The following is a 72089-nucleotide window of genomic DNA, read 5'->3' as shown; positions in this document are numbered from 1 at the left end:
ACATTCCTCCAGTGAAAAGGTGCATCGCCTGTTGTCCTCTCACATTAAAAGCAGTTTTTCACTTCACAAGATGTTAATTGATAGACTGGAGTCATGTGGATTATTGTGATGTTTTTATCAGCTGTTTGGACTCTCATTCTGACGGCACCCATTCACTGCAGAGGATCTATTGGTGAGTAAGTGATGTAATGCTACATTTCTTCAAATCTGTTCCCATGAAGACACTCTTCTACATCTTGGATGGCTTGCCCTGAGGATGAATACATTTTAAGGACAGGTGACCCTTACCCATTCCAGAAAGTTCACTAGCTTCACTTGTTTACAAAATGTTGAAGCTCACAATTAATTGATGCTTGAGTTTTTTTTGTTTTTTTTAAGAAATTAATACTTTTATACAGCAAGGATGCTGAAGTATGAAAATTCAGCTTTGCCATCACAGGAATAGATAATATTTTAAAATAATTAATATTTTGTTGCTCGAGGTTTTAGAGAGATTTTCAGTAATAAAAACAAAAACTTTCATGAAAATCCCAAAATACAAATGGAAAAACAAGACTAATTGGTCTAGACACTCATAACACCAGCATGAAGTTAAAGGTGCAGATGTTCTAACCTCACAGGTGTTCACAGCTGGTTCTCCCTTCCGCAGTCGCTTAGCAACAGGTTTGGGAATCATTCTGTACAGAAGATCATCCGTCTTTTTCATCTCATAGTCCAACATTTTCATGCTTTCCTCTAGTTTACTGGATTTCTTTTGCTCCTGTGGGGCAGAAAGAGAAAAACAAAGATATAGAGAATAAAGGACAGGCAATGAGAGGAGAACAGGTCTGTGATGCCCTTAACATGTGTTGTTGAGAATGCTTTTACACTTTAAAATGGACCACTAAGGGAACCAAATAAAAGAAAGAAATCAGTTCTCCAATGCAATCCAAAACTGAATTAAAAACAGAAATACAAATTGATTAAAACTATACAGACATTAAAAAAGATACTGAATGATACTGAAATTGTTTTGTTGTTGTTGTTTATATATATAGTCAAAAAAAAGTCACAAAAATTTCTCAGACTCCTACAGTGCAAAAGTAAACTGAGCCTAATGAGACAGATCTGGATTTCTGTTAGAGTGCATCAAAATCACGGAGCTCTTGAGGCCTGACAGCTGTACCTGTATGAGGGCTCTCTTGAGCTCTTCAGACTGCTGAGTTCCTGCCAGCACCAGATCTCTGCTCGAGTCATGCATGCTCAGGTCATTGATGTACAGACCTGTCTTAAACATGGCACTTAAACTCTCCATGCTGCAAAGACAACACACACACATACACAGAACCTGCTTTTAAGCACTATAATTATTATACATACACAAAAATTCTTGAATGAACAGAAACACAGCCGCACTGTTTAATGTGTGTGTTTTGTGTCTTACACTGGAGTGCCCAGGAAGATGATGGACTCCCACTCTGGCATGTATCTCATCTGACCCTTCAGTTTCAGGCAGCGGCTGCCATCGCCCCAGCTCTCCATTGCATTAGCGCTGTTTCCATCTGACACCATTAGAGGACAACAAACATGTTAGCATTACTTTATTCATGTGTTTACCTCTTAAACATCAAATATAGTGAAGCTAGACTTAATTTCGATGTTAAAGTCAACCCAAACCCTCATAATATTGTTTTATAACTCATTTACCCACTCTCATTTTGTCCTTAAGACCCATATGACTTTCAAATAAATCAAATATTCTTTACTGGCATAACTGCGTAGAATATAAAAATATATACATAAATACATGTAAATATATAAAATTGCAGTAAGTAAGTAAATGAATAAAGTGCAAAGAGAAAACTGTCATGATACTTTTTGTCATTATAGAGTTGATTGTATCTGTCACTTTTTAATTATATGAAGAAAGGTCTGAAATAACATGAACGTGAGTAAACAACAACAGAATTTTCATTTTTGGGTGAACTCTCTCTTTAAATCACTGTCCAAAATGGGACAGAGAAATGACTGACCTTTATAATCATCCCCTATAATTGACTGAAAGGCCATCAGCTCCACATCCACGTCTGCTGTGCGATTGGCGTTCTCATAATCAGAGTCTGTGAGACACAGAAAGAACAGAATAATCTCATGAAAGCACATTAGATCCAGCTGTAGATCTCAGAGCTTCAGTGAATGTGGATGGTCAGTAGGACCTTCCTTACTCTGCACTCTGTTATGAAGGTTCCTCTCTCGTTTCACTGGCTCCTTAGACATGATCTCAAACAGGTTGTTGGGATGGGAGATGATCTGTCACAGAATCCATTGATCCATTTATTGACTTATTTTCTTCAAAGATGTAATTTATTAATAGTTTGGAGTTTGGTATCACTACTGATTGATTTATTATTTGATTTATTAAATGATGTGGCTAAGCAAAGACTAACTAGCATGTCTTCTTACATGTTCAAATTATATATAAATTTGTATTTATTGAATAATAATGATTAATTGAATTAATGAATGATGCATTTATATAGTGCTTTATTGTGTATTGCTGTACACCCAAAGCGCTTTACAATCATGTGGGGGGGGGGGGGGGGGGGGGGGTCTCTCCTCAACCACCACCAGTGTGCAGCATCCACTTGGATGATGCGACGGCAGCCACACTACAACGGCGCCAGTGCGCTCACCACACACCAGCTACAGGTGGAGAGAGAGTCATAGAGCCAATCGAGTGTATGGGGATTATTAGGAGGCCATGATAGACAAGGGCCAGTAGAGGGAATTTGGCCAGGATATCGGGGTTACACCCCTACTCTTTACGAGAAGTGCCATGGGGTTTGTAATGACCACAGAGAGTCAGGACCTCGGTTTAACGTCTCATCCGAAAGACGGTGCTTTTTGACAGTATAGTGTCCCCGTCACTATACCGGGGCATTAGGACCCACACAGACCACAGGGTGAGCACCCCCTGCTGGCCTCACTAACACCTCTTCCAGCAGCAACCTAGTTTTCACCGGAGGTCTCCCATCTAGGTACTGACCAGGCTCAACCCTGCTTAGCTTCAGTGGGCAACCTGTCTTGGGCTGCAAGGGTGATATGGCTGCTGTTAATTATAATCATTATTATTCAATATATACATGCTTTTATTTACAAATAATTATAGTAATTTAAATATAAATGAAAAATATTATATTATATTAAATTATATTATATACAGTATGTGTGTATACAAATAATACAAATAATAAAATATTTTAATATTAAATATTACTTGTCATGTTATGTGAACTCTCAACTAATTAAGAATTTTATTCTATATTATTGAAAATTAAAATATAAATATTAAAATATAAAATATTGTATTATTATAATCTATCTATCTTCTTAAATGCACTAATATTAAAATTTAATTATATTATAGTAATTAATACAATATTTTAATGTATTAATATTAAAAATGACTTGCCATGTTCCATGTGAACTCCACAAGAGGACGAGCAAGCAGAAAAGCATCATTGATCTTCTTCCCATCCAGATCAGGAAAGACGGTCGCCAGTCCAGAGCCTACGTTATGCACAACCATGTCCTATTGCATCAGAAGATAAAAATTATATACCACGGTTTGAGATGAGATGAGATGAGACGTGAGGAGAAGAAAGTCACCTGTCTGAAAACAATGTTGAAGGGAAAAACTTCAAAGAAAAAGTCACTGGTGATGGGGAGGATCTCTTGTTCCTCTTCATCCTCTTTCTGGATGTATCGATACGCAGAGTTATCAAAGTTTAATCTGAAATCAAAATTGTTTTATTACACCTGCCACATGTTCCGTAAGGTTTAATACTCAGTTGTTCAACATCCACAAATTCTGGTTACTATTTGAATTGCGTTTATTTAATACCACAAGCACAACAGGTTCCTGCATCAGGTGAATAAATATGTTGTCATGCATCTCACCTCATGGTGACATGAGAATAATCTCCCACCAGCTGCTCAGACAAAACCTCAACATGGATGTCAGTGTCGTAGAACTGTTTTCCCATCTGTCTCAGCTGACCCATGGCGTAGTGCAGGTAACCTTTACGCTTGCTCCTGCCCAAACACACAGAGACGAGTCGAGAACACAGAACATCAGTTGAACTCTGGACTATACTGTGACTTTATTGAATCATTATGAGAAATTCAGATAAATTAATCATGGGAGAATCATTTTTCCTGTGGAGTAATACATTTTATTCCATTTATCCAAGTCACCATACACTACTGTTCAAAAGTTTGCGGTAAGTAAGAATTTTTTCTAATATTAAAAAAGATTTGTATTTCAAATAGTGCTGTCAAACGATTAATTGCGATAAATCACATCCAAAATAAAAGCTTTTGTTTACATAATATATGTTTGTGTACTGTGTATATTTATTATGTATATACAAAACACACACACACATACAGTATATATTTTGAAAATATTTACATGTATGTACATTTATATACTTATATTTTAAATTATATATATATATTTAATATATAGACATAACATATTTTTCTTTAATATATACATGCATGTGTTTGTATTTATATATACATAATTAATATACACAGTATACACACATATATTATGTAAACAAATTTTATTTTGGATGCGATTAATCGTTTCAGAGCAATAATTTCAAACAAATGCTGTTCTTTTGAACTTTCTATTTATCAAAGAATCCTAAAAAAAAGAATCGGTCACTGTCAAAAATATTAAGCAACTCAACTGTTTTCAACATTGGTAATAATAGGAAATGTTTCTTGAGCAACAAATCAGCATATTAGTATGATTTCTGAATGATCATTTGACACTGAAGACTGGAGTAGTGATGCTAAAAATTCAGCTTTATTATATTTATAAATATTTATCAAATTGATAAAACAATAATATTCAAAATACTACTGTTTACTGTATTTTTGATCAAATGAATATCTATAAAAGTGAATATCTATAAGATAAAAATCTTATCGACCCCAAACTTTTGAACAGTACTGTATGTTTTTGATTGACAAAAGCTGATCTGACAAACACACACACACACCTGTAATGCAGTGTAACTCCTGTAGCTGATTCCTCCTGGCAGAAGAAGGTCGGCGGCTGGACTTTTGGGTAACTGAAGCGCAGGTACTCATGCAGGTTATCCAGACCATTCACAAAGTCACGCACATGGCGGCCTAACACCTGACACACAGTAGAAGAGACAAAAACACACCAGAGGATGCAACACACAAGCCATTGGACTAGTTTTAGGATCATGATTGTTTAATGACAATGTTGTTCCTTGAAAAAAACAAGGATGTTGAATGAGCTATTTGGGTATTTCACATCATGCAAATGTCCACACAGACCCACACAACCCTGAACATACCTTAAGGATTCTGTCATATCCGTATTTCCCCACGAATCCTAGGAAATAAACCCCCCATGAGTTCATGAGCTCATTATAGGGGGTTCCTGTGACACCGCTCGCTGCTTTTGCGATACGAGGAATCACACTCTCACTGTAGACCTACACAAACACAAGCACATATTACACTGAGAAAACGGGTAAAGCATTTACTTTGAAACGCTTTTCACTCAGAAATTGCTAGAAAATTGCAGTAATGGTTACAGAAAAACAGAAAGTAACACTGAATTACATTTTGAAGTAGAAAGACTGAAACAGTATTTTCCTGTAAATATTAGATATAATAAAGGCAGACCTTCTCCAATTAATGAAAACTTAGATGCCATTTTTTTTTTGCTTGTAATTAGTCACCTGATGAGTTACGAAGGAGTGCAGTCTGACGTCGGCTCTCTCTCTCACCAGTTTCCACACATCATCACCATACGACTCCTTAATGAAGTCATGAAGACTTTCACACAGCAGCCCGTACATCCTGACCGTACCGACACACCAGAGACGTCTTCAAATCCACACAAATCTGAATGTCTTGGACTCCAAATTTCACTCCAGATATTACACAACTGTGAAACAATAGAGAATAAGGACACAAAAAAGGCAACAACGAGACGACACATTTGTCTGTTCTTTCATGACAATGAAGCCTGAACTGTCTTAATGTCACATGAAAACTCAAGAGTATAGTGTGTGAAGTGAACTGACCGCCTGTCTGTCCGTCTCAGAGGTTTGCAGCTCCTCCGGACACAGTCTCGGTCTTAAGAACAGTGCAGGAGGAGCTAGAAACATTTTAAAAAGAGCCACACTTACTCAAACTCTTCAGATCTATTGTTGTGTGTCAGCGGCTGGTGACTTTGAGTACTGACAGAAGCAGACCTCTCACGCACACATGCTGCTCTTTCTCTTGACCTGGACTAAAGCTTCTTACACAATTTTACAATTGTATCATGCAATATAATGTGTGACATAACAGAAATCGTGAATGATTAATGCATATCGAATATCATTCAAACATTTAGGGTCAGTAGGATTTTTTTTTTTTAAGGAAATTAATACTTTTACTTAGCAAGGACAAGGACGCATTAAATTGATCAAAAGTGAGTGGCAGTAAATACATTTATAATTGCTGTAATCAATGCTGGCTAGTAACTGATTACATGCAATCTGGATTATGTTATTAAATTCCAAAAATTAAGTATTGTAATTAGAGTATATTACATTTTAAAATGCTTAATAATCTGGATTACATATTATTCACACATTATGGCAAAATTATTCATAATTTATTGATTCTGGAAGTCTGGACAAAAATATTTCAAACCTGTAAGACTTTGTGTGTAATGTCCCATAGGAAAGAGAAACCAAAAGTGAGATCTCTTTAACATCTCAAATGTTTCTCCTAGACAGAAATGAGGTTACTTTAAGATCGAATGGAGATTTTTGCTTGAGTCTCCTGCTTCTCAAACTTGTCTCCTGAGACAAAGACTCTCTCACAATGGTCTCCGTTAAAGCTTTAAAAGAAATCTCAACAACTTTACACACTGTGCTCAGACATTTCTCCTAGTCTAAAGACTCTGGTGGCCTCATATTTGTCTCCTTTATAGTTTTAGAAGAGATCTCAACAACATCACACACTGTGCTCAGATTTTTCTACTAAACTAAAGACTCTGGTGATCTCATATTTGTCTCCTCCAATGTTTCAAACAAGATCTTTACAACATCACATACTGTGCTTATATATTTCTCCTTAGCAAGAGACTCAGGATCTCTCACTTTGGTCTCCTCAAAAGTTTAGTTTAGTGATCTCTACAACTTTACAAAGTCAGTGTGCACCAAGTCAAATATTTGAAAGGTACTAAATAAAGAGGGAAAAATCATAAATTCAGAGTTAAAGGCTATATTGAGAGATAAATTATGCAGAAATAAGGATAATGTTACTTTTTGTTAGAAATAGTAATTATATATGTACTATATATAGTAATATATATATTTGTCATTCAGATTTTTTATTTGTTTATTTGGATCCCCATTAGCCACTACCAAGATGACCCAATGCTGATGACCCTAGACTATGTGCCACAGGTTCAATCTGCTGATGACCTAGACTATGTACCACAGGTTCAATCTGCTGATGACCTAGACTATGTGCCACAGGTTCAATCTGCTGATGACCTAGACTATGTGCCACAGGTTCAATCTGCTGATGACCTAGACTATGTGCCACAGGTTCAATCTGCTGATGACCTAGACTATGTGCCACAGGTTCAATCTGCTGATGACCTAGACTATGTGCCACAGGTTCAATCTGCTGATGACCTAGACTATGTGCCACAGGTTCAATCTGCTGATGACCTAGACTATGTGCCACAGGTTCAATCTGCTGATGACCTAGACTATGTGCCACAGGTTCAATCTGCTGATGACCTAGACTATGTACCACAGGTTCAATCTGCTGATGACCTAGACTATGTGCCACAGGTTCAATCTGCTGATGACCTAGACTATGTGCCACAGGTTCAATCTGCTGATGACCTAGACTATGTGCCACAGGTTCAATCTGCTGATGACCTAGACTATGTGCCACAGGTTCAATCTGCTGATGACCTAGACTATGTGCCACAGGTTCAATCTGCTGATGACCTAGACTATGTGCCACAGGTTCAATCTGCTGATGACCTAGACTATGTGCCACAGGTTCAATCTGCTGATGACCTAGACTATGTACCACAGGTTCAATCTACTGATGACCTAGACTATGTACCACAGGTTCAATCTACTGATGACCTAGACTATGTGCCACAGGTTCAATCTACTGATGACCTAGACTATGTACCACAGGTTCAATCTGCTGATGACCTAGACTATGTGCCACAGGTTCAATCTGCTGATGACCTAGACTATGTGCCACAGGTTCATTCTGCTGATGACCTAGACTATGTACCACAGGTTCAATCTGCTGATGACCTAGACTATGTACCACAGGTTCAATCTGCTGATGATCTAGACTATGTACCACAGGTTCAATCTGCTGATGACCTAGACTATGTGCCACAGGTTCATTCTACTGATGACCTAGACTATGTGACACAGGGTCAATCTGCTGATGACCTAGACTATGTGCCACAGGTTCAATCTACTGATGACCTAGACTATGTACCACAGGTTCAATCTGCTGATGACCTAGACTATGTGCCACAGGTTCAATCTGCTGATGACCTAGACTATGTGCCACAGGTTCAATCTGCTGATGACCTAGACTATGTGCCACAGGTTCAATCTGCTGATGACCTAGACTATGTGCCACAGGTTCATTCTGCTGATGACCTAGACTATGTACCACAGGTTCAATCTACTGATGACCTAGACTATGTGCCACAGGTTCAATCTGCTGATGACCTAGACTATGTGACACAGGGTCAATCTGCTGATGACCTAGACTATGTACCACAGGTTAAATCTACTGATGACCTAGACTATGTACCACAGGTTCAATCTACTGATGTGCCACAGGTTCAATCTGCTGATGACCTAGACTATGTACCACAGGTTCATTCTGCTGATGACCTAGACTATGTGCCACAAATTCAATCTACTGATGACCTAGACTATGTACCACAGGGTCAATCTGCTGATGACCTAGACTATGTGCCACAGGTTCAATCTGCTGATGACCTAGACTATGTGCCACAGGTTCAATCTGCTGATGACCTAGACTATGTGCCACAAGTTCAATCTACTGATGACCTAGACTATGTACCACAGGGTCAATCTGCTGATGACCTAGACTATGTGCCACAGGTTCAATCTGCTGATGACCTAGACTATGTGCCACAGGTTCAATCTACTGATGACCTAGACTATGTACCACAGGTTCATTCTACTGATGACCTAGACTATGTGCCACAGGGTCAATCTGCTGATGACCTAGACTATGTACCACAGGTTCAATCTACTGATGACCTAGACTATGTACCACAGGTTCAATCTGCTGATGACCTAGACTATGTACCACAGGTTCATTCTACTGATGACCTAGACTATGTGCCACAGGGTCAATCTGCTGATGACCTAGACTATGTACCACAGGTTCAATCTACTGATGATCTAGACTATGTGCCACAGGTTCAATCTACTGATGACCTAGACTATGTGCCACAGGTTCAATCTACTGATGACCTAGACTATGTGCCACAGGTTCAATCTGCTGATGACCTAGACTATGTACCACAGGTTCATTCTGCTGATGACCTAGACTATGTGCCACAGGTTCAATCTGCTGATGACCTAGACTATGTACCACAGGTTCAATCTGCTGATGACCTAGACTATGTGCCACAGGGTCAATCTGCTGATGACCTAGACTATGTACCACAGGTTCAATCTGCTGATGACCTAGACTATGTGCCACAGGGTCAATCTGCTGATGACCTAGACTATGTGCCACAGGTTCAATCTGCTGATGACCTAGACTATGTGCCACAGGTTCAATCTGCTGATGACCTAGACTATGTGCCACAGGTTCAATCTGCTGATGACCTAGACTATGTGCCACAGGTTCAATCTGCTGATGACCTAGACTATGTACCACAGGTTCAATCTACTGATGACCTAGACTATGTACCACAGGTTCAATCTACTGATGACCTAGACTATGTACCACAGGTTCAATCTACTGATGACCTAGACTATGTACCACAGGTTCAATCTGCTGATGACCTAGACTATGTGCCACAGGTTCAATCTGCTGATGACCTAGACTATGTGCCACAGGTTCATTCTGCTGATGACCTAGACTATGTACCACAGGTTCAATCTGCTGATGACCTAGACTATGTACCACAGGTTCAATCTGCTGATGACCTAGACTATGTACCACAGGTTCAATCTGCTGATGACCTAGACTATGTGCCACAGGTTCAATCTACTGATGACCTAGACTATGTGCCACAGGGTCAATCTGCTGATGACCTAGACTATGTGACACAGGGTCAATCTGCTGATGACCTAGACTATGTGCCACAGGTTCAATCTACTGATGACCTAGACTATGTACCACAGGTTCAATCTGCTGATGACCTAGACTATGTGCCACAGGTTCAATCTGCTGATGACCTAGACTATGTGCCACAGGTTCAATCTGCTGATGACCTAGACTATGTGCCACAGGTTCAATCTGCTGATGACCTAGACTATGTGCCACAGGTTCATTCTGCTGATGACCTAGACTATGTACCACAGGTTCAATCTACTGATGACCTAGACTATGTGCCACAGGTTCAATCTGCTGATGACCTAGACTATGTGACACAGGGTCAATCTGCTGATGACCTAGACTATGTACCACAGGTTAAATCTACTGATGACCTAGACTATGTACCACAGGTTCAATCTACTGATGTGCCACAGGTTCAATCTGCTGATGACCTAGACTATGTACCACAGGTTCATTCTGCTGATGACCTAGACTATGTGCCACAAATTCAATCTACTGATGACCTAGACTATGTACCACAGGGTCAATCTGCTGATGACCTAGACTATGTGCCACAGGTTCAATCTGCTGATGACCTAGACTATGTGCCACAGGTTCAATCTGCTGATGACCTAGACTATGTGCCACAAGTTCAATCTACTGATGACCTAGACTATGTACCACAGGGTCAATCTGCTGATGACCTAGACTATGTGCCACAGGTTCAATCTGCTGATGACCTAGACTATGTACCACAGGTTCATTCTGCTGATGACCTAGACTATGTGCCACAGGTTCAATCTGCTGATGACCTAGACTATGTACCACAGGTTCAATCTGCTGATGACCTAGACTATGTGCCACAGGGTCAATCTGCTGATGACCTAGACTATGTACCACAGGTTCAATCTGCTGATGACCTAGACTATGTGACACAGGTTCAATCTGCTGATGACCTAGACTATGTGCCACAGGTTCAATCTGCTGATGACCTAGACTATGTGCCACAGGTTCAATCTGCTGATGACCTAGACTATGTGCCACAGGTTCAATCTGCTGATGACCTAGACTATGTGACACAGGTTCAATCTGCTGATGACCTAGACTATGTGCCACAGGTTCAATCTGCTGATGACCTAGACTATGTGCCACAGGTTCAATCTGCTGATGACCTAGACTATGTGACACAGGGTCAATCTGGAGTTGTGGGTGTAAATCCAGCTCTCCTAGATGAAGAAGACTCTGTGATTACACTGAAGACTTGTCTGATGAGGAAACTCAGACCCAGTCCAATAGATTGAGCACAAACATGTAGATGTCATTTTTGAGGAACATAAAAGACTGAGATGGCAGTTTGAGATGGCGCTGTACCTGTGTGATTTTGTTTTGTTAGTTTTATTTTCATCTATTTGGTCACATTCACTACAATTCATTACAGTTGCACTACAGACAGTTCACTTTCAGTGTTATCAGTGATATGCGTAAGTTATGTTTGACAAAATGGCAAATAAACTATATATAGTGTTAAATGTGTTGGTCTAAATAACTGCTAAAATAATTATTTTAACAAAATGTCTTTAATCTTTAGTTTTTTCATGCTTGCAAGATGCTTTTACAACTTTTATTTAATCCCATAACTGTTCAAATGTTCTGTTTTGATTTCAGTTTCATTGTATTATTCAGTTCCTGTTTTGTCTGCCTTAGTTATCTAGTTATTTCTCCTTTCTTTCTCTGTTTTCCCACCACTAGTTTCAAGGAGGGGAAAATCTTGAGGGCTATGTGCAGGAGTTTATTAACAGCTGCTGCAATGACCTCACCTTGATGGAGTGTTTTAGGTGTGGGCTGGATCCCTGTTGGACCTTGGAAAAGTATATAAATTTTGCACTATGGGTAGATGGAGAGCTCACGCCTGCCGTGATGAACGAGCCAGAGACTGAGGAGTGGACAGAGGCAAGAATTTCCCCAGAGCATGAACTCCACTGTGAGTCTGACCAGGTGTGCGAGCCGGTGGTATTAGTGGAGCTCAATGCTGATGATCGGCTGATTGACTGGGAAAAGGAGCTAGTGCTTCCCACCTTGGCTCCCACCATGCCTGCCACCATTGGCTCTAATCTGCAGCACTGCTCCTACCCCTCGTCCTCCTCCAGTACCCCTGCCCTCCCTCCTCAGTTGGACTTTTACGGCTCATTGATCCGCATTCTTGGGGGTGGGGTGTGCTTTAAAAAGTCTGCTGTGTTTTGGTTTCATTTTCACTGTATTCAGTTCCTGTTTTGTGTGTCTTATGCTCAGTATACCTTTTGAGCTGTCCCAGATGAATAATGAACAATGTGAAACAATCACTTTGATTTCTTTGGTTGTGGCTCCTAAACAGTGGTCCTACTGCATCATACTGTGACTGTTGTCACGGTCTTGCGAGTCCGGTATGTGGGTATGTCATCATAGTACAGTATATATATCCAAGTTTATTAGATCCATGTCGTACAGTGCGATTTGTAATGATCTTATAAAACTGCTGAAATCGCACAAGGCATTTGTTGATCTAACTAGTTTTCCTTTGTTTATTCACTTGTTTGGATTCAGTTCATTATCTTGAAGATCCTCTATTTCTGATCTTCCTCTGTCTGGTATTGTTTTGTTGCCGTTTACCTGTGGATTTACCTGAGCCGGAATTATTTAATAAATACCTTTATTCAGGAAACCTCCTTGTTTAGCATCCTCCTTTGTCTTCTTCTTCAGACACGTGACAATAACATTGTTATGAATTTAAATGCATACATGCCACCTCTGAGCCTCATTAAACAGTCTATAAGTATGCTAAATGCCACTTTTGTGTTCTGTGCCATATCTGTAGTGCAAAGATTTGAATTTTGAATTTTGTTGATGCTTATTTCATTTTATTCTTCCTCATTGTGACTCATTCTAATGGAATCTATTTTGGAAAGATTAAAAATATAAGTTTATGAATTTGACAAAGACATTTATTAAGGTTATAAAAAATGTCATTACACAGATAAAAAAAACCCCTGCAAATCACTTTAAGAAATCAAATATTGCCTCGTAATTGGGAGGTTAACAGGTTTAATAGGTTTCTGTTTGAATATAAAACATTTGAACAAAAGTATTAATAAATAATAGAAAAGAGAAAAAGGTTATTTTATATTGTAATATTTTACAATATTGCTGTATTTGTGATTAAACAAATGCAGCCTTGGTGAGCAAAAAGGACTTTAAAAAATGCATAAAAATAAAAACATTGTAAAATATCTTATAGATTCCAAACTTCTGAATGGTAATTCACATGGTAATTAATGTGACATTTATTTAAACTTCAATACAGAAAAAAGCAACCATATAGAAAAGAGATTGTATACTTCTTTTATACCTCAATTGTGTCCCACAGAAACCAACAAGATTAAATGCAGAGCAGATTGAAAAAAGACATTTCAAAAATGATCTTAAGCTCTCAAATTGTGCTCAGATCAAACACCACAGATCTCAATATGAATTCAAATAGTTCTATCTTTCAAACTGTCCCGAAGGTAAAGGGTCTGAGCCTTTAGTGCCACATTTAAGCTCAGGTCAAAGGTGAAGGTCCAGCTGTGACCCTGACAGTGAGACTAAAGCATGAATCATATAGATGGATCTTAACCAGGACTGAGCGACGATCTCCAATGACAACAAACACAAATACACACAGACATACAACATACAGACCAGTCCACACGCAAAACTGGCATCAGGTTTGTACCGTGGGGGTCAGCAGGGGTGCGTCAGGGACTAAATGCTTTGCCCCATTTAGCTCCTGTCGTTTGGCTAAATTAGCAGCGATGATGTCATCGGGCAGGGGCTGAGATGAGTCTATAGAAACCAGCTTCACGCTGCTGCGCTCTCACACTCACACAGATCAGCCAACACACCGCACATCATCTTCTCCAGCACACACTCAGGTAAGCCAGAAACTTGCTCGTCTGGGTAAGAGGGATGGATGTGGATGTGTGTGTGAGTGTGTGTGTCTGGTCATCTAATCTGCACAGCAGCTGTGTAAACGCACAGTGTGTACAATCAGATGTAATCTGTAAAATCTGAACTTTTAGCACGACAAAATGCTTCCTGTAGCTTCAATGCAGAGCAGCTAAACTAAGCCAATAAATTTAGTGGGGTTAAAATTATTATTTTTATTATTATTTTTATTAAAATTGCTCCAACGAAAAAAACAACATACAGTCAACTCCAGTCAAAAGATTCTTTCATAAAGCATTAAGTCATTTCACACAAAGTATAGTATAATCAAAAATTAACTTTCAATAGGGACCAATATTTATTTTTTACCATATAAAATACTCTGCATGTCATCTTTAAATGTCAAATAATAATTCAACATCAGTTATCATATATACTGTTACCTATTAAATCAACATGTAAGTCATATTTTATGAAATACTATAATTTATATTAATTAAATAAATGTATTATTTTAGGAATAAAAATACATTTATTTCATTATTACAATAAATTATTTAATATTTTAATATTTTATCAAAATAATATTATTAAAAATGTTATAAAAAATACACTGTTATTATTTTGTGCAATTCAACTCAATATTCAACTATTAGAATACAATGTTTAAAATATATAATTAAAATCAAATTTAAAATAAATACATTTAAATGTAACAATTACAATAGACAGGAATTCATTGCAAAACATTACTTGTACAAAACTAAAGCAGATATTAATTTTAAAAAATCTTCAAACTCTCCCGAAGGTAAAGGGTCTGAGCCTTTAGTGCCGCATTTAAGCTCAGGTCAAAGGTGAAGGTCCAGCTGTGACCCTGACAGTGAGACTAAAGCATGAATCATATAGATGGATCTTAACCAGGACTGAGCGACGATCTCCAATGACAACAAACACAAATACACACAGACATACAACATACAGACCAGTCCACACGCAAAACTGGCATCAGGTTTGTACCGTGGGGGTCAGCAGGGGTGCGGCAGGGACTATTAAAAAAACATTACTAGTACAAAAACTAAAGCAGATATTAATTTTAAAAAAATCTAAAAATATTAATAATTATAATATAATTAGTAATTGTATTAATAAAATAATAATTACACAATAGCTTCAATTTTAAATATAATAAAACCATTATTATTATTATTATTATAAGCAGGATATGAATTAATTGCTATGTTGTGATGTGTGTTCAGACCGAGAGGATGCAGACGGCACAACGTAGTCTCACCAAACAAAGACAGCAGCAGGCCATGATCCTGAGCAGAGAAGCAAAGGGAGGTAAGACACACACACAAACACACACACACACACAAGTTGCCATGTTTCTGGGTACATTCCATAGACGTAATGATTATTGTATAAATTTTGTTAGACGTAATGGGGTAACTGTATCTTCCACCCCCTTACCCTAAACCTACCCCTCACAGAAATCTTAAAAAAAATAAAACATTTAGTATGATTTATAAGCTGTTTTCCTCATGATGTGCCCACAAGGTCCAAATTTACTGGTCTTTCTATCTTTGTGGGGACATTTGGTTCCTATAATGTAGGGAATATCAGACTCTCTCTCTCACACACACACACACACACACTACAAAAACATTAAGATGAAGCCCTATAGAAGCAAAAAAAAAAACATTTTTACAAAATGACATATGCTCAAAAATAATCAGAGCAATCATACGCTGACTGTGGGAGGACTTCAGACTTGTAAGGACTCATATGAGAGACGGTGCAGTTGATTGACAGGAGCAGAACAGTTCAAAGCAGATTCCTCCTCAGTCACTTGAGTGATTTAAACGGAGGGAAATCTCCACATCCAACATTCCTGAAACTATCCCAACGCCTAAGTGTGTTTGTTTGCAATTTTCCATTGACGCAAGCCACAGCGTGTCTGTCCGACCTGGCATCACGGTAACTCCAGCTCAGCTGAATCTGACTCTGGAGAGTAAATTTTATAAGAATAAGCCAAGGGCCGGTGCTAGCATGAGCCCTGGCAGGAATGCCCTCACTGAAAATGCCACTTTAGGGCGAGTCCATTTCTCCAAGGGTTCCACATTACTGCAGTCTAATAATAATCATCACTGTTACCCATATAACACAACAAACACGACAGCAGCGGTGACAGAAGAACCCTGGAGCAATGACAATGCAAGAGATCAGGTCAGTCAAAAAAAAGATCGGTCCTAAAAAAGCATTTGGACAATAAAGCCCCACTTAGAAATGTTACTAATAAAATATCAGTCCAGACCTTTAATCATGAGGCATGAGACGCCACCACCAAATTACATCATCACAAAGCACTTTACATTACCGTGCAATTTTGGGATCGGTAAAATGTTTTTCATCTTTCTGAAAGAAGCTCACCACAGCTGCATTTGTTTAATCAATTTTTTTTATATATATTTTAAAATGTGATTTATTCTTGTGACACAAAGCTGAATTTTCTGAAGCCATTACTCCAGCAGGGATTTTATAATTAACTAAAACTAAAAAATGCTGTTACTTGAAATTAAAATATGTTAACTGAAATAAAATTATTTCTAAATAAAAAATTAATTTGAAAAAAACTATAGACATTTCAAAATAAAAAAAAAGATAAAAGCTCAACAAAATAACTAAGACTTTAAAATATGCAAGCAGAAAATATATCAAATCTAACTCAAAACTATAATAGAATCTCAGTGACACTAAAATTACACTTACAGCGAGTTTTATAGAATTTTATTTATCATAGTTTCTTTATTATACCCTATAAAATGTATAATGTATCATCTATTTTAATTTCAAATACTTCACAATAATCAGTTCATTAATACCAATTCTAAAACCCTCAAGTAATGTTTAATCAGGGCATTTCTGGGGCTTCTTGTTATTTTCTGTGGTTATTTGTCTGAGGTTTCCTCTTAAATTCTCTACAAGCTCCATTTTGTTAATGATGATTCACTTCTCAAGAAACATTTCTTCTTATTATCAATGTTAAAAACATCTTATTTTGTTGAAACTGCGATACATTGAATACTTTAATGTATAATTTCTTAGAAGAAAAAAATCCTATTGACCCCAAAGTTGAATGCATGTGTATTAATCATTCAGTACAATGGTAAAAACTGTTCCAAAAACAAAAACTCTTATGAAAACGATGTCCATACTGTAAAACACTTGACAAAGATCAAGGATGAATGACAATAAAGTCACTAAAGTGAGCTTATGTGTGTGAGAAGGTCTGAACCTTGGGAAGAAGATCAGTGTTCCTAGGGATGTGATGATGGAGGAGCTGAACCTGAACACCAACAGAGGATCCATCATGTTCCAGGAGCGCCAGAGGAGAGTGGAGAGATTCACGCTGGAGAACTCAGCAGACGCTCCCTCCGTCTTCTACGTAAGACACCCTGTTTTAAGACACACAATACTTCCATGCAATTTTGGGGAGAAAAATTAAAACTGAAATCAAATATATACAACTCGAATTCCGAAAATGTTGGGACGTTTTTTAAATTTGAATAAAATGAAAACTAAAAGGATTTCAAATCACGAGCCAATATTTTATTCACAACAGAACATAGATAACATATACAATTTTTAAATTGAGAAATATTACAATTTTATGCATAAAATGAGCTCATTTTGCCTGCTACAGGTCTCAAAACAGTTGGGACGGGGGCATGTTTACCATGGTGTAGCATCTCCTCTTCTTTTCAAAACAGTTTGAAGATGTCTGGGTATCGAGGTTATGAGTTTCTGGAGTTTTGGTGTTCTTGCATTCTTGCCTGATATAGGTTTCCAGCTGCTGAAGAGTTCGTGGTCACCTTTGACATATTTTTCATTTAATGATGCACCAAATGTTCTCTATAGGGGACAGATCTGGACTGCAGGCAGGCCAATTCAGCACTTCCTTTTTGCATGGTAGAGCTTTAGTTGGCATCTGCAGATGGCACAGCGGATTGTGTTTACCGACAGTGGTTTCTGGAAGTATTCCTGGGCCCATTTACTAATGTCAGTGACAGAATCATGCCGATGAGTGATGCAGTGTTGTCTGAGGTCCCAAAGACCATGGGCATCCAACAAAGGTCTTTGGCCTTGTCCCTTACGCACAGAGATTTCTCCAGTTTCTCTTAATCTTTTGATGATGTTATGCACAGTAGATGATGAGATTTGCAAAGCTTTTGCAATTTGATGTTAAGGAACGTTGTTTTTAAAGTATTCCACAATCTTTTTACACACTCTTTCACAGATTGGACAGCCTCTGCCCCACTTCAAATCAAAATCTGTTGTTAAATGTTGTTTCTTTTGGTCTTATATTTGGTCTTAAAACGCTTATATTACTTCTGAGAGACTCTACCTCTCTAAGACATACCTTTTAGAGCTAATCATGTTACAGACCTGATGTCAATTTTTGAGACCTGTAGCAGGCATCAAATTTGAAATCAGCTCATTTAGTGGATAAAAGTGTCAAATTTCTCCGTTTAAACATTTATGTTCTCTATTGTGAATAAAATATTGGCTCATGTGATTTGAAAGTCTTTTAGTTTCCATTTTATTCAAATTAATTTATAGCTAGAGGACAAGAGCAACATTTCTCATTTTATTGTTTAAAAAAAAGTACTAAAACAACTAAAACTAAATCAACTAAAACTTAATAAAAACTATATAGAAGCACACACACAAATGCATGTGTGATAAAAACAAACAAAATTACTAAAACTTTAACTAAAATATAACAGAACATAAAATAAAATATATTAATAGCAATACAAAAAAAAATTATATATTTCAAAATATTAATAAAAACTCTAATATTACATTAAATCAATGATAGTAAAATAACTCTGTTAAATACTTAGGCTAATCATATCTATGAACAAAAGAATAAAAAAGAAACTCACAGGTTCATATATAGCAAATATAAGGTCATGTGACTGGTATCCCCAGAATATCACCTGGATTACTGCAGGAATCCATTTGATGAGGAAATGAAACCTGTCTCACATTCTCCTGCTGGGCATCCTTTATGTCAAACACTCCCAACTGCAATGCTACAGATTCGAGAAGACAGATGTGGCTTCAGGTTATAGGTCAAGCATTCATGCTTTACACGACACTGGATAAACTGCTCTGTCCTAAACATCTTCCATCAGAACAACGTGGAACAGAACCAAATCCAGAACCAGAACCACATGATGACAGACATGCAGGGAGGGAAAGAAAACCTGCTGTATCCAGTGGCCGGTAAACACAGCCTCGTCACCACCCTCAAGAACACAGTGGCCAAGAAAGGAAGCCCTAACGTCCTGGCACCAGGTACACACACTCTTTTGATTATTAATTACCCAATACACGACTTTTATTGTCATTTCTCACATATGGGTTTCGATATGTTTCAATATATCATAGAGATTTAGTGACTTGAGCAAACCTGAAATCCAAAGTAGCCTCTGAAATTGGACTAGTACCAATAAGCTACCACCTAGCAACCAGTTAGGATATCCTAGCAACTGCATAGCAATGATCCAAAAAATACTCTGAACACCTTAGCAACTGCTTAGCAAAACCCTGGTAACCACAATACCTTAGAAACATGACAGTTTTGCAAAAACAAGCACTGCGAACATTTATAAAAATCATAAAAATCTGGTTTATATGTATAACTTTAATTTATAATAGTTTTAAGTATACATATCTAACTTTAAATTGTCTTGAGATTAATCATTTGTGTTAATAATCTTGACTCAAAGCGCACAAACACTTGCACTAAAAAAATGACTTTAAATGTAGTTTTATTTATTATTTGATATGTCTTCCAGTAAAATATCAAAAAATCTTTAGAACAAGATAAATGTCCTTGTTGTTATTGCTAACTACCAATCTCAAAAACTATTACATATTAAATATATATTATACAAATATTAATACTTTTAAAAATTGCTTTGGTAATTCAAATAAAGTGTAAATAAAAATCAAATCAAATATGAATATTAGATGAAAATTTTATACGAAAATGAAAACAAAAACTAACATAAAAACTGAAATGGGATGAAATTGAAGTACAAACATTATTAAAACAAAATAAATTAAAGCTATACATGAAAATATTTTTAAAAATAATAATACAAATAAATGACAAAAGAACATAAAATTACTAAACAAAAAATAAATTAAAACTGCAAATATAAAAAGCTAATTCAATTTCTTAAATACTGTATTTATTACAGTAAATACATTAAATATTGTGCGTCTTTAATATAAACTAGCCTATTACAATAACGAAAAATATGAAAAATACATACTTTAATACGTAGCCTATTTATTAACATGCATATCATTAAAACTAACAAAATTATTTACAAACATTAAATATCAAAATAATTAAAAATAATAATAATAATAATTGGTTCTCTTTGATTGAATAATTTAAGTAGGCCTATATTGGAATCTTGTTTCAATAATATTTAGATATTTTAACTGGCAAACAGACGAAACTGATCATTAAGAAAATGATTTTTGCAGTGCATAGAAACACATATGATATGAGGGGCATGCTTGTATGTATTTCTGACGTCTTTGAGAGCAGCTTCACTCTTCACTCATCTGATAAACTGTAATCATTAGCTCGTTGCTGCGCTTAATTAACTCCGTCTAATGTTCTTCCTCCGTCTGCGGAGCCCTTAATAAACATCCATCTCCTGTTTCCATCTCCTTATCTGCCCGAGGCCCCTGAAGGGACCGATCTGGATGTCTGCTCCTGGGCGAGCTCTATGAGCTAAACGCCGTAGCATGCTAGAATGTGCTACAGGACAGCAAAGCTCCCTCTATAATTGGCCTGTGAATCACCAAGCACCATCCTGTCCTTTTAGGCTACTCTGGCCCACTTAGAGAGATCCCTCGAGAGAAATTCAACGCCACGGTGATCCCGAAGTCTTATTGTTCACCGTGGCGGGAAGCCCTGGGAGAAAATGAAGAGCTTGGGTCTTCACTCAACACTCAAATAGCAGAACCGCCACAGAAACTCCCGCCCGGGAACTACAGGTGCTTCAACAGGTAAGATCAGGTACCTTTCAGGGAAAATCTGTTCACTCGACTGCCATATTTGAAACATAGAAAAACCAACGTACCTTTTTAATCCCCCACTTCAAATCAAATTTTGTTGTTAAATGTTGTTTCTTTTGGTCTTATATTTGGTCTTAAAACGCTTATATTTCCAAAATTTCAAGCAAGTCACCAGCCAATGCGCATGCCCAGTCCTAAGTCTCAGAACACGGTGACGCAATGACTTTACCAATAGGCGATTGGCTCTTTTTTATTTAGAAGGCGGGACTTACGCCGATGTACTTTCTTCCATTATAAGATGGCTAATATGATGCCATTGGCATATCTAAAGTCCTTGATTAAACTACAATAATAGCACAAAAATTGAAATTAGGTCGCATTTGTACACCGCAAAGGCTCACAATTTCAGTCCGTCAACAAATAACAAATAATGTTGTGAAAAATATAGTGCAGCTCATGACTTCAACACTATCGTTCAAAAGTAGTGTCGGTAATATTTTGAATTATTTCATCCCTTACTCTGCTTATACAGTCCATGTAAAAGCATGCTGCTGATTGTTAATTGTGTCTAACTTAAAGTTGTTGTTAAAGATGAAAACATTCATGCATTTGTTTGGTATGTCCAACTTAAATGTTTACTTAAATTATATTCAAACCCTTTATTAAGGTGGTAGCTATATTTATGCATTTGTGATATATTTACAAAGCCAGCAAATTATTTTTTTAGAGTGGAGACTGCAGTTAGGCCTATTTGATTGAAAATACAATAAAAACAGTAATATTGTACAATATTATAATCCAACCTGAATTTTAAGCATCATTACAGTGTCTTCAGTGTCACATGAAATATTTCTCACGATGATCAATGTTGAAACAGCAGAAAACGTATGCATCTAACACAACTGAGGTTCTTTCGAAAGATCACCATGACAAATACAGATGACTTGCAAATGATGAGTTCTTCTTCAAAAGCGCTTATGTCGACCTGGTACCTTGGTTTTTAGGTGAACTGGTGCAAAAGACTGCTGAAAGTTGTGTAGCTCCAGCTAAACGTCTTTTGAATTATTACATGTAAGAGATTGGAATGGGTCATTTTTTTTCGTCGGTTCCTGTTCCTGGTCAATGAACAGATTATGAGCATGCCGTCGGACTCTAACTATTAACTACCCCTAAAATGGAAGGGAAATTAGAGGTTAAGAATTTTTTCATAACCCAAACACACTAAATTACTAAATGTAAAAATTAAGGGGGGAAAATGCAAGCCAGATTCAACCTTGTGTCGCACACACCACAGTTTAAGTACCATGGCTCAGATAACCAACTTTATTTTGCAAATGACATTGTTAGTTGTTAATTCAACTAACTGCAGGAGTCTTGAAGTCCCAATCTGATTAAAATCCTTCATTATGACTGCTGAAACAAAACACAAAGAGTTGCATCAAACAGTTAATCGATGCATCACAATAACGTGACACAATATACTGCGGCCCATGTAGGGTTGGGATTCCCCTGTAACAGCTTCTTTATTTGGGAGGGATTAAGTCCTCATTCTCTGCGGTACCAGAAAACCGAGGCAAAACATGATATGAGAAACGGCCATGAGGGTCACCAAGAGGTTTTGGCACATTAGCTTCATGCGTGCTGATGGTGCGCCTTAAATAGACCTAACAAAACTAATCCACACTATCAAATTATGAAGTCCACTTAAGAGAGCTTCGATGTTTCCACTGCGTCTTCCCATTTGAAACGGGATCCGCAGAGGAGCAAATGAGTATTTAAACGCACCGCCGGCTTCTCCTGTCACGAATTTCAGAGCCTCAAGACACACTGCGTACACAGAAGATCAGGTTTCTCGGATACAAACTAAAATTGCGTCACCATGTGGAGTCAAATCCAGCAGCAAGAATATCTTGAGACTGCAGGACTGGGTCCATCAAGTGACTTAAGGTTTTGAAACTAAACAAAATTACATGCAGTTTCCTCAAACTTCATGCAATTTTATTCCAGATTAATAAAAGTTGGCAGTTGGTGTTGAACACTAACTTTACACCATCAAGTTCTCACTGAATCAGGGTTATTATCAATAACTAATATGATGAATAATTAATTTTTTGATGACGATGGTGAGTAATAAGTAAATAGGTTGAAGCATTAAAATGACTAATTGTAATAAAAAAAATTGTAACTGTAAATAAAAGTTGAACTTTAAAACTGAAATACAAAAAAATTAAACCTAAATATCAATATATTAAAAAAACAATAATAAAAATTAGAAAAGCACATAAAACTAATATTATATATTATATGAAACATGTAAACTAATTAAAAATATTCAAAGGTTGCCTTGGAAACAAGCTGAAATGTTTAAGCTGAAGAATAAAAATTACTACTAAAATAATAACAATAATCAATGAAAAATACAACAGTAATACATTTTATAAAGAAAGGTTGCCTTGAGCTGAAATGTGTTTAAGTTGAAGAATTAAAATAACTAATGGTAAATAAAAACTACAATTTAACTAAAACTGAAGTAAAAATAAATGAAACCTAAATAGTAATATAAAAAAGAAAACACAAAAAAAGACAAAAAGCACATAAAATTACTAAAAATTAAACTAAAATTCAAATGAAAACTGGAAATATAAAAACATAAACTATAATAAAAATACATAACTACAATAATAATAATAAATGTAATATTACAACAACACTGCACTGAAATATGCCACATGATGGAGGGGAATGTGTTGTGAGAGCACTTGCAGATTCAATTAAACTCTTCTTCGTGTGGTTTTTGATTTAGAGCTGCAGTACCATTTGGAGGTCCTGTGCACAGTCAGAGGGTGATTCCTGTTATTGGCTTTGAAGCTCTGGAGACTCCAAATCTTTCTGGCATGACTTTGGCCACCATGTCCAAACGACGCAACTTCAACAGAGCCCCGCGGGGATGGGGCATGGGATATTCGCCCGAGTCAAATGACCTGTGAGCTCGGCGCTGATCCACACCTGTAACATTAGAGGAAAAGACTGTCGCGCCGTAAAGACCTGCGCTTTGCACTTTCAGGCCGTCCCATTATGTTCCCTGCAGGTGAAAGGCCAGAGGAGAGCAGCTGGAATTAAACATCAGGATGAGGAGATGGTTTTAGCTCAGTGCTGGATGAAGGAAGTCTTGGTTGTTCTCCTAAACCATTAAAGGAATAGTTCAGCCAAAAATGTCAATTTGCTGAAAGTTTTATCCATCCAAAGATGTAGATGAGTTTGTTAATTCATGGGAAACAGTGTTGGAGAAATGTAGCATTACCTCACTTGCTCACCAATGGATCCTCTGCAGTGAATGGGTGCCGTCAGAATGAGAGTCCAAACAGCTGATAAAATGTTCAGCAAATTGTCTCTTTGGATGAACTATTCCTTTAACACAGCTATACAATAAGAACTCAGTCTAAATCTTATAATTATTCATAATAGCCTCTGGCATTTCATAATTGTAGACATGTAATATGCAGTGTTCACGGTAGTGTTACAAGTGTGCAGCAGGGGCCCCTAAAATGTATTAAGACACTTTAAGCACATGGAAAATTGAGTTTGATATTGCATTAGATGACTAAATATCAAAAATCTATTGTTTTCACACTGAACTCTTTTTTTGTCAAATGTTTTTTCTTGTAAAATGTATTTGTGCATCTTTCTTAAAATAAGAAGCACTTGCTTTGATATGCTGTGTCTAATGCAAAAGTGTCTAAATACTTTGAGCCGCTTTGTTTCTTAAAAACAGAGCAGACTGTACATTTAATGATGGCTAGTTTAATGTTCACAAAAGAAAATGGTAACGGTAGGCTCTTTCAATAAAAATGACTTGTTTGTGAATTTCTCTTTTCATGTTACAACAGAAAAAAACCTGAACTGACAGTTCATTAAAAAATGCTTCAGAACACAAAGAAAAACAGAGAAATATTAGAAAAAGGCATGAAAACAAATATCAAGTTATTTTTACACTTAAGAGAAGCAAGACAGTGGCTACGCAACAATCATTTATTTTAATAAAAAAAAAAAAATTAACAGTTGCATCCTTTAAATAGACTACATTTAATTATGTTAAATCTCTAGATGTAATAGTCAGTTTTATGCGTGGGTGTGAGGATCTCACAAAAACTATTCAAATTAAGCAATTCTTTTTTCACAAAAAGAAAATTAAGCCTACTTTAGGACCATAAACATTTGCATGTATTAAGCACTAATTATCCAATCAAATTGTCAGTAATCTACAGTAATGCAACAACTCATGTTTACTTTCATGTGGGAAAAAAAACATTTTTTTTTTTTTGCACAACTGTAATTACAATTTGGGGGAAAATGGGTTAAATTTTTCATGTCAAACTGCAAAAAGTCCTAAACGGTGCTTCGATTTCAATGTAAACTCAAGTAAAATTTTTGATGATGTTTTAAACTTAACTATGATAACGAGGAGGCAGAGAGTTGGTGTCTGACGTAAGATGGGTGAACTTTAATAACAAGGGCCTATTTGTTGGTAAGCTGTGTCTGTATATAAGATGTGACTGAGGCATGATGATATGGCACTGAACTCAAAACCCCCAATCACATGACCATACCATAGTGTACCATTCAATCACTCTGTATGATGTCACAGATCAGACTCCGCCCTCTGATGACATCACCTTCACAGATCAATAACCGCAGCAGTGAGGGAATCTTTACTAGTCCACATGAGGAGTCCATCAATCCCTGTGGCGAACGGCAGCATGCGCTCCCATGCGCTGAGGATCCTGGGAAGGGTAATGGATCTGGCCTGGAGGTCTCAAAGCCATCGGAGGAGGTGGAGGAGGGCCCATGGGGTGGAACATGGCAGGTCCAAAACCTGAAACCACACGCAGACAGTATTTAGATATAGTACATACAGTTTGAATGAGCTTACATTTATTTATTTATTTCATTTCACGTTTTTTATTTTAGTTTTAGTAATTTTATTATGTGCTTCTGACATTTTTATTAGTTTCTTAATATTTCTATTTAGCCTTAGTTCATTTAATATTAATATACTCGTATATTAATACATTTAAAATTAATATTATGATAAATGTATTATTTAATTTTTAGTTTAAGATTTAGTAATTTGTTGTGCTTTTATCATATTGATTTTAACATTTCTATTTAGCTATTTTTTTCCAGTTTTAATACCAAGATAAATGTACATCTATTTTTATGTCATTTTTAGTCATTTTGTTTTGTGCTTGTGCCATTTTATTAAGTTTTTTTTTTTTTTTTTTTTATATTTAGCTGTAATTAAATTTTATTTCAGTTTTAGTAGTTTTATTTTATGTGTAAATGCAGGGGTGAGTGGAGATGAAGGGTGCACCTGGTGGCAGTGAGTTTGGGAGTCCAGGTGGAGGTGGCAGGCTGATGTTCATGAGCGCAGGAGAGCTGCTGGGGTTCAGGTTGAAGTAGTTAGCAGGTGCCTCCTCCTCCAGAGCAGGGGGTGGCGGTAGAGCTGCAACATACACATAATATAATCAAACAGCCTTGACCTTCAAAACCTTATTGCAGTGATGTTACCATGCTCAAGGGGTGGTGTTAGTCACAGTGCAAAATAACAGCAATATGACAAAAGACAGTGATGTTGAAAAGATATATTTAATTAAAATAAAACAAAAATGAAGTAAGATTAAATAAAATACATACTTATAGGGAGACCCAGTACTGGTTCTAGTCCGGTGCCCATCTCATCGAACTCGTCCTTGCCATCCTTCTCTTTAGCAGCCTGTGATCGGCCCCACTTCACCGCCAGCCTGCGACCGTTAATAATGAGCTTATTGAAGGTTTTCTCTGCTGCCAGCTCTGCTCCCTGTCGTGTGGCAAACTGAATGAACGCGCACTGCTGCCTCTGAACCAGCGTGATTGTACGGATCTCACCGTACTGGTAGAAATTATTTCTGTGAGAGAAGACGAAGAAAAGACAGGTGTTGTTTCGAATTGATACAAATCAAGTACAAGAGCAAACACACCCTCTGTTTCAGGGTTATTATAGTTAACTAAAACTAAATCCATTAGAAAACCTATCTTTTTACCTGAAAAATGAATTTTTAATGAAAAAAAAAAATAATGATAATAATAATAATATATATATATAAAACTTTCAGCTAGTTGCCAAAACAAAATTTTTAATTTAATTAAATTTAATTTTAAGTACTTAATATTGATGTACTAAATAAAATTACTAAATTGAAAACAAAATTAATACTCAAAAAAAATAAATAAAAATAAATTAAATATTAATAAAAACTATACAGACTAAACAAATACTACTAAAAATGGCTTATAAAAACTATTTTTTTTTTATTTCAGCTATTTGCCAAAGTAACATTTTTATTAAATTGAACTAAAACTAAAATAACATTAATAAATGAATAAATACCAAAAGACAAAAATACAACAAAAATTACTAAAACTTTAACGAAAATTAAAATAAAACAGAAAATATAAAAATAAAACAAAATATTAATAAAATATAAATGATACTTAAATAACACTGCTCTATATCACGGTTGAGTTTTTGAATACTTCATTCAAACATACTTAAAATAACATTGTTTCTGAATCGCTCTGACCTGAGCTCAGAGTCAGTGACGTTTTCTCCCAGACCCCCGATGTATAACGTGCTGATGGATTTGTCCTCAGGTGGGTCCAGTCGAGGCATGCTGGACGCTCTCTTCAGGAGTTTATCTGCCACCGGGTCATTGATGCCATAATAACGATCTTTAATGTTCTGATCGGCCAGAGGATCGTCAGGATCTGTGGGCTTCTCATGCCTGATGGGACATAAATATTTTAATGACTTAGTATCAGATCACTGCTACTGCCACCGTGAGGACAGGCATCTGCATTACAGCATCTGCATTCCTGCTTGAATCCAATTATATTTCAGTTTAGCCAAACGAGAAATTCATTTAATTAAGGAAATTAATTCAACTTGTTTGGTTCTGATCAAAAAGACACAAATCTAATTCATGTCATATGAGCTTTTAGAAAAAATATAGAAACGATCAAATGGAGAAAAATAAAGTAAAATAGCATTTATATGCTATAATAACACCAGGGCTGTCAAAAATAATGCATTAACTTTTATGATTTATATTTTCTGTTTAACATTCATTATAAAATCAAATATATTCGGTGTGTAATATTTCCAAAATCACCCACTTGATTACATGATAATACTGCATGCAAAAAGTATGTTTTTTTAATCTTTTAATTAGAAAAATATAAAACCTGCAAGCATAATGAAGGTCAACTGACCGAAAAGTTTCTGATGAAAATATTTTTGTCCTGAATGCATAATGCATTATAACGGATTTATGTGAAGACTGTTTTAAGCTGACAAATTAAAAGTTAAATTTTTAATATTCTATAACAGTTTAGGCCTATTAAATGTTAAAAACAACGGCCCAAATTTTACCATAGTACTGAATGGTTATATACTTATTTCATCCCCATAAATTGAAAAATACTGACATTATAAGTGAAAGATTTAACCCCCTTAAAACACTTAAACTGAAGAGTTTGACCTGTAGGGACACTCCTCTCCTCTCTTACACTCTCCCTTCACCCAGAAGGAGCAGATATGGGGTCTGTTGCGTTTGTAGTACGGCGTGGTTCGTGCCAGCTTCAGCAGCATGTCACTAGGGTTCTGTGCTTTACCCAGCATCCCCACCGGTCTGGTACCGTCTGAGTTCTGGATCTGACACACACAGAAAACCAAGAGTTTACATAAAGCACATGCTACAATTTGACATATTTCTTTTTTCAGGCATTGGATTTCTTCGATGTAATATTGCTATTAAATGTCACCTCTCTCTCCATGTTCTGAGTGTAATATTCCTTGTTCACGTCAGACCTTGGCATGTCGTCTTTAATGGACATGCCCGTGTCTCTGACCTGGATTGGAAGACCTGTAAAAACAAAAATTATTTAAGGCCGTTATTAAATGTTTCTGTCAGTCAAACCACTTTGATGTGAGATTTTGAGTTAATATTTTGATAATTTAACACCACATTCGCATGTGAATGTAAACTAATTTGTTTAATCTAATTTATTTAGTTTTATTTCTTAATAATCTTAATTTTTTTTATTTTAATGTTTTTTATTATTTAATGGATGCACAGCCCTGATTTGCAAAAAAGGTCTAACAATACCCTTTTTTTTAAAGTTAAAAAATATCAATGAAAACACTTTGTCACAAACAGTTTGTTCACAAAATAAGACTAAAATAACTAAAATAACTAAAGCTGCGATAAAAACAAATAAAACCATATAGACATATTTAACAAAAAAACTAAAAATTACAAAACTAAACATTTTAAAATTAAAAACTGTAAATATTACTAAGATATTCAGGGTTATTATAGTTAATAAAAAAATTAATACCATTAAAATATATATATATATATATATATATATTTATTTATTTATTTTTCTAGATGCCAAGGAGGCATTAATAATATTATTATCTCAATTATACTAAAATGATAGTGCTGATTTGCAAAAAGGCCTAATATTACCTAATTCAAAAATATAAATTTGAAATCATATGTTTTTTCCCCAACAAATTAAGAAGATTTTTCAAATGTGTTTCATTCAAATACATGTACACTTTTAGTTTTAATGACAAAAATATTAGTATTCAAAATGTATAATTTAACATACAGTTTGATAAGGAGTGGACCAATATGTTTAAATTCTCCATTTAACGTAAAAGAAAACGAAATAAGCTTTTCCCCACACTTTTCCTGTAATTTTTTGTCGCCGTTTAGATGTAGTAAAACACCCACAGATGTAGCAGAAAAAACATGTGGCTTATGTTTGCATTTTCTTCTGTCACAGGCCATAATCCTAACCTTCAGGATCAGGCATATATTAAAACCATGCTTGTGAAAAAGGCTGAGAATTGAACAAATAGGCTCAGATGAAGAGATTTTCTGGTTTCCGTTCTGGTGTGTAACTCTTACCGTACTCCAAGTCCAGCAAACACGTCTGACAGACATTCTTCATCTTACTGCAGGTCTGACACACCTCAGTCTTCTTAAAGCGCATCCGTACACCAGGACACCAGCGGAAAACAGTGAAGGGACGCGCACATATCTGAAAAACATTCAAAAGACTAATAACTCACCTAGCTACTTTTCTTTAGATACATGCTGTCCTGAGCTCACCTTGCATTCTTTGCCATACTTTTCCTTGGTCTGCAAAAACAAAATATAAAAGTATAATTACAAATGAAAAGCTTCAAGTTTAAATTGTGAAGTGTAAAATCCCCATGAGTGACAAAAACAGCTTACCATGCGAATGTAAGGATTTTCCCCAAGGCATGTTTGACAGAGAATAGGGAAGTCCTGGAGTGAAAAAAAATAAATTAAATAAATTATATATATATATATTTAAATCAGGACAGCAAATGACCTTTGACAAAATAAATACAAATAAAATAAAATGTCTGCTAGCTGCTAGACAAAACAATAAGTATACTTTAGCTAGATATGATCTTATATTTGGCAATTTTGTCCAGTTGAAAACTTGCTCTATATTAAGTTTTAGGCCTAACTAATTAGGGTATTATTAAAGATAACAGTATGACTTTCTATTAATCTGCTTTGAAACCATTTGCATTGTGAAAAGTCCAATGCAAATAAAATTTTGCAAAGGCAGTGTTGTATAAAAAATAAACATATGACAAGCAACCTATAAAACGCATGAGTTCGGGCTTTCAAATGTCCAGTGGTATAACCTCAAGAAAACCTGACGATATTCATGACTGAAAGTCAAAATAATTGTTCAAAAATACCTTTTATCATGGAAAATACTTTTGAAAACTTTTTTGAAATTAATTATTAAGATGTGTACAGTCATGTGCATTCAATGTGTATGCAAAACCAACTTTTTTCTTCCTGACAGCATCACTAAATTGCATCAGAATGTTGAAATTAATAATACAAGTCATGCAAAACGATATAAAATTTGCATAAATACAAACATTACATTTATAAGAACTTGTCACATGCATTTAAAAATAGCTTTTTCTGCATTTTCCACAACTTTTTTGTCAAACGTTGACCCATTTCCAACAATAAGTGCCTATAGCTGTATCTTCACACTTGCTTTAAGATGCTGTATAAATTCCTGATCTCTCTAAACTGCTCCCTCAACAAGTTCTACCATGTCATTCACCTCATTAGAGGAGCTAAAGATAGTTTAAGCAATCACAGCAGCACTGATATCTGCTAGAGAGAGCTGGCGTTGTGGATACTCGATGTCTTTATGGCTCAGAAAGGGACAGATTTTCTGATCTAAAACAGCTTCTAGTGTTAAGGGCGTTCAGGACAGCCAAAGAGATTATTTGGATGTTTGAACAGAACAGCATGTGCTGACACTTGGCTGTAAATATAATGTCATGAAGACACTCTGATATAAACAATGGAACAGCTGGATAAAAATAAATAACTGAGACATAATAAGCCTTCTTAGACATCCCAACCATGAAATACACAAAAACATAAAATGCACATTGGTTTTAATAACTGCCAGGTTGTTTTGGCATGGCATTTTATAGATTTTTGATAAGCTTTTTGTCAACGTTTTTACATTTATTTTCATTTGTCTCTTCTAAACTGATATATTTTGTGAACTGCCAAGTGGTTATGAGAGAATAAATAATAAGTAAACAACCCTTTTATCCTGATAATGCCAAAAAGCATCATAAAACTATGTAAAGATTATGTAAAGATATTTGTAGAAAATATTTTAAACTGATATTAAGACCTTCATTAATCAAAATATCTCTGTAAACTTCAATAACGATTTATTTTATAGTCTAATTCGTATCTGAACAGCAAGCACGAGCAGAGTGCACGAATTATTATTCAATTTTTATAACTGTGCATGCTGTCAAAAAATCCCTTTCTTTCAATAAGCCGAGAAATAGACACATTTTTGATGCAGTCTGCAGTGTGTTGCGTGTTTGATAATCATTAAAACATACCGAATCTTCCCAGTTCTGTCTGTTATAGGTGTTTGAGTTCAGCGACGTCGCCATATCTCACGCACGCACGACGTCTCGACGTCATGCATCCTCTTTACTTTAGGACATGTAAATATTGGAATATATCATTATTTTTAAATAATTATATTATATTTTTGCACACAGACATGCCGGTATATACATTAACCCAATTTTGTATTTAAATGCAATAATAATAGTATTAATAATTATAATAAACAAACTAATGAATAAGCACATTTAATTAAGTACATTTTGAACATGGATAATCCCATGAAATAAACTGCATGTCTTCTCTCATTTTTTTAATATATAGAAATATAAAATAACTAAAATGTATTACTATCATATAAAACTAATAACTAAAATGAGCACCTGGCATAAGTACAGCTTATAACTTATTTCACGTAAGAATACTTTGAAATCTACAATTTCAACAAATCAGTTCAATATATTTACTAAATGACAAGTTTTAATTGATTATTTCTATGCAGTTCTAACAGAAAGTGGAAATAAATGGTTTTAGTCACATGACTTTTTAGTTTTACATGAAATAAACCTACAGCCCTGAAACAAAAACAGCTTTAACCAACTCTTAATCATCCATAAATCATATTTAATTTTAATCATGTACATCTCTTACATAGAAAATTTACATTTATCATTATTGTCACGATATTGTATTTTAGTACAACCGAGTCATTTAAAGAGTGCACTTTAGTTTTTCACACACACACATGTGAATTTTGGCTTATCTACAGGTCATTTCACACACAAGATAAAGCTTGAATAAAACAACCTGTGCATAATAAACACACAATTACAATTACATGAAGCAGCAACCATCAAAGAAACCTAACATGTGGAAAGCTCCTGTATTCTGCAATGCTGTTACAGCATAATGATATGAGACATGTTACGTCTATAATATTACACCTGAAAACATCGGTCATTCAACGCCTTCACATAAATAGCCAACAAAATTAGATGAGAATGTACGCGGTCTTAAAGTCAACATTAAAGATGAGGAAAGCATCATATAGACAGCATATGGCTTATATAGATACACATTGTGATCACAAAGGCTGTTTAAACTCAACGGACCTTATTCGTGAAACAAGCAAAACTCATTTGAGTAAATCATTCATAAAAACAAATGTATGACCCATTTGCACACATTTTGTAAGGCACTATCCTTTGAAAAGCTGCTTTAGAAAAATATCTATACAAATATATATAGAATTACATTAAAAATTTAGCTGAACAAAAATATGCTTTGCTAGTGTTTCTTGAATAAAGGACCAATAACAGTCGTTTTCCTAAAATACAAAACTTCGCTTTTTTTTCCATTTACGTCTTGTTAATAAAGAGTCCAGAAAAAGACTTCAGAACATTCAAATATCTACTGGAAGACAAAATCATGAAATATTTCCCACTCTCCATCTAGTGTGCTTCGCCCTTCATGTTGAGTGCGAGGTACAGTACAAAATTATTAGCTTTTTTTTTTTTTTTTGCACGTGTGCATTTTCCTCTCTCTTCAACAACACTCAATGCAGCTGATGTCCATTAATAAGGCACATTTTTCCCTGAGATTGTACATAATAGTTCCCAAACACACACATACACAATGTAGCTACTGCCGCTGAAGCAGTAGTTTAAAAACATTTTTAAAGAAAGGCCTAAAACTTAAAAATGAAGGTTTGCTGTATTGAAGAAATAGTTTGCTGAACATGTAGGCTACTCGATCCATCCAAGACGTAGATAAGTTTGTTTCTTCATAAGCACAGATTTGGAGAAATTTTGCAGAAAGCATTATATCACTTGCTCATCAATGGATCCTCTGCAGTGAATGGGTGCCGTCAGAATGAGAGTCCAAACAGCTGATAAAAACAACACAATAATCCACATGACTCCAGTCCATCAATTAATGTATTGTAAAGTGAAAAGCTGCATGTTTGTAAGAAACAAATCCATCAAGATGTATTAACTTTAAACTGTCACCTCCTGGCCAAATACCAAAAGTCCATAATAACACTTTGTCCAATGAAAAAGTCCATCCCCTGTTGTCCCCTCACATCAGAATTCACCGCCATATTTGTTTAAAACTGGTTTGGACTGCTTTCACTTGTAAACGGTGCTTGATCTGTGCATATTTCTTTCCTGATTCAGATGACTTTCACTGGAGAAAGCAATATTATGGATAGAGGACTCTTATCATATTTTAACTGGAAGCAATGGTTTGAAGATCAAAATCTCACAAACATGCACCTTTTCTCTTCACAAGACATCACTTGATGGACTGGAGTCATGTGGATTATTGTGATGTTTTTATCAGCTGTTTGGACTCTCATTCTGACGGCACCCATTCACTGCAGAGGATCCATTGGTGAGCAAGTGATGTAATGCTACATTTCACCAAACCTGTTGAAGAAACAAACTCATCTACATCTTGGAGTGAGGATGAGTACATCTTCAGCTAATTTAATCAGAATGGCATGTTTGGCTTATCTACATCATCTCATTAGAAAAAACTGCACTTAAATAAAAGAGGAATGTTATTAACAATAACAGCATTAGGTTGTTTTTGTTCGTGGATTTCTCTTCCCTTTCTCTTAAAATAGTAAAAGGCAAAAATGATGGGGTCAAAATGTAGGGACGTTTTCCCGAGGCAGGATCTTTAAAGCTGAAGTTGAGTGACAGCTGATCTAGGGTATATAATCTTATTCTGAAATGCATATAAAACAAGCTCTCTCAGGCCTCTTGTTCTGAACCAGCTCTTTTCAGTCCTGGGACCCAGATCAGCTCTGTTACTCTGAAATATCTGAGGCACTTCCTCTGCTTTACATTTTGATGTTGGAGTAAAGCTCATCGATCCGTTTCCTGAAGCAGTTCCTGAGATCAGTGCGTTTGGCTTTCAGGGTGGGCGTCAGGAGGCCGTTTTGGATGGAGAACATCTCGGTGTGAAGAGCAATGTCCTTCACCTGAGAAGTGAAGATGATGAAAAAGCGGTCATCATTTATTAAATCAGTTCTTTATGCATTTTAATGCACTTAAAAATATTTAGGCCTAAATTTAAGATTTATATTTTTGAACTGCATGTACAATTTCCATCCTAACAAACTTAATGTGATGCATTTTTGCCAGTCATACAATTTCTGTAATAGTACTAATAAACCGAATGCATCTATCATTAATAAATGAACTTTGTTCAATTCTCATATACATTTTAACTAAGTGAATATTGCTTGTTCCATATTTTATTTTACGTAATTTTCACAATGAAAATATTTGTGGTAATTCAAAGTGCATTTTTTTGCATGCATTTTGACAATACGATTGATTATTTAAATAAAATCAAATAATTATTAGTAAAAAAAATAATTACTAGTAAACTATGCCATGATTGCTTGGAGTGCAGAAATCTTGTTTCTTACCGGTTTCATTTATATACTGTATAATTCACAAATATGCACCACACATCAAGTTTATTAGTTTAAGTTAAAACTGTATAATCCAAATGAATAGAAATTAATATTTTTTGGAGTGGATCAAGGCGAACCTCACCTGTTCAAAAGACTTCAGGCCACTTTCTTTACCCAATTTGACAATATCCTCCAGAATGGCTTTCTTCACCTCCTGAAAACATAAAGACACACAAGTGATTTGTTAGATATTTACATTTTATTCAAGACCCAAATATACCTATGCATTCAATTTTCTGATAAGTGAAAATGTACAAGGAAGATCCGTCTTTACCTTATTTTTGCACAGTTCTTCATATGAGCCCTCTATGCCTCTCTTCTTGGCCCAGCCGGGCAGAAAGTCTGGATCAGGTACAATGATGGCTACCAGACAGGCCTGTGGAGAAAATGAGAGAACAATAAATAATAAAGGCTTGTTCTGTAATGCCTCCATCTGTGCGTTGTTCTCTCTCTCCTCACCTGCAGACTGTCTCCATGTACGAAAACCTGCGCCACAGCTTCACTCCTGATGTAAATGTTCTCGATCTTCTCTGGAGCGATGTATTCACCCTGAGCCAGTTTAAAAATGTGCTTCTTACGGTCTACAATCTTTAGAGTGCCATTCTGCAAAACAAAAATGGTATGGTGTTATGTATATACAGATTTATGGGCATCATTTGTATTCATGCAATATAAATATTTTCAAATAGTCAATTTAAATACTGGCATATTTAACATGAATTAAACCTGTTGTTCTAAAAGAACCAGTAGCTAACTAGTTATTTAAAATATGAACATGCTCATCAAAAATTTGCAGTACGCAAAAAAAATGTGTCAGTGATTGGGTGTTTGTTTTGGGGTTTTTTAGTGAAGTGGGGTGTTTTATTTTAAATACACAAAAAATAAATTGATTGACATTTAAAACATTACAAAAGAATTCCATTTCAAATAAATTCTGTTTCCATAAAAATATTAAGCGGGAAGACTTTTCAGCATTGATAATAAGAAACGTTTCTTGAGCAACAAAGCAACAAATTAGACTAATTTCTGAAGGATTATGTGACACTGAAGACTGGAGCGTTGATGCTGAAAATTCAGCTTTGATCACAGTTATAAATTACACTTTTAAATATATTCAAATAGAAAACAGTTCTTTTAAATTGTAAAAATATTTCATGTTATTACTGTTTTTACTGTATTTCTGATCAAATAAATGCAGCCTTGGTGAGTAGACGAGACTAAAAACATTTTAAAAACTCAAACTTGAGTAGTTTTAATTCCACATGTACACATTTATTTAGCTGTATCATGTTTTATTATTTTTATAATGCACCAAAATAGTGGATCTAAATTCTTCATTTTCTAAATTAGGATAAAATGTGCCTGTGAACACAGAATGAAGGTCCTATATTAAATAGCTCTTACCGGCAGCCACCTGCCAATGTCTCCTGTGTGAACCCAACCATTTTCATCAAGAGCCTCCTTCGTCTTCTCAGGGTCTTTCAGATACCCCTTAAAGATATTAGGACCCTTCACACACACCTGCCAGAAACAACACACAACACACCTGTCAAATGTGTGAAAGACCACATGCAAACACACACAAGATTATAATTGTTAACTAAAACCATGAAAAATCATTTTATTTGAAACAAAATAAACATTAACTGAAATAAATACATTTTTTCAGATTACAAATTTTGTACATTTTCATTACTAATTTTTAAGTTTAATTTTAAGTACTAAAATAACTAAAACTATATAAACGGAAAAAAAAAACTATCATTTAAAAAATATATAAATAAATAATAATAATTAAAAAAAAATAATAATAAAAAAAAAAATAATATATATATATATATATATATATATATATATATATATATATATATATATCACAAAAACTTTCAAGTTAATGTGAAGACAGGAAAAAAAATATCAAAATATTAACAAAAACTATAATAGTGTCGGTGTTTTTTTTTTTATAAATTTGTCAACTTTTCCCAAAGCATTAACAAAACAATTCACACAACTGCAACATTTTTTATTTATTTCTCATATTACCTCTTTCCACCACAATAAATTAAAAATTATTTTAAAATCTTTTCATTTACTGTATATATTATATATATATATATATATATATATATATATATAAAATTAATTATACGGAAGGCCTATATTTAAATGAAAGTATAATACATATATATATAAAATAAGACTAAGATCTTAATCTTTGATTATTTATGGTCTGTACATATAATAATGTGATTACATGAAATCACTACAATAGTATCTCATTTACATTAAAACAACACAAACACACACACCTCTCCCTCGCCTTTGGCGGCGTAATAGTTCATCTCTGCCACATCCACTAGTTTGATGTCATTGCAGGGCAGAGGAGCTCCAACATGACCTGCAACGACACCATAAAACAGTCAGCATAAACATGCAACTGTGTTAATAACTGCACATGGATCAGTGTGTGTGTGTGTGTGTGTGTGTGTGTGTTACCTGCAGTCCAGTCTCCTGGTAGTGTAATTGTGCTGCCAGCAGTGCATTCGGTCTGACCGTATCCTTCATAAAACTGTAAGGAAACAACATTTACTTCACAACCAGCAGTATAAAATACGTAATGAGTCTAAATGTATGCGTTTAAGTGATCAAACTGTACATGGCAGCCCAATGCAGCTCTCAGGAAGGTGAGAACAGGAGCTGAAATGGGAGCCGCTCCAGTCACCATCAGTCGAACGTGTCCTCCAATACTGGCCTACAGGGGGCAGCACAGACCCATTACTACACTAAACACTGCAACTCTAATTTTATCAGCACAGAAGACACAGCAAGCGCATTCTCAGGTCAAAAATCACCTGGACTTTCTTGAAGATGATCTTATCCCACACACTGTCTCTCCTCATGATGCCGCTCTTCATCTCGTTCTCTTTCCTCCTGAACGCAAACTCCAGGATGCGTCTCTTCAGAGGACTTTTGGCCTGACCGTAGATCTACGAGAGGGTTTCACTACATTACTACTACACTAGAGCATCTAACACGTAAAAACACTTTGAGAGGAAAGACATGAATGAGGTGAAAGATCACAGATCATACAGGAATACAGTTATAATGAACGGTTACAAAATGTTTTACTGCGGCATATGATCAGTTAAGTAATAACATTAGTAGTACTACTACAAATAATGAACAATTATTATTAATAATAATAATAATAATAATAATAATATTCAAAATTAATAATAATAATAATATTCCAAATAAGGTGTATTTTAAATCATAAAGAACTATATTACTATTTTATAGTACTAGTATTGTGCTGTAAAATATGTAAAAAATTCTTAACAATAAATTGTTTTTATTGCTTTTGTATTGTTTTAAAAAATGCTTTTATTATACAAATTAAAATGTATAATATATATTACAACTGCATTAAAACTACTGTACTATAAAAAGGGTATTTATTAATAATATTAATAAATATAATGACAAGTTATTATTAAAATTATTTTATTATTATAATTATTTAATATTTTGAATCATTCAATTGAATAAAACAAAAATAATGCAATTGTTAATACTATTTGTGAGTATAAAATGAGTATTTAATAATGATAATATTACTGTTATTCAAAATATTTTATTTTATTATTTTAATTACACAAATTAAAATCAAGTAATCAATTCATCGCAATTGCATTAAAACTACTGTAGAGGGTAGCAATAATAATTATTATTATTTAAACATTTTATTATTATGAAATAATCATCACAAGCAATTGCAATAATACTATTTGTAAAGTTAAATAACATTAGTATGTAATAATAATACATTTTACTTTACAAAAACAAAATTACAACATTAATTAGTTTGTTTTCAAACATTAAACTATGACAATAAATCTGGAATCCATTGAGCTATTATTTTGTTAAATAACAAATTTAGAAACGATTTTCAGTACAAATTTGGGAAGATAATTGACGAGTGCTGCATTTTTAAATGTACGTTATAAGTAACCCAAACCGACAGCATTTGCAGAGATGGAGTTAGAATGGATCAGCATTTACTGAAACTCATTTTAAATGTATTTGAAAACAGCCATGTTTTCCCTCTGATTTACGCATTCCTGTTTGCTGCAGGTTTAATCTAGTTTCTGTGATCGCTCGCAGGTCTAGCTATGTATGCTCACCTTGTCAAACATGCGATTCAGCAGACGAGGAACCACAGGAAATATAGTGGGCTTCAGGGACGTGAGGTCATCCATCAGTTTTTGAATGTCACCCTGGAAGTATCCGATACGTGCACCGTGCATCAGAGTCACACCCTGAGAGTGAGGAAACAGCGTCAGTCGACATGAACACACATGAGGTGTCACAAGCAGTGAATCATATTCAAACCATAAATAATGTGTTTATTAAAAAAAAATAAAATGGACCTGTACGACTCTTTCAAACATGTGTGCCAGAGGCAGGTAAGAAATGAGCGCGTCCTGAGGACTGATGGGGCAAGTGGACTGCAAGACAGAGGTGAAACCATGTGATCATCAGAAATGTGCAAATTACTCATTTAGCTGATGCTTTTATCCTAAATATGAAAACTGTAGCATATTACAGGTCTAGTCTCCCTGGCGGATCACTTTGTACAAATATAAACCACCGACTGATTATTAAATATTTTTATGTGATAGATTTCTTTACAATAAGGTGTCATTAGTTAACATTAATTAATGTATTAACTAACATGAACAAACAATGATCAATACATTTATGACACTATTCATCTTTGTTAACGTTAGTTAATAAAAATACAGTCGTTCATTGTTGGTTGACAGTGCATTAACTAAATGTTAACAAACACAACTTGTGATTTTAATAATGCATTAGTAAATGCTGAAATTAACATTAACTAAGATTAATAAAAGCTGTAGAAGTATTTTCCTAGCTAATCACTTGGATGACGCTTTTATCCTAAATATTCATAATAAATTAACATATTAAAGGGTCCAGCCTCCTGGAGGATCATTTCTTACAAATGTAAATCACTTGCAAATACATTACATTTAATTAAAAAGTGAAATTATTAAATTATAAAAATATTTTATTTTTAAAAAAATGTAATAATAATATATGTATAAATTAATAATAATATAATATCAAATATGTATAATATATAATATAAATTAGTAATAATAATAATAATAATACAATGATTTCAACAAATATTACATAATATAAATAATATAGCATTTCTTGTCATTAAAGTAATGAGAATTGGGGAGGAAATGTGTTTAACCGTCATGAAAATATAATGCAACTCAAAGTTTTTAGCCAAAAGGTGAATAAAAAATTAATTTAAAAAACTACTGAAAATGTTTTTCCCTGAAGTTTTGATTTATAGGGCTATTATTTGAGACTGTATTTACCTTTGTGACATAGATGAAGGCAGAAACATTAGACACTACGCTTCTGTGGGTGAGCATCGCTCCTTTAGGGTTTCCTGTGAGAAACCAAACGAGAAACGCTGTGTCCATCATGGCACTCAATTCACATGTGGCCTGAAATTCTCTTTCAAATTGATATTACAAACAAGAATTTGGAGTGCTACAAGAGACATTTACATGTCTGCATTGGTCAGACACTTTTATCCAAAGGACATTGCATTGAAGCCAAATGTGCAATTGATATCAATTCATGCATTTTCTGGAAATCATACCCATGTGTTGCTAGTGCCTAGAATGAAGTAACTAATAAAAACATCATACCTGTGGTTCCACTTGTGAAACAAATAATAGCCAAGTCATCAGGCTGAGGGGGCTGCAGATACAGGAGGAATTAAATAAATATTGAGAATTTTAAAGAAACAATAAATGCAGAGAAAAGTATCATCCAGAATTTTCCAGAAACAAACCTTTTATAATTATAAAATATACACTGGCAAACTGAAAAAGAAACTACAGTACTAACCACAGGATGCTGTCGATGAGCCTTGCCGAGATTCTGCAAAGGAAGGGAAACTTATTTAAATAAATAATGGAGACAGAGGAAGCTCAGTGAAAGAGGAAGAAACTGCAGGCGTGAATGAGGTTTGTGAAGACTTAACTGCAGACTGAAAGCAATCAAACACAAGAGCAGCCAATATAAACCTCCATCTCGCTCAGGAAACAAAAAGTCAAGTGCTACACCAAAGTGTAAATAAGGAATTCCAAAACTGAAGTTCACAAGATGATGAAATGGTAATTAAATAATACGAATGTAAAATTAATATAATTAATTTATAAATAATTTCATTAAAAAAAACGAATGATTTTAAAACAAATATAAAAACACTTAAGCAACTTGCATTATGACAATGTAGTATTAAAATAAAAATATAAATCACAAGTTTGAAAAAAAAGGCCGAATGTGTTTAAATTGGAAATACTAACATGCCGTCACTGAATGCTGGAAGATACATTCTGTATATGTTTATTTGATTTAACATTGTATGTAAAGCATGTTTCTTGTATGTTGTTGTGGGGGGTGTTCAGTTTTGTTTTTTGAGGGTTTTTTTATTTTGTTTTGTTTTCTTCTATTTGGGAAAACAAAAAGTTATTGTACAAAAAAATTTAAACAACAAAATCATAATATAATATTAAAATAATACAAATAAAAAACTCTTACAACTATGAAATTTAAATATCATATTAAAATATATATTATTAAATGAAAATAGACTTAATATTAACACAAAAAACACGTGAGCAACCTAATTAAACCATAAAATGTAATACTGAAATAAATACATATTAAAATAAAAACAAATAATAAAATACAAAAAAAAAAAAACTAAAATATTTATCTGCATATCATGTGACCAATAACATTCCTCAAAGAAACGTGAATATGCAAGTATGTTTTTAAATGAGTGAAATATATTTTTCTTTTTGTTTGGGTATTGTACTCTATGGTATTCTTTTACGTAAATACTTTGGTACATGAATATGATATTCATACAGTCCATCCAATGCCTTAACTGTAACATTGTACTTTAAAAAAATAAATAAATAAGGCATAATAATAAGTGTCAGTGAGCTCTGAGGGCAAGTGTTCAGTAATACAGGTCACCCCGTTACCACAGATGATCCGGGTCACAGCAAAACAAACAAACCCCACCAGACGCAAACACACGCATCGATCACATTCACTGGGGTTATGCAAAGATTTGCAAAGATTTAAGCAGACAATTCACCTCTGTGTCTCTCAGACTGATGATGTCGATGCCGCACTGCTTTGCTCTGCTAACCAAATCAGCGTCAAAGCTTTCGATGAGGATCAGGGTTTTGAGTGAGTGCTGCTGGCCCGAAACACAGTCTAACAGCAGCTTGGCCTTCTCAGGTACGTCACATACGACTGTAGAGGTGCAGGCTGCAAAATGCACACAAATGCATGTAGTAAAAAATACAAACAATAAACAAATACATTCATCCTCTTGATCTTGATGCTGAATACTTAAAAGTTAGGAATCTCTAGCCCTAATAATGACCTAGCAAACACCAATAAAAAGACAACAGGGACATCTTGTATGACACACATCTGCATGCATACTAAAATCAATGACAAATAAATAAACTTAATGTAAACACACTATTTCAAGATAAAAACTGCATGGAAAACTGGCATACTTTTGTCGAGGATGTAGCTCATCGCTTCTGTGCCCAAAGTGTCATAAAGAGGAACTGATATCAGAGAGTATGTGTAGCAGGCCAGCTCTGAAATCGTCCACTGGAGAAAGATTTCTGACATTAGTCACAAAACATCTGCAATCTCAAACGTTAGAAGATGAACTGCACATTTGTTCGTTGTAACCTGTTTGTCAGAAATTCAGAGTCCCAAATAGAGCAAAAACTCAAGACAGGAAATTTAAATAGAAATAAAAGATACATTTTTACCTTTTAAAGGTGAAGTGTGTATTTTCTGCACCATTACCAATCGGAATGGCAAATAATGCTATAAAACTGTTTTGTTTTTCTATCTGCGATTGGTCATATGAAGACTCAAAAAACTTGTTGTTCTGGATGAGAAAAATTGTAATATAGAAAAAACAGATTTGGAGAAATGTAGCACTACATCACTTGCTCACCAAAGGATCTTCTGCCGTGAATGGGTGCCGTCAGAATGCGAGTCCAAACAGCTGATAAAAACATCCATCATTAATCCGTTTTTAACTTCAAACTGTTGCTTCCAGTCCATAATCCACGATAAAGCTTCCTTCAGTGAAATAATTGGTTCCCTGTTGTCTTCTGTTCTATGCATATTTCTCTCCTGATTCAGACAAGATTTTCTTTACTGGAGAAAGCAATATTATGTATAGAGGACTTATATTTTGGTCTGAAGCAATGGTTTGATATTAAAAAAATGATGGATTTGTTTCTCAAAAACATTTAGCTTTTCCCTTCCCAAGACGTTAATTGATGGACTGGAGTGGTGTGGATTACCGTTTTGTTTTTTATCAGCTGTTTGGACTCTCATTCTGACGGCACCCATTCACTGCAAAGGATGCATTGGTGAGCAAGTGATGTAATGATATATTTCTCCAAATTCAGTGAAGAAATTCTCTGCAAATTTTCAATTTTGGGTGAGCTATTCCTTAAACATGTATTACATCATTATTTAAAATCTAAACACAAGCGGAAAGATACATTTGGGCAATAAATCACATATTTATTAGCTCTGACCTCTGGTCTGTTCTGAGAAAAGATGCCGATGTAGGGGTCTCCATCCTTCGAATGTCCTTTGTGCAAAAATGCTGATCCCAAATTCTCTGCTCGCTCAATCACCTGATGAAGAGGAAATGACAAATAACTTAACCAAACCAGAAAACTATTTATATGCAGTTCACTGTGCACAAGGAAGGAGAAATTAAAGAAACGATCCACATTCATAGACTTATTTCTCTAAATAGTTTAAACTAAATTCCAATTCAAAAGAACTTAATTTTTCCATTAGAAACTTCAAGTTAAAGGTTATCAGTACATGCATTCTGTATCATGTGCAATCTATGTAGCTTATTAACAAGACAATAGCATGAGGAATGTAAATTAGACTGCTTCAGCAGTTAAACAAGTTCCCACACGCCTGTTTTACAGTTTGACCACCTGTGTAAGTGCAACCTTCACAACCACGCCAACAACATACAAGAAACCTGTACTTAAGAGGTCTGAAATCCAAAACCAGCTTCTCTACGGGTGTGTCGTAGGCTCTGATTACACGTCACACCGATTAGGGATTTTTAAAGAAGAACATAATGTCTCACTGTATGAATTACTTCACAGGTTTTACAGCATGCTACATGTAAATTATGTAAAGTTTTTTAATGAAATGACCCAGTGCACCAGGTAACTTATTAACTTGAGAGCTAAGAGAACAGTAAATGTGAGCTATAATAAATCCCAAAGCTCAACTAAGGATGGGCGAATGGTATGCACCAGTGTGAGAGACGGACCAGTTCTGCATTGTGACATTTTACATTTGTACACTTATGTCTTAAAACACTTCTGTTTTCTGTGATGGATTTAACATTCTGAAATCTGCTGATTTAAATATCACCAAGGTAAAGTTATGAAGCATCATGAATTTATTGCTGCTGAGTTTAATTATAGGTGCAAATTTCCAAATATTATTGCAAACTATGAATTTAATAAATTATCTGCATTCTAACTAATAATGATAAACTTTACATTTAATAGGAAATATAAAATAATTATACTGCTGTAAAAAGTAAATCAACCTTAGTGGTGAGGTTAGTGAAAATATCAGAAGACTTACATAATTACAAAAGCATGTATCAATTACAAAAAGCATGGATCAAAACAGAAACAGACATGGATGCTGAAGTGTCATCCTACCTCTGAGTACGAAAGCCATTCATATGGCTGCTTTGGTTTTCTTGATCCCAGACAGGGACCGTTTTCTGAAAGAAAATGTAAAGATATCACATAACGGCCAAATTGATTTTTCAGTTTGTTGTTTTTATACAGTATATTCATCATCATGTGATATATTAATGCTGACCACTTAACCACAGGTTGACTTAGTATTTCATTGCAAAATGTGACCCTGGACCACAAAAGTGTAAAAGTCTTAAGTGTAAATTTCAATTGATTTATACATCATCTGAAAGCTGGATAAATAAGTTTTCCATTGATGTATGGTTTGTTAGGATCAGACAATATTTGGCTGAGACACAAATATTTGAAAATCTTGAATCTGAGGGTGCAAAAAAAATCAAAATATTGAGAAAATCACCTTTAAAGTTGTTCAAATGAAGTTCTTAGCAATGTATATTACTAATCAAAAATGTTTTCATATATTTACTGTAAGAAATGTAAAAAATATTTTCATGGAGCATGATCTTTACTTAATATCCTAATGATTTTTGGCATAAAAGAAAAAGTTAAAAATTTTCACCCATACAATGTATTTTTGGCTATTGCTACAAATATGCCCCAGCGACTTAAGACTGGTTTTGTGGTCCAGGGTTACAAATATTATGACCCCAAATTTTATATAACGTTAGATATGTGCAACTATTATTTATTTATTGCTTCAAGGTTAAAATAAAAGCAAAAGTACATACTTGACTCCCTCAGACCCCTGTGAAAGCACTCGTACATGGTCTTGGCGTCCTCGTAGAAATGGCTCAAGAGCGGGCCTCCGTTTAAAACCGCTCCTCGACGAGCGTATTCTCCACCCTGATCGACAAAAACCAAATGCAAAGTTTTATATCAAATCTCTGATTGCAATAAGACAGGCTTTGAGTTCATCTTAATGTAGTATTGTCTTACCGGCAGCTCTACTGACTGCATGTGCAGGTCACAGGGTGCTTTGAGGGCTTTGGGTCTGGTGGCGAGCCAGTACGCCGTGACGGCGGTGAACGCGCCCATGCCGAGGAGGGTGTTTGTGGAGAGGCTGCGGAAATAGTCCCTCACCTCGGACAGCTCAGGGATTCGCATCTGCTTCAACAGCTCGTGTGCCTGCATGACTACAGCAAACTCAATCTGTAGAGGACAACAGGGGTTAAATTAGACACTACTGCACTTATACCATGGTACAGGGAAAAATATATACATAGATATTACCATATTTATCTATCATGGAATGGCAAGGAACTTCAAAAGACGCAAAAAAATGATGGATGGATGGATGTATGGAGGGATGGAGGGATGGGATGGGATGGGATGGGATATATTTTAATATTCCAACAAGGAACATCAACAGATCAAAAGGTGGTATTACTTGTGGGAAACTCAAAAGACAGTTGTTTTTAGGGATTTTATTTTACATTGTGACATTTTCATGGCAAGCACATTTTTATTACCAAATAATTACCGTAATGCAAAATAAAAAAAAATAAAAAAATAAAAATAAATCAAAAGAAACATGAGGAATGTGTTTGTGTCTGGCAGGCAACTTTCTTATTGTTCTCCAGTGATTCATAAAATCAGTTATGTAAAATCTGTTTTTTTATTGGCACATTATTGAGCTATAAAATCCTGTCAAGTGTTTTGAAATATTGTGGGAAACCTGTTGATTAAATCTTAGCAATCAATTGGTAATCAAAGTGAACTGTGTGACACATTATCTTTGCAGGGAAACAGTCGGTGCTGAAGGGTCAAATTGATGAAACGATCAGATGTTGTGTAAGGCAGTGATTTTCGATCCTGTTCCTCGGGACCCACTGTTCTGCACCTTTTGCATGTCTCCCTTATCTGACACACTCATTTGAGTTCATGGTGCTTTTCCTAATGAGCTGATGATCTGAATCAGGTGTGTAAATTAAGGAGACACCAACAGCTAGTGTTCGCTAGATATTTTGCATTGCAACATTATTTTCATGACTACTAAGCACATTTCCCCCAAATTTCTGCCAAGTACAGTACTCCAGAAACACACACACACACACACACATTCTGTTTCTTATTAAACTCAGCATTCAGTGAAATTTAGTTTAACAGATAATGGCATAATGTAATAAGCATGTCAAAAAATAACCGCCTTTTTTGGCACTAAATATATATTGTAAATTTATAATATTACTGCTAGAATACTTTTTGCAAGAAAATATTTTCAGACTTTAAAATTTCACATTTAATTTACTGTTACTTGCAGTTTGTAATTATTCCTGAATGATTCCTTTGTAATTATAAAACTGTTTCAAAATAAGTCCAACAGTGCACTGATCATCAACATTTTTAATTGAACAAAAGGAAAGATTTTTATTTGATCAGTTTATCACAGAAACTAAGGATTTGAATCTTGAACAGGTCCAACTACACATTATAATCATATTCAAATGAACTATATAAACTACAAGTTTCATTTGCAGCAAGCTAACTCAGTTAGCAGCAGCATTAGGGCCATGAGTCACCTTAGTCAGCTATGTGATTCATGTTAAACCTTGTGAGGACGCGTTAACCCTTTAACCTCTCACCCACTTCTATTCTTACTGCCCTGGGGCAGATCATTCTGAGAAACTACCTTCACTGAGTGAGGAAAAACAGACACAGCGTGAAGCCCTTGTAAACTCATTCATGACTGCATACAAACAACACAGAGTTAAATCCTGTGGAGACTTGGGGCTAAAATACTACAAACCATTCAATATCCTCATTCACTGAGAACAGCAAATACTAAATTCTCTGCATTCTGACAAATGCAATTGTACTATAAAATAGTTTCTTCGACTTTGCTAGTACACGCCTTGCTTGAGAACCTGCCCTTCATCAAGGTGTTGACAGCAAAGTCAAACCATCTCAAATCACCTGGCAAGAACTCAACATGACCAACACACAACACTTCACCTGAGACTAGGAGAATAAGGTATGTCCAAACGTGGGCGGCGATGTGCTTCCCGCACCCACAGAATCACGCCAACAGGAAGGTGAAACGACCAGGTGAAGGTAAAAACAGTTCAGTCTGAACATCTACAGGTTGAGTTTATGTGCAACCACGGGTCAGACCCCTGCCGACCCCTTCCTGCTCCTTATTGGACAGACACACACTCTTAGAACCTGCTGAATCAGCCAATCACAGAACAGGAAGTCAAACAAGCAACAAGCAATAGTTAAAAGTCCTAAAATAAAACACGACTAGATATGATTGTTACTGTGTCAATACTCAACAAGAACTGTATGCTGATTACATTGCGCTGATGTTCTGTGATAAAAATTGACTGATTGATTTTTTTTCGTTTTTTTTTATTACTCAACTCAACTCAACTCACTCTCAAAGATCTACTCAAAGATTACTATTCATAAAAAATTCCTGAAAAAACAACGAGCTATGGTTTACACAAAAATAGCAGCACAACTGTTTTCAACATTGATAATAAATGTTTCCTGAGCAGCAAATCAGCATATTAGATTGATTTATGAAGGATCATGTGATCAACCACATGATATAGTTATAGTCAACCACTATAAGAGCATGACACTTCTGTTTATTTTTCAAAGATCTCCTTATTATCTCACTGTGTTTGGTGTTGGCCCATCAAGAGGAGCTGATAAACATAAACACTTTGTCTCGTTCCACTGGTGTACAAACTTTCCAGGGCAAAGGTAACATGACCACACAGCCACATCCTTTAAACTCTTCCTGTGACAGAGTGAGTGAGACCAATGACAGACCCTCAGGCTGGTCACCCGATGGGCGCAGACACAACCCCCTCCCAGTGAAAGGCTGCTATTTAAAACCAGTGGCAAACAGTGACATGAGGATGAGTGGAATAGATCCAGATATATTAAAGGCATGCGATTTATGAACAGAGACAAGCAGACATATGACATCCGCATTAAGCTCAAGAACAAGACAGCTTTCCTCTGATTTAAGGTGTAGTGCAATGTAAATTAAGTCACTTCAAAATCAAAAGAAAATAATAATTTTGCATAAACATATATATAAATAAAATAACCAGTAAGATTATTTGCATTTTTCATAACATTTCCAACAAAATTCTCACTACTGAAATATGCCTCTTTTTGGGTCCCATTGTTTTTTGTTTTTTTTACTCGTCATTCATTATAAATTAGATTAAAATTTACGTAACATAAATTACATAATCATAACAGAACAGAAAATAATACTACCATTACATAATCTTCTATTCAAAAGTTTGGGTTTGTTAAGATTTTTTATGTTTTTGAAAATTATTCTGCGCATCAAAGCAGCATTTATTTGATTAAAAATACAGTAAAAACAGCAATGAAATATTATTACAATTTAAAACAGCTGTCTTCTATGTGAATATATTGTAAATTTAATTCATTCCTGTGATGCAAAGCTGAATTTTTAGCATCATTACTCCAGTCTTCAGTCACATGATCCTTCAGAAATCATTCCAATATGCTGATTTGCAGCTCAAGAAACATTTCTGATTAATAATATTGACAACAGTTGTGCTGCTTAATATTGTGGAAAAAGCATTTTATTTCAGGATTCTTAAATAGAACATTTAAAATAGAAATCTTCTGTAACAGTATAAATGTCAAAATGTACTTTTCAAAAAAAAATATAAAAAAAATAAAAATTAAACCATAAAAATGGCCCTAAAATGGGATCACATTTTTATGCAAAGCACAATTTCTTAGGCTTTATGGTGAATTATGACTCATGACACATTCTTGAAATTCACTTTTCTACTATTGACTCTAGATCATTTCATATCAGTCATTCATAAGGAATATGTTGACAGTTTCAAAACCCACATGACAGACATGATTGCCTCACTCTGCCTGTCTAACACTCACTGACAAGTTCCAATGAGACTGAACAAACAGAAATGAGTCAGGTGGTGCTTACCTCAGCAATGACCATCAATAAATAAATATTGACCAACCAATCAGCAGATGTATCATTCTATCCATGATAAAGGACACTCAGCTAAAGGCTAGTCAAACTGAGAAGTGGGGAGAGATATCTTTGATTAAATTTAAAATATAACTGTGCTGCAACTATTCCAAAAAATAAAAAAATAAAAAATCACAACATTAGACAAATATGAGTCTGTTGCATCACGGGTCAGTGGATCTTATTTACAGCTTTAGACAATAATAAACCAGATTAAATCAGACAGGCAGTATCAGTCTGACCTTGTGATATCTTTCACATCTCTGACCGGGACAAAGGTTGTGTTTTACTCTGCTTATGAGTGTTGACAAAATATACACTGCCATCTCACTTATAAATTCTTGAAAGATATGCGACTTATAAATGCATGGATGAATACAACAATCAGAAGCATTCATTATTAATAAAGATGAACAGGTGTGGTCTACAGGCACCCATTCACACGTTCAGACGCCCATGACCTTTTGTTCTGCGTATCAGGAGTCGGTTTCCAAACCCTTAGTTTCCACCATACCTGTTCATTAGCAACACAACGACCAAACCAAACAAGCCCTGCAAGAATACCAAAGTACACATGAATCACATTGTCTTAACCCAAAATACAACCAACCATCTACACAGCCACAATGAGGGCAAGAAATAATCTGTATCATATCACCCATCTGTATATCATACTGATAGTATTTAAATATTTTGTAAATTAAGTCCATAGTACTACTGCCTTATCCGTATATTCTGTACATATGTAACATATTGTAGGCACTGTATATACTGTACCTCTGCTTATTGCACTTCTGGTTAGATGCTAACTGCATTTCGTTGCCTTACCTTACATGTGCAATGACAATAAAGTTGAATCTAATCTAATCTAATCTAAAAAATAATATACAATCATAATGTGTGCACTACAGCTTCACAGTATCGCATGAAACTGCATGCATTGTTTGTTTTTGTTTTTTTTTCCCCATGAAAGCCTATTATTTAATCCTAAACCTTTCATTTATGCACACAGGTGATTTCCACAGGTAGGAGAGAAGCTGAGAATGAAAACAATAAACAGAAACTTGGCTGTTGCCATACAACAAGGTCAGAAGGGACACAATGGATCTCACGCAAGATGACATTCAATAACAGCCACAATACTTTAATACAGATTAATTCTCTAGTTCTAGGAGGAAAATTAAAATCTATAACTGTACTTTTGCTAAAGCGCATGATGAATGCATTTAGAGGTCAGTAAGCTAAATGAAGAACTTGAGTAATAGTATGTAGTCATACACATGACTTTCTGTCTCTAATTCACAAACCAAAAGCAGCATATTAAACAAACAGGCTCTTTACAAAACGCATGCTAATTTAAAATAAGGGGTTGAACTTCACACAATGTACATTTGTTAAATTATTCAAATACATATCCAAACAACAAAAACTAAAGTCGAAACGGGAAGGAGTTCATAGTGTCATATTTCAGTGCCATACACACATGCTCTTCTGCAGTCATCCATATTCATCAATGACACGTCGCAAAACACTATATAGTTGCTATTATGCTATAAGGCATTTCATTACTCAATGAAGAATAAAATACATCAGGAGCTGCAATCGGCTTTACTAACCTGTATGAGACAGCAGCCTTCTGATAAACGCACATGAGTGTCTGACGGCGAGCGTTTACTACTTTTTCCGCTGTTTAGACGCCAAAATCCGCACCAATCAGAGGCGCCGTACGAATGGACAGACTGTTAGGAGGCCTGTGATTGGTGGCTCGTTTGACTCGCAGTAACCCGCGGTTCGGACTCGTTCACCTTTGTACAGACTTTCACAAGCGGGAGCGCGCGCAGGTGTATCAATATCATATCTATACTACAAGAGATCGATAAATACACCTAATGTGTGTAATAATTCAGCTGTATTGATGATTTAATATGCTAAATATTTACTATGTATAAAAAAAAGTCTCGGATACATAGTATTATATTGTAATAAAAGTACTAGGCAACGTAAACTTGAGTTTTATAGATTAAATAGATTATAGCATATTTTTTTGTTAAATGACACGGGTGTAAATGCAATGCTATGCTCCTTATCAAAACGATAAAATAGCGACATTTAGTGGTGAACTAAGTACGAAAGGATGAGCTCAAAAGAATGTATTGGAAAATTAACCAACCAATGAGCCCCAGATATATACTGCAAAATATTCCATTAATAACTTTATCAATATTATATAATTATAAACTAATGTTGATTTTTTTTTTTTTTTTTTTTTTTTTATGGTTAAACGTCATAGGAGTCAATGCGTTTTTTGTTGTTGTTGTTGTTTGTATGTGTGACTGGGCCATGTTTGTGCTTGAACCCAAGTAATAAATTAAAACTCTAACACAGGGGTGCCCAACCCTGTTCCTGGCGATCGACTGTCCTGCAAACATATCTGTTAATTAAATAAACAGACAGGTTTTATGCATAGTTAATAGATTACATTAGGTTACTTTGACCATCGCCCGCTATAGATCAACTAACATAATCTATAAAGGTGAGAATCAAGATATTCCATGATATAGTTAATGCGTTTGGGAATGTTTCAAATAAAAAGGAAAAAAATAAATAAACCATAAGTGCTGTTGTGGCTGCTTTGTCTCACATGATGACCTCACCCCAACTCGTGCCCCCTCAAAAATAATGAGTGCATGACGCCCCTGTTCAGGATCACGTGAAAATTAAAGGCAGGTGTGTTTGATTAGAGTTGCAGCTAAACTTTGCAGGAACAGGGTTGGGCACCCCTGCCTAACACATTGGTCTCAAACTCAGTTCCTGGAGGGCCACAGCTCTGCACAGTTTAGCTCCAAACGTAATCAAACACACCTGATCCAGCTAATCAAGTCCTTCAGGCTCAGTTGAAAACTACTTAGCCTGCGTCCCAATGTGCATAACCATCCTAAATTCTATGTGATAGTAGTAATTTTCAATCCTATTTAGGGCAGATAGGGTGGATAGTACGCACATTGGGACGCAGGGATGGTTTGTGTCTTGGAGCAGGGTTGGAACTAAACTCTGCAGGGCTGCGGTCCTCCATGAACTGAGTTTGACACCCCTGGTCTGTTTGAAGATTGTTTTCTTCTTAAAATTACTGCAATATTTATAAGCTGAATTTCTCAGTAAAGACCTGCATGTATAAAAATGATGTTCTCACTTTAATTTATATTTTATTTAAATTATATTAAACTGACTTTAAACATCAAGCTGAATCTTCTAGAGCTTTTAAAATCAAGTTTGAATTGGTTAAATTATTTTGATGAGTTAATGGGGGAAAATATCTATATAGTCATTAATAGAATATTTTATTTAGACTAACCTGTTACAATATTTGTTTAGTCAGTTGTGCATGTGTAGCCAAAAGTTTTGCTGAAGTGTTAAATGTGAAGTTTCTATTTAAATAGAATATATACACATATATGCACACATACAGAACAGGATAGGGAATAAGAAAATTAAATAAAAATGTTTATTTTTTTCAAGGCACATTGACAGATCTATCTATCTCTCTATCTGTCTATCTATTCAAAAGTTATATACTGTATATACACACGTGGTCAGAATTGTTGGTACCCTTGGTAAAATGAACAAAGAAGGCTGTGAAAATTAATCTGCATTGTTAATCCTTTATTAAAAATTCACAAAAATATAACCTTTCATTGGAGAATAAGAATTTAAGATGGGCGAAATATCATTATTAATTAAATGTTTTTCTCTGTGGCTGTGGCGGTAGTTGTAATGGTCTCTCTGGCAGTGGCGGTAGCAGAGATATTGGAATAGATGATGGCAGTAGCAGAGACAGTAGCAGTCTCACAAGTGGTGGCCATTTCAGAGTCAGTCCTAGCGCCAGTCCCAGAGGGAGTGACAATCTGAGAGCGAGTGTCAATCTGAGAGCTAGTGGGAGTCTCAGAGTTAGTGTCGATCTGAGAGCTAGTGGGAGTCTCAGAGCCATTGTCAATCTGAGAGCTAGTGGGAGTCTCAGAGCCAGTGGGAATTTCAGGAGTGGGAGTCTGAGAGCCAGTGGGAGTCTCAGGAGTGGCAGTCGTAGAGGCATTGTCAATCTGAGATGCAGTGGAAGACTCAGAGGCAGTATTACGATGGAATGATTTCAGCAATGAAAAGCAATGTCAGGGTATTGCATTTAACATTGCTCCTGTACACTTCACTGCGGCATGAATTTTCTTGCATATAAAATAGGCAGTGTCAGTCGTAGAGCCAGTCTCAGACCCACTGCCAGCCTCAGAGCCAGTAGCAGTCTCGAAGTTGGTTTCAGTCTCAGAGCCAGTGGCAGTCTCAGAGATTTTGGAAGTGTCAGATACTGTGGAGAAGGAAGAAGAGTGCAGAAACTCATGCTATTGAATCTAGTTCATATCAGTATAATGGTTGCTGTGATTAAAATGTTTACATTTAGTTGGGGGGTGGGGGTATGGGAGTAAATATTTAGCTTTTTTGAACAAATATTGTTTAAATGTCAAGATCACCCTTTCATTGTGAAATTATGATCCAGAGGTTGAAGTATTTCATGATACTGTACCTTTCAAAGCTGGGCTAGCTCTAAACACTGCATCTTCCTCCTTATCGAGAATGACTGCAAGGCCTAGAATAGTGAACAACAATTTAGCATTCAAAATATTCATATTCTCCACTCATTAAGACACATTTGATAAATATAATTAACTGCCTAAATAATAATTTACTTGATTTACTTCAATATATACTCAAATGGACTGATAACACAATAACTGTTTTATTGCACTTGCCTTGATACTCTCTGAAACGGTGTCCCAGTTGTATACTGGTTGTTCTGCTTGTCTAAATTTTCTTGTTTGTTAGCCTCCATTTTCGAGGTCGCACACAGATAAATGATATCATATCGAAATAAAATTTATGTAGATAACGTTGATAAACTCTGTACATTTGAATCAATATGGATTAATCTGACAGCAGAAATAAACGCGATATCATCCAGTCGGTGCATATATATATATAATTCCGGGGGGCAAGAGGGGAAAATAAAATGTATTTCATAGGGCCCTAAATTAAACAATAATTCTCAAGGTACAAGAAACATATGGAAAGCATTTCCTTCCCCATTAATGGTAAATTATATAAATATTGTATGATATGGGGGAAAATATTATAATAATAGAGGCATGTTCAAAATCCTGCCACGCCACAGAGTACCACTTATATACAGTAGTTTTCTCAAATTGTTGTTCATGTAACGTACATAATGACCTATGCTGCAAAAGATTTACATTAATAGATTTACAGCTTGAATAAAGTCTAAAAATAGAAAATAAATGAATGGAATACTTCTTAGAATACTTACATTTTTTTAAAGAATTTTTATATGGTCAGGAGACAAACCAGTACAGTAAGCATCTCAATAAAATGAAGTCAAGCTGTTAAGAATCAGAAGTCTCTCAGTCTCTCAGTTTAGATTCTGGCGCCCTCATCTGAGAGGCCCATTTCTCTGAAAGACTTAACAAGCAGCCCTTTATACTGTCTCTGTGTGCAGCTATAGTGCAGTCCCAGAAGGCCACTAACCAGTATTTTTTTATGGGTAAAAAGGCAAATTGCTTTGCATATGTTAAAAAAACAAGATCAATTTAAAAAAAAAAAAAAAGAAATCAGCTATAGCATAGCAAGCCTAGCAAATGCACTATTATTTGTCAAGGAGTCTAAATAAAGAATTCTCACGTGTCCACTAGAGGGCAATCAGTCCACTGGAAATTACAGTTGTCTCAGTACAAGAGAATTTGAGTCTTTTGAAAAAGTTTATTTTATTTATGCAAAACACTTTTTGTAACCAGAATAGGTAGAATCAGGTAGCAAACAAACATAAACAGTCACATGCTCAAAACAACTTAACAGATTAATTTTAGTCTCTTAGCTGATCATTTATATAAATATGAGGTGCAAGCACTGTACACCAGATCAGAGAGGATACAAAATCCATTCATTAATTCTTTCAGCATTCATTGCACAGGGATTCAAGGTCACATTATCAGAAAACCGCAGGGGTCAAAATCTGCTCAAAGAAAAGATGTGGATGATCAAAAACAGTAAGCAGAAACACATGCTTCAGTGAATGTGATCATAGGACTCTCCAAACCAGGCAAATTCAAAATCAGATTCCCTAAAATAATAATGTGTTACTGTCAGCAGCATCTGTAATAGTCAGTTCTTGCAGGATGTGTTAGTTCAAATCCTGTTTGACATCATTCTAATGTTAAGCCTTCTAAAAAATGACTTCATTTTGCAGAACTTCCACTTTTGCTTCTTGTCTTTTCTCTTTCGAAGGTAAAACGCCTCCCAGTTTTCTTCATCTCCTTTCCAAGGAACCCATGCCCCTCTGTTGCGTCTCGGATCGGCTCTGGGATCTTCTGCAGGGTAGCGCACTGGAACGGCGGTCCGGTTGTAGAACGCTAACCGGGCCAGCAGCTGCTTGACCACGTCTGGCCGGCGCTCTGCGAGATCGTAACGCTCATACGGATCGTCTGCCACATTGAAGAGCCACAAGGATTTCTTCGCTTCCGTGTGCCGTTCCAAATTCCACCAAGATTCTGGAAAGTTTCCCAGCATCTGAGGCGGAATCCAGTCTCCATATCCAGGATTTCCGGTCAAGAGCTTCCAGTCTCCGACTCGAACCGCTGCCTGCACGGCCGTATTCCAGATCCCGTATCCGTTTTTTAAAGATCCATGCCTGGCGGCATTGTAGAGCGGATCGATATTATGTAGGATCTCCAAACGTGGAGACTCCTTCCCGCTACTAATGGTTTCCCACATGTCATATCCATCAAGCCAGTCCATCCGGGAAATGTTCCCTCCTGCGAGTCCTACTAGCGTTGGGTACCAGTCGGTGATGTGTACCAGAGCTTTGCTAACTCTCTTCCTGCGTCTCAGCAATGGACTATGGACGAATCCAATACCACGAATGCCTCCTTCCCAATACGTTCCCTTTCTTCCCCGTAGAGGCCAATTGCTCCCGCCAAAAAGTGGCTGTCCGCCGTTATCTGTAGAAAAGATAATGATGCTGTTCTTATAGTAGCCATACTTTCGGAGCGCGTACGTCACGTTCCTTACCGCCTCATCTACGGCCGAAACCATCCCGGCGTATTTCCGGCGAAACACATTTCCCATTTGTCGATACGGATAGACGTATTCCCTCGGCGACTGCAATGGCGTGTGCACGGCTTGGAAAGAGAGGAAAATGAAAAGAGGCTGGGATGAAGGATCGTGAGCAGCGAGGATTTTTTGGACTCTTTGTGCATACAGATGGGTGGAATAACGCCCTCCCTGACCCCACGCCACACGCTCGCCCTCGTGAAGGTCGTACCCACAAATTCCCGGCCCATCACACGACTTGTAGGTGTAATAATCCACGCTGCCCGTCAGAGAGCCGAAGTACGTGTGGAATCCGCGGCGGGTCGGCAGGCAATCGCGCTTGTAGAAGCCCAGGTGCCATTTGCCCACCATGTGAGTGGCATATCCCGCCTCCTGCAGCCGCTGCGGCAATGTCCGGAGGTCAAAGGGCAAACAGCTGGGCTGCCGAGAGCGGATTACCGAGTGCTGGAGACCTGTATGGATCTGATATCTAGAGCAGAAAGGGAAAGGAAAATAACTGGATCAGAACTCACAAACACATCTCATCACAAGCACAGACATGGATTGACTGATCAAACTGTATTGCCATAGACATCAGAACTGCACATAACTGAATGATCTACTTTGCTCATGTTTATTTTAATCTTTTGTGCTTTTTATGTCTCTCATATTCCTTTTAAAGTATACATTTACTGTCATTTTAAATTATTATTTTCTTCATTTTTTTTACCTTTTGTTATATTTTGTATCTGTTTAAACCTTTTTAAGATCACTATTTTTTATAAATTTTTATGTACAGCACTTTGAAGTGTATGAAATGTGCTTTTAAATGAACTTGCTTTGACTTTTCCAACCCCGGACATTAGTTTTATCACAATTTCCTAACTGTTCCCATTAAATATTTATTGGCTAAAAATATTGCTCTTTTGTCAGTTACTTTTGTCACAAGTGAATGAATCATTAATTTGAATCAGCTGTGTTCAAGATTCAGTCAAACTGATAAGCAAATTGGTCTGAATGATTCATTTGTGGATCAAAATGAATTTTCAAATGATTTTTTCAAGAAAATTCAGTTCAAACAGCGTTGTAAATTGTCTGTACATTATATATTACGAAGATGGCCATGCATTTTCATCATCCATTTATCTTTTCCAATAATGTATAATGCATAATTTTTATTAACAGGAATGTTTGTTTGACCAAATACACTGTTGTTGATTAAAATTTCTCTAGTTTTAAATTATCTTAATTCAGGTTTTTCACTCCACATTGTGCACAACAATATTGAAATGCCCCATGTCTTTTTCAGTTGTTCCTAATTTAGGGGGGAAAAAATAAATTCACACACAGTTTCTGATTAAATATTTTAGAGCTTGGCATAACTTAAAAAAAAGTGTATTCCTAACATGTATAAAAATGGTTATAAGATTGCATTAATTTCCAGGACTATATAAATCACACTTATATATATAATTAGGCTACCCCGTATATCCATTGCTCAAAGAAAACAAAAACTATTGAGTGCTTTCAAATAATGTATTGGTTAGTTGTTTTAGATTACTTTAATGCTTGTTTTGAATAATTTTATGTCATCTTGAGGCCCCTGGTTATCTGGAATCACTGCCTTAAATGATTCTGACATTGTAAATTGCTTTATTATAACAATATCACCCTTACCAAAGGGTACTGTGGTACAGTGATGACAATACCATGGTGCTTTTATCTTATTTACCACTCATTACCATATTTATGTAACAAAAACACCAAGTAAACGTCCACAAACACAGCTGACTGAAGCGAGTGAGTGAGTGAGTTACCTGCCAGTGATGAACTGGCTGCGGGATGGAGTGCAGATGGGCTGGATGTAGTAGTTCTCCAGCTTCACTCCCGCCGCTGCCAGCTTGTCCAGGGTCGGTGTGTGGATGTCTCTGTTGTGGTATCCGATGTCGTTGAAGCCCTGATCATCTGTCATGATGAAGATAATGTGCGGACGCGAATGGTTCGGCTGCTCGACCTGGTTCGGACTCGTCCAGTCCTGGGACAGATAGCCCAGACTGAGCAAACTCATCACGAAGAGCGCAGTCAGAGCCGATGCTGTCATGGCAACGCGTTCAAGAGACTGCACGTGAGGAAAAAATCATGAATGATCGACTAAACTGCAGGTACGAGCGTAAAGTTTGCGTGAGGAGGCAGAGCGATGTATGTGCGCGGTCTGGCTGTGTCTCAAAAACTAGTGAGCTACCTACCTAGAGCGCTTTTTTCCCTGCACGTGCCGAAAACTGCTGCACGCGCTTACAGCGGTCAACGCTGTCTATTAGTGAGATTAATACTTCCCCAGTATGTTTGCTATTCATGCTGACAAATGCTGCACACACGATGGCACTGGCACCCTATGAAGTGCACAATGCATTTCTGATATTGCACACCAATATGATGTTCTCTACAGTGCAATGTAAAATAAATAAATACATTTAAAAAATAACATGTAGGCTAATTTACGGTTTAAAAAAATGTGTTTACCAGAACGTTTAACAGCCTTAAATGCAGGCTACTATACAAATATAGGCTATTATAATGTTAATATACTAATTTACTAATTATAATTATACTAATTACAATAAACTGACAAAAGATAGCCTATTTAATAATATACACAAAGTACCATCATGGTAACAAACATGACACTAAAAAAAGAATAATAATAATAAATAAATAAATAAAAACAGCAATTTCAATGAGAAACCATTAAAATGTGAGAGGATTCTGGGAATGATGATTTATAATTGTTTTTACAGGTAAATTATAATGAAAATGTATTACTTCTAAAATGTAATACTTTTTAAAATAATGCGCATTTGACAGATTTTTACAGTCAAATTACACTGTAAGAAAAAAGTCAGTAGAAAAATGGATGTTTTTGCAGAAAATTAATAGTACAATTTCCATTAAGGACAATTCCTTCAACCCTAAAACACCATTTCAAAATAAAACACCTATGAAAAATCAATATGAAAAATTACTTATATTAACACTATAAGGCTGTATTTTTACAGACTTTTCAGAGTGTATTTCAGTTTTTCACCAAGTAAGGGAATTTAGCCTTAATCAATTATTGTAGCATATTGTTCATTATCTTTTATTTATTTTACAGTGTACTACATTTTGTAGAAATCTACATTACTTTAATGCCCAAATACATAACATTACTCCAAATGTTTTTTTTTTTTTGTATGCATATGACATTTCTAAGTAAGCAGCTCACTAGGTTTTGGCACATACAGCCACAGTTCAGTTTTTTCTGCTTTCTAGGATTGAGCCCTCACCGCCCCTTAAATGCAGCAAAGAGATGTATTCAAGAGAGATCTTCTCTAAGTGTGTGATGTTTTGCCATTGTTTAAATGAACAGCCTATAAAATAAATGCATTACTCCACTGTCTTTCATCTGTGGTTTGGAGCCATTTGCACATAACTGTTGATTTATATTATAATTTATCATCATGGACATATTATGACCTGGCTACAGATGTATAGGAAGTACGATCATTTTTACAACCTGTTTATTAGCTCAGTAAATGGAAGACAGTCTGTTATTCATTTTATCAATGTTTTTGATTAATCTCCAAACACAAGCTGAGGCCCCTAAGGATTCCTGCTATTAAAACATGCTGTAGGAGTATTTAGGGGGACCAGGGGTACAAACCGTGCTTGAACAGAGACAGCATTTGTGCGCACAAGAGCTCTTTTATTGGGACTTTGGGCGTTGTTTTTATATATGAGCTGGCGCTCACTGGATTCCCTGAGTGCACATCACCTGAAGCCACACACACGCCGCTGATAAGATCTGGAAGAGAAACATGCATTTCTGCTCACATCTGTGCCCATTTAGCACCGGTGTCAACATATTGTGCAATGAAGTCAACGTTCTTTGTAAAATAAATGCTAAAAAGATGTTGTATGAATGCCAGAATGCTCCAGACCAACTATCACATCATATTGAGAGGAAATCAACATGCCTCGTGTCAAATGATACATTTTTAGCATTTTGTTCTTAATAAAAAAGTCAAACATTTGGATATTGAGAAAATGTTTTGGATTAAAGATCTTTTGATTGTGGGTATTAAAGATGAAACTAGAGATTAAAGATGAAACTAAAGTGTTTATAAGAATCTGCACTTGAGTCAACAGGACTGGTCATGAATGAGTCATAATTAAAGGTCATCCAAAAATGACAATTTGCTGAAAATTTATTCACCCCCAGGCCATCCAAGATGTAGATGTGTTTGTTTCTTCATGAGAACAGATTTGGAGAAATTTAGCATTACATCACTAGCTCACTAATGAATGGAGGAAGAGTTATTATGGATGATGGACTCATATTTTAACCAGAAGCGGTGGTTTAAAGTTAAAAACCTCTTAATGATGGATTTGTTTCTTACAAACACGCAGCTTTTCACTTCACAAGATGTTAATGATGGACTGGAGTGGTGTGGATTACTTGTGGATTATTGTGCTGTTTCTGTGACTCTCATTCTGACGGCACCCATTCACTGCAGAATTTTATATTTGAATGTATAAAGTTAAAATGAAATTTAATTCAACTAATTAAAAGTTTAACAAAACAAACAAACAAAAACAACTGCAGTGCAGTGCCAAAGAAATATACTTCATAAGAGTGATTCAAGTTTTCTCTCTTACTTAAAATATTTGGCCATGAAAATATCTTACATGAGTGAGTACACATTACTTTCCCCAAAAACAACAACAGCAAATCCACCTTAAATTTCTCTGATGTCCATTTTAGCTCAAACCTCCACATTCTGAGTTGCTGCCAAGCTGTTACTATCTTTAATGTTGACTTTGCAGAACACACAAACGCTTTTAGATCTCTCTATTAATAGAACAACTGCTCATAAATCTACTAGATATTATGTCTGACATTTAAAAAAAAGTTAGATATTTTAAAAATCTGTCCTTTATGGGCAGCTTGTTCAAATTCCTTTGGTCACAGTCACCTGGTCTCATTGACTCAGTGATTGTTCTGAGATGAATGTAGACATAACAAATCAACAAAAGAAATACAATCGATATTTTCTATTTTTGTTATTCTTTACAGGCACGTTGTGGCTTATTGAGTGTTTTTTCTTTTCTTCTTTTTTTAAATAAATTACCGATATACCTAAAACACATTCAATGTCATTACAATAAACTAAAGAAAATATTAATATATGGGTAAATCTAGAGTTAAATATGCTTTTAAAAGTAGTACATATTCGAACATGGCCAGAATGTGCATGCGTTGGGACACAAATTGTGAATTCGTCTTCATAAAACTGTAAAACTGTGCATCTTTACAGAAATTATATATCAGGACCCATAGAGACCAATTATTAACCGTTATTTATGTCAGCAGCAGTGGAGGGATGAATGATATATAATATATCACAACCTCAAGCTCTCAATGGATAACAGATTGTTGTTGTGAAACATGTTTTATAATGTCTGTGTGCATAAATTATGTATTGGGATTATACGTTTATAATCTCACAGAGTGCTTCAACTACTTTTATTGTCACCTATGAACATGTTAAACACATACTCTTTTGTAACTCCAAATCTGACCTTTTTTTTCTTCTTTTATGGCCTGAGAGAAAGTGAGAAGATGAAAGGAAATAATTAGAAGAGAAGCCAGCAGAGTCTGAGGAGATGTTGAATTTGGCATCGCGAGAGTGTTATTAAAAACCCTTCCCCTCATACTAACACTAACTCTATTTAATCATCTACCACTTCCTGTAAAACGGCACACTTTTCATTTTTAAGCTTTCAAAGGATCTCAGGTTCTCATATTTACATATAGTCTGTTCAGAGAGGCCTTTTTTTAGTCTCTAATTTGGAAATGATTTTTATTTCCTGCAATGAGCAGTTTCTGAAACATGATTGTTTGAAGTCAGTCATTTGGTTCTGCTTTTATAATCTATATTCTCAGTCCGGTTTAGAGTATTACAGAGTATTATGTAGATCTACTGTCAGCCTGTCCTGAAAGGGATTTTTGTGCATATATGACCGATCACATATCTGTTTCCTAGAAGGTAAACAGCCAAGTTGTTATAGATCGAGAGGGGCCAGTAGTGAAAAGTGGGGCGGCTGTTAAGCAGTTTTCAGCAGAGGCTAGTTGTCAAAGAGAGGGATGTGAGCGGTGGTCAGACCTCTGAACAGCTAAATTTGAGGAATGTGTGTTCGTTTTATATCCTGGGGAAACTGAATCTTGTTTTTGGATGAAACCTGAGAAAACGGTGTATACAGCACACACAATATAGGAGAAACTATTAATGTGCACAACACAAGGAAATCTATAACATACATTTTCCACTCCCATTCATTCTTCATTCAATTACCTGAGCCATAAAGAGCAGAATATGTGTGTGTGTGTGTGTGTGTGTGTGTGTGTATACCTAATACTGTATATTAATATTTTTAATGTTTTAAAAGAAGTTTCTTATGCTCATCAAAGACAAATACAGACAAAAACTAAAACTTTATTCCTGTAAAGCAATGCTGAATTTTCAGCATCATGACTCCAGTCTCCAGTGTCACATGATCCTTCAGAAATCATTCTAATATGCTGATTTATAATCAGTGTTGGAAACATTTGTGCTGCTTAAAATTTTTTGGGACCTGTCGTGCTTTTTTCAGGATTCTTTGATAAATAAAAAAGATAAAATTAATAGTGTTTATTCAAAATAGAAATGTATTGATACAATATACTATTCAGAAGTTTGGAGGAAAGGTCAGTACATTTTTTCCTTCTTTTTTTTAAAGAAATTAATACTTTTATTCAGCAAGGATGTGTTAAATGGATAAAAGGTGACAGCAAAGACTTATATTGATTTCTATTTTGAATAAATGCTGTTCTTTTAAAAATTTACTCTCCCTAAATTCCCGATATTGTAACACAAAATTTCTATTTATAATCAACACTGTTCTTTTTAACCATTTATTTGTTAAAGAATCCTGAAAAATGTATCACAGGTCCCCAAAAAATACTTAGCAGCACAACTGTTTCTACACTGATAATAAATCAGCATATTAGAATGATTTTATGATGACACTAAAGACTGATGAAAATTCAGCGCTGTGTCACAGAAATAAATTACATTTGAAAGTATATTAAAATAGGAAACTAAAATTAGAAATTGCAATAATATTTCACAGTATTAAGTTTTTGTTTCAGCATTTTTGATTAACTAAATGAGCATAAGAGACTCCATTAAAAAACATTTAAAATCTTACTAATCCCAAATTTTTGAACGGAATTAGCATGTGCGTGTGTGTGTGTGTGTATACATATACACACACACACACACACACAGACACACAAATAAACAAAAATATTATATTTATATATATATATATATATATATATATATATATATTCAACAACAACGTAAAGCCAAATTATGTATTTGTGTGTGTGTGTGTGTATATGCAGTATATATAGACATTAGTCATATGATATTCACGGCACAGGTGATTGGCTTAGAAAGTTCTGTGGTTCTACTGCGGTTCTTCAGTATTGTAGTATAGACTTTCTTGGTTAGAATATGCTGTGACTGTTGAATGCCTTTCAAAAGAGAAACAGTCTATACACACATAATTGCATAGTTACAGCATCTACCAGCAGACGATACCTGCAGAGGAACCAGCCAAACCCTGATCTCCTGGCAAAACCATTTACAAACTCTTTTTTCCTCAGATACTCATGAATGGAGCTCTGTGAACGCTAGTTACCCTGTTCCTCCTGTCAGCTGACCTGAACTGCTTACCATCATCGAGTGAAGAGTTTCTTCTTCATTAATCATGCAAACAGAGCCAAATGTTAGGTAATTATCAGTCTCATCATAGTCATGAAAGTTTGAAATTGCTGTTGTGTTTCGGGTTTATCTGAGTTTGTTCTTCCCACCCTGAATCCTCTTTAGAGAAACATGTAAACACGAGTGGGCTGCGTTGCCCTAAAATAAACATATTCACACACCCCCCTTCGTACAGCCATCCACAGGCTCACACACTCCACAGCTCAAACCCTAATCCAAACACACCTGCTCACACTCATTTCACCACACTGGCGAGTTTGGATGTCTGGATTTGATTGGTCTTGATTGGGCGGAGCCGGGAGTTGGAGCCGCGGTGTTTGTGGTTTTACACTTACACAGAGATGTTTTTCCCTGATGTGACACGCTGACTCTGCTGTTTTTGAAATTAGACAAGGTTCTTGACCCCAGTGAACCGCTCAGGCAACATGTTCAAAACAGTCCACAATATCTACACTGGTTGTGATAACCTATCAAAACGTGCTAATACTTCTTGGTCACTTAATATATTAAATAATATCAAATTGCATACAATTAAATTACATAATTTTCTTACAAACTGTGCTTTAACAGTTAAAGAGTCATGGCCTAGTCACTCTTAGAAGAGATTGAACCTTTAGAGTTCAAAAAAGAACTTTTTAAAGTGAACTTCTAGCTATCAAAAAGGTTTAAAGTTGACCTTAAATGTTCTATAATGATCCACTGGCTATTTGGCAGTTATTTTGAGAACCTTTGTTGTTGACTGAGTACCGTTATTAGAACACCATTTGCTTGTTACATTAGTAAATTACTAATTCACAAACTCAGTATTAATGAATTTACTCTTATTCAGTTACTAATTGTGATGTCAGATGCAGTTGTGACCTCCATCAGTTTAACCAAAATGTTTAGGCTGAGTTTATACAATGTGTTTCGTCTGTGCCCCATGACCACCTCATATATCTCTAAATTGCACAATAACCTTCAGGGCACCATGTTGTTGTCAATTTTTAGAACACAAATTAAAAATCACAAAAATCAAAGTTCAGTTTTATGTTCATTAATGAACAAGAAGCTATTCTGTGTTAAATTGAGAGGGTGAAATTCTTACCCCTAAAAATAAACTTTATATTCAATTAGATTCAATCTTCATATTTTACACCTGTACATCCTTTAAAATTTCACATTCAGCCTTCAAATCTCAGATAGCCTACTAATTCAGCTCAGAACATGACAAATGACAAAAGTGAATTATTTTTTATGAATTATAATTTTTTCTTTCTTTCTTTCTTTCTTTCTTTCTTTCTTTATTAGTAGTTTTATTATTGTTATTATTATTATTATTGTTGTTGTTATCATTATTGTACTATTATTATTACTATTATGATTGTATTGTTTCGATTTTGAAAATAAAAATAAACAAAACAAAAACATTTAAACTAGGCCGAGGGTGGGTTTGGTGCGTATAACGCTCTTGGTTACTCACATAACCTCGGTTCCCCGAAATGAGGGAACAAGACATTGCTATGGGAAATACTTTTTCCTCGCAAACTACTGAAGCCTTATTGAATCACGCCAGTGAAACTGGCCAATGGCGTTCAAGCGCGTGAAATATGAGCGGGAATCCCACTCTATATAAGGCAGTGCTTGTACGTCATCCATTCAGGAATCTTTGACTGAAGCAACTTGGCATTGTAAGATCCTGAGCTCGGTGACACGGCAATAAGAGCACTGTCTCGTTCCCTCATTTCGGGGAACCGAGGTTACGTGAGTAACCAAGAGTGTTCCCATTCAATTCGGTCACTCTACATTGCTTTGGGAACGTATAAAATCCCGCCGTGTCACAGCGATGGAGCCTGGCTCAACTAAGTATGTTAAGTTTCACATTCGGTGCCGTAATGAGAGCGGCAATTATATTTGCCGCTCTTGGTAAACACAGCTCAGGTCTACAGGACCTAGTCGAAACCATGTAAAAGTCAGGGGGGGCGCGGCAACTACACGATGCCGCGTCACACCAGGGCCGGAGGTAAGTCCGGTGAAACAGAGAATGTGAAATGGCGGCGGCTTCGGTGCTTTCACATATAGATTAGTTGAAATTGTTTAGTTTCAATGAAATCATGTGTTATGATGCACAGCCATAGTGGTGCTCAATAAGCAGAGAATGATGGTGATCAAGTCCTACAAGACGTGGTGAACTATATCAAAACATTGTTGTTAGGGACAGCCTTGAATTGGTGGTGCATCAATACAGGGTGTATACGACCTAGTCGAAACCACTGATACACATCTCAGATCATAGCTGAGGCTGAGTAGGCGCATGCGTTGCTCACACTGACAGCACATGCGAGGCAAGCAACGACAAATCTAGGTTATAAAACCTCACGAAAGTGCTGGGTGACGACCAGCCTGCCGCCATACAAATGTCCTGAATAGCCATGCCATTTGCCCAGGCCCAGGATGAGGCGAGTCCGCGGGTTGAGTGGGCCCGAACCCCTATCGGACATTCCGCACCCTTAGAGCTGTAAGCCAAAGCAATTGCGTCGACGATCCAGTGTGACAGCCTTTGCTTGGACACAGGCAGTCTTTTTGTGCGTCCACCAAAACATACAAATAGCTGCTCCGAGAATCTGAACTGTCTAGAGCGCTCGATATAAGTACGCACCGCACGTACAGGGGACAGAAGGAGTGTAATAAGCGGCTCCGTCCCGGGTCTGTGTTTCGGGGCGGAAAGCAGATAGTGTTATGACCTGCGCTTTAAAGGGAGTTGAAAGCACTTTAGGCACATATCCTTTTCTAGGCTTCAAGGTGAGTCTGCAATCACCTGGCCCGAATATATGAGTCGTCAATTAAAAGCACCTGCAGGTCTCTAACTCGCTTAACAGAGGCCAGCGCGAGCAGGAGCGCTGTCTTGAGAGAGAGGTCGCAAGCTCGCTGATTTAATGGGCTCAAACGGGGGTCCCGTGAGAGCGTCAAGCACTAGCGCCAAGTCCCAAGTGGGTAGAGTAGAAGGGCGAGGAGGGTTCAGTCTTCTTGCTTCTTTTAAAAACCGTATGATCAGGTCATTTCTGCCGATCGGGTGATTTTCGACGTGCACGTGAAAGGCTGTTATAGCGGCCACATACACTTTCAATGTGGGTGGCATACGACCACTATCAAATCACTCTTGGAGGAAGGCAAGAATTATTGGTATTGAGCAGTTGATTGGGTCTTCTCCCAGTGATAAACACCAACTTGAAAAAACTCTCCAATTATGTGTGTAAAGATGCCTCGTGGAAGGAGCCCTAGCCTTAGAGATAGTGTTCAACATGCGCTGAGGAAGTGCATCTGTTACTGGCAAGCTCCGTCGAGTGGCCAGACATGAAGGCTCCATGACTCACGATTTGGGTGCCATATCGTTCCATGTGCTTGAGAGAGGAGGTCTCTCTTCAGTGGGATAATCCACGGGGGGCCACCAGCATCTTCACCAGTTCTGGGAACCACGGCTGATTGGGCCATTTCGGTGTCACTAACAGAACAGATTCCTTTTCCTCTCTGATTTTGAAAAGCACGCGAGGCAGAAGTTTCACTGGAGGAAAGGCATACTTGCATACTGTCGGCCAGCTGTGAGCTAGTGCATCCACTCCCAGGGGAGAGTGTGTCAGTGAAAAAAACAGCGGGCAGTGAGTGTTCTCCGCTGATGCGAAGAGATCCACCTCCGCCCTGCCGAATACACTCCAAATCATTTTGACTGTCAGAGGGTGTAATCTCCACTCCTGGCGGATTACTCCACCCCTCGACAGTAAGTCGCACCGTAGTTCAGGCGTCCGTGGACATGTACTGCCCAGATGGAGTGTCGATTTGCCCACAGAAGGAGGTCTCTCGCCAGCCGCAGCAGTGGTCGCAAGTTCACACTGCCTTGGTGATTTATAAACGCTACCACTGGCATGCTGTCCGTCCTGATGAGAACGTGATGGTTAAGAATATCTGTGAGAAAGCACTTGAGTGCTAGGTGTACAGCACGGAGCTCCAGACAGTTTATGTGCCATGACTTCTCCGTTTCTGACCACGTCCCGAAGGCTGGTCCATCGCATACGGCTCCCCAGCCCGTGCTCGATGCATCTGTCGTAGCATTCTTTCTCCTGATTACTTGGCCAATATGAACACCCCGGCGATACAGAGTCATATTGTGCCAAGGGGTCGTATGCAAACAGTCGCGCGTCACTTTGATGCGCAAGGTGCCCGTGCGCCATGCGTTCTGTGGCACCCAGCTCTTTACCTGGAGCTGAAGTGGTCGCATATATAGGAGCCCTAGATTGCACACTGTCGAGGCAGCAGCCATCTGGCCGAGCGTCCTCTGAAAGCATTTTAGCGGGGAAGAACGCCCTAGTTTGAAGACTGCGAGAGAGCTGATCAGTTTTTGTGAGTGCTCCTCCGACAGACGCGCTCGCATATTGATTGAGTTCAGCTCCACTCCTAAAAACGAGATGTTCTGGCTCGGTACCAGCATGCTCTTTTGCATATTTACAGTCAGCCCTAAGCTCTGAATATGAGCAAGGAGTCTGAGTTTGTCGCTGAGAAGTGCGCTCTCTGATTGGGCTAAGACTAGCCAGTTGTCGAGATAGTTAAGGATGCGTATTCCGCTCTGCTTCAGAGAAGAGAGAGCAGCGTCTATGCATTTCGTAAACGTGCGAGGGGCCAGGGATAAGCCGAAGGGCAGGACCGGGAATTGGTACGCTATCCCCTCGAATGCAAATCTCAGGAAGCGCCTGTGGCAGGGGGCTACCTGAATGTGAAATAAGCATCTTTTAAATCCATGGAGATAAACCAATCTCTCGGCCTGATATGTGAGAGGATTTGTCTCAGCGTAATAATTTTGAACGAGCGCTTTGAAAGCTCGCCGTTGGGGGTGGGGAGTTTAATACCACGCAAGTGTGAGAGTGAGTGATGGGGGAGAGGGGAGAAAATTGCACTGATATTGTGGTGAGTTTTTTTTTTTTTTTCGACTCTATTGCACTGCATAGTGGAACAGTCAAAACACAAACATGACAATTGCTCTCGCCACCCGCAACAGGCTGGGGGGGCATGGTGAGCAAACTCAGCAGAGCGAGCGGACTTCTTCAGTGGTTCGTCTTCGGCGCTGGGTACAGCTTTCCTCCTCCAGCATCAGGAACGTGGTTTTGATTCCCGTGCCGGTGGCCCACCGTTTCTGTCAGGACGGGGTCTCTGGCCCTTCAAGCCCTGATGGCGCTTTGGCCACGGTTGTCTTGATCTCACCACCGGCTCATGTTCACGCTGAAGAGCAGCAGAAGAGAGGAGCGGGAACACGCAGGAGGTTTCCCTCCAGCGCGCTTTCCGGAGCATCGGGGGAGGGGCGGAGATCAGCGGTCATGAAGCACACTGGAAGGGGACCTACAGCAGGGGGGTGACGAGCACGTGGGCACTGAGCAGGCGCGGGCTCATCATCTGATCCTGACAGATCCGCATCAGAAACTCGCGGCACTTTCCTCCTTGGCTCGAAAGAGGCTGCAGAGGAAGAGCGCGGTAGAGCTAGTTGGGCGAGTTCATAGCCTTGGACGATGGCCACACGGAGCCTGAGAGTCCGGAGACTCATATCTTGGCAGTGGGGGCAGTCCGACCCCCCAAGCGCCACCTCTTCGTGGGCGCGACCCAGGCAGAAGACGCACAATTCGTGGCCATCAGAAGATTCGATTGGCTCCGCACAGGAGAGGCAATCACGAGTCATCTTTGCTTCCGAAGCTCACCGGTTGACAGCAGGGGAAGAGAAGGCGTGTCCACTGCAGCATGTAGATCACGGTGAGTAGTTTTTTCTTGTTGATTGGTTTCTTGCTTCTAGTAGAAGGTTGGTTGAAGGAAAAGGTTCTGAATGAATGACACACAAGCACCTTTTCAACCTTTTCAAAAAGGTTCAAAAATTAACCTTTAAGGTTCCCCCACAGTTGCAATCTCCAGGAACCTCAAAAGGTTAATTTTTATTTTTTTTTTTAAAAGGGTATGTATCTGTCACGTAGCACTCGGGGCAAGGAGCGAGGAGACACGGAGATTTCCCATCGTCAGGTTTTATTTAAGTCCCAAAACACAGACCATGGAGATCGGGGTAAGATGAACAATACCGGACACAGGGGCAGGGAAACACAGGGCTTATAAACACTAGGAAATCAACAGGGAAGAACAGAAACCGATGCGGGGCAATTAAGCAGGGCTGGAGACAAAGGAACTAATGATGAC

The 72089-nt window shown here is 36.4% G+C and overlaps 5 protein-coding genes across 10 annotated transcripts in view; 1 reads left to right on the top strand and 4 right to left on the bottom strand.

The window, feature by feature from the left end:
- The window catches only part of LOC306852929 (soluble guanylate cyclase 88E-like), a gene marked incomplete at its 5' end in the record, with an annotated part of 9941 nt that extends 4050 nt beyond the window's left edge, over positions 1-5891 (bottom strand). Inside the window, 11 exons of the mRNA XM_079390042.1 lie at positions 614-760; positions 1166-1295; positions 1424-1541; positions 2013-2099; positions 2205-2289; positions 3452-3571; positions 3649-3772; positions 3940-4074; positions 5055-5194; positions 5382-5522; positions 5772-5891. Of these exons, the coding sequence (XP_079246168.1) occupies positions 614-760; positions 1166-1295; positions 1424-1541; positions 2013-2099; positions 2205-2289; positions 3452-3571; positions 3649-3772; positions 3940-4074; positions 5055-5194; positions 5382-5522; positions 5772-5891 (1347 nt within the window). The remainder of the gene's footprint in view (positions 1-613; positions 761-1165; positions 1296-1423; positions 1542-2012; positions 2100-2204; positions 2290-3451; positions 3572-3648; positions 3773-3939; positions 4075-5054; positions 5195-5381; positions 5523-5771) is intronic.
- Positions 5892-14283: 8392 nt separating this feature from the next.
- Positions 14284-25318, top strand: myoz3a (myozenin 3a). Its single transcript, XM_079390165.1, has 6 exons — positions 14284-14333; positions 15603-15687; positions 17634-17791; positions 19548-19710; positions 21264-21447; positions 24260-25318. The coding sequence occupies exons 2-6, from the start codon at positions 15612-15614 to the stop codon at positions 24441-24443; spliced, it is 765 nt and encodes a 254-aa protein (XP_079246291.1). The 5' UTR covers positions 14284-14333; positions 15603-15611; the 3' UTR covers positions 24444-25318.
- LOC306853010 (pre-mRNA-splicing factor RBM22-like) lies at positions 25240-32567 on the bottom strand. Of its 2 annotated transcripts, none has more exons than XM_079390163.1 (10): positions 32501-32567; positions 30804-30857; positions 30678-30707; positions 30474-30606; positions 29317-29417; positions 29034-29206; positions 28077-28277; positions 27151-27401; positions 26828-26959; positions 25240-26329 (listed from the first exon to the last, which is right to left on the bottom strand). In XM_079390163.1, exons 1-10 carry the CDS (start codon positions 32552-32554, stop codon positions 26190-26192), a joined length of 1269 nt encoding a protein of 422 aa, XP_079246289.1. In that variant the 5' UTR covers positions 32555-32567; the 3' UTR covers positions 25240-26189. The 2 variants fall into 2 exon arrangements, with proteins under 2 accessions (XP_079246289.1, XP_079246290.1); XM_079390164.1 differs by having other exon boundaries at positions 30474-30625; positions 32501-32559.
- Positions 32568-34031: 1464 nt separating this feature from the next.
- On the bottom strand, positions 34032-52579 carry acsl1b (acyl-CoA synthetase long chain family member 1b). 5 transcript variants are annotated; one of them, XM_079390811.1, is made up of 22 exons: positions 52494-52579; positions 46818-47030; positions 46610-46724; positions 45879-45943; positions 44709-44810; positions 43656-43755; positions 43223-43398; positions 41959-41991; positions 41757-41808; positions 41418-41491; positions 40431-40508; positions 40185-40319; positions 38853-38987; positions 38657-38752; positions 38497-38569; positions 38310-38398; positions 37405-37521; positions 36460-36603; positions 36275-36376; positions 36083-36154; positions 34935-35499; positions 34032-34338 (listed from the first exon to the last, which is right to left on the bottom strand). In XM_079390811.1, the coding sequence occupies exons 2-21, from the start codon at positions 47010-47012 to the stop codon at positions 35359-35361; spliced, it is 2094 nt and encodes a 697-aa protein (XP_079246937.1). In that variant the 5' UTR covers positions 47013-47030; positions 52494-52579; the 3' UTR covers positions 34032-34338; positions 34935-35358. The 5 variants fall into 5 exon arrangements, with proteins under 5 accessions (XP_079246937.1, XP_079246934.1, XP_079246935.1 ...); XM_079390808.1 differs by having other exon boundaries at positions 34032-34428; positions 34864-35499; positions 52494-52559; XM_079390809.1 differs by having other exon boundaries at positions 35031-35499; positions 52494-52559.
- A 4104-nt stretch (positions 52580-56683) lies between these two features.
- arsia (arylsulfatase family, member Ia) lies at positions 56684-60260 on the bottom strand. Its single transcript, XM_079390311.1, has 2 exons — positions 59838-60260; positions 56684-58510 (listed from the first exon to the last, which is right to left on the bottom strand). Exons 1-2 carry the CDS (start codon positions 60119-60121, stop codon positions 57118-57120), a joined length of 1677 nt encoding a protein of 558 aa, XP_079246437.1. The 5' UTR covers positions 60122-60260; the 3' UTR covers positions 56684-57117.
- Between the last annotated feature and the right edge of the window lie 11829 nt (positions 60261-72089).

The sequence above is a fragment of the Barbus barbus genome (genome assembly GCF_936440315.1).
Source record: "Barbus barbus genome assembly, chromosome: 33".
In the NCBI taxonomy this organism is placed as follows: Eukaryota; Metazoa; Chordata; class Actinopteri; order Cypriniformes; family Cyprinidae; genus Barbus; species Barbus barbus.
This window is presented reverse-complemented; position numbering and strand designations above follow the sequence as displayed.

Coding starts and splice junctions, on each gene's coding strand:
- arsia (XM_079390311.1), bottom strand. CDS start 60,121: ATGACAGCATCGGCTCTGACTGCGCTCTTCGTGATGAGTTTGCTCAGT. Junction 58,511..59,837: donor AGCCAGTTCATCACTGGCAG/GTAACTCACTCA, acceptor TTTCTGCTCTAG/ATATCAGATCCATACAGGTC.
- LOC306853010 (XM_079390163.1), bottom strand. CDS start 32,554: ATGGCGACGTCGCTGAACTCAAACACCTATAACAGACAGAACTGGGAA. Junction 30,708..30,803: donor AAAATCCTTACATTCGCATG/GTAAGCTGTTTT, acceptor TTGTTTTTGCAG/ACCAAGGAAAAGTATGGCAA. Junction 30,607..30,677: donor AGTATGGCAAAGAATGCAAG/GTGAGCTCAGGA, acceptor AATGTTTTTCAG/ATATGTGCGCGTCCCTTCAC.
- myoz3a (XM_079390165.1), top strand. CDS start 15,612: ATGCAGACGGCACAACGTAGTCTCACCAAACAAAGACAGCAGCAGGCC. Junction 15,688..17,633: donor GAGCAGAGAAGCAAAGGGAG/GTAAGACACACA, acceptor GTGTGTGAGAAG/GTCTGAACCTTGGGAAGAAG. Junction 17,792..19,547: donor ACGCTCCCTCCGTCTTCTAC/GTAAGACACCCT, acceptor ATCTTCCATCAG/AACAACGTGGAACAGAACCA.
- acsl1b (XM_079390811.1), bottom strand. CDS start 47,012: ATGCAGGCACACGAGCTGTTGAAGCAGATGCGAATCCCTGAGCTGTCC. Junction 44,811..45,878: donor AATGGCTTTCGTACTCAGAG/GTAGGATGACAC, acceptor CCTCTTCATCAG/GTGATTGAGCGAGCAGAGAA. Junction 37,522..38,309: donor CCGCCAAAGGCGAGGGAGAG/GTGTGTGTGTTT, acceptor TGTTTCTGGCAG/GTGTGTGTGAAGGGTCCTAA.